The sequence below is a fragment of the Notechis scutatus genome, chromosome Z, assembly GCF_049901735.1.
Source record: "Notechis scutatus isolate UNSWTSFEM ecotype Mainland chromosome Z, rNotScu1.2, whole genome shotgun sequence".
NCBI lineage: Eukaryota > Metazoa > Chordata > Lepidosauria > Squamata > Elapidae > Notechis > Notechis scutatus.
Window position 1 is genome coordinate 111378959 of NC_142025.1, and position 72089 is coordinate 111451047.

Here is a 72089-nt window from a genome sequence, read left to right on the forward strand (position 1 = left end):
AATGAAGCTATGTTAAAAAAGAAGATACCTAAAACATGGTCAGAAGCTTATATTACACTTATTCCAAAAGAAGAGGCTGATCCATTGCAAATCAAGAATTATAGACCTATTTCTTTATTAAATGCAGACTATAAAATTTTTGCTTCAATCTTGGCAGAAAGACTTAAAAAATACTTAAATAACTTTATTCATCCAGATCAAAATGGATTTTTACCAAAGAGACAAATTAAGGACAATATGAGAGTAATCCTGGATACTTTGGAATACTATGAGGCACATCCCGAAAAGCAAATGGCTTTGATATTTTAGATGCCCAAAAGGCATTTGATAATGTGAATTGGAGATTTATGTTATTACTATTGGAACAGATGGGTTTTGCCAGAAAATTTATTCAAGCAATAGAAGCCATATACCATAAGCAAATGGCAAAGGTAATGATAGAGGGAGAATTCACAGACCCTATTAATATAAGAAAAGGTACAAGACAAGGATGCCCTCTATCACCTTTGCTATTTGTATTGACTTTGGAAGTGTTGAATAGAAATATTAGAGATGATAAAAGTATAAAGGGAATGAAAATTAAAAAGGAAGAATTTAAATTGCAAGCCTTTGCGGATGATCTGGCTTTTATCTTGGAAGACCCTTTAGAAACAGCTCCAAAATTACTGGAAAAGATAGAGACATATGGTGAGGTGGCAGGTTTGAAAATAAATAAAAATAAAACAAAGATTTTGACAAAGAATATGTTATTAAAACAAAGAGAAGAACTGGCAGACCTATTGAAAATTCAAGTTACGAATAAGGTCAAGTATCTGGGGATATATTTGACACCAAGATGTAGTACATTAAAAGAGAATAACTATATTAAACTTAAGCAACAGATAGCCTTAGACTTGATGAAATGGGAAAATCTACAATTGTCATTAATAGGGAGAATTTCAACAATCAAGATGAATATCTTACCCAGAATCTTATATTTGTTTCAAACAATACCAATTAGGCTCGGAAAAGACTATTTTGAAGATTTAAATAAAATTGTATTGAAGTATATATGGCAAGGCAAAAAAGCGAGAATAAAGTTTATACTTCTACAAGATGCCAGAGTTAGAGGAGGTTTTGGCTTGCCTAATTGGGAATTGTACTACCAAGCTGCAAACTTGATGTGGGCCAAGGAATGGATAACACTAAGAAAGACTAGATTGTTGACATTAGAAGGACACGATTTGTTGTTGGGTTGGCATGCTTTTCTATGGTATAAGGGAACTAAAACACAGAGTTATTTTAGAAGACATCATATAAGGGAGTCTTTGTGGTTGAATTGGGAGAAGATTAAAAGACAATGTTATTTGAAAATTCCAGTTTGGTTATCGACCATTGAAGCATTTTCCTATCCTATAATATATAAGAAGGAACAAACAGTTAGATATGGGGAAATACTGGATGAAAAGGGTGAACTTAAATCAATGCAAAATTTAGAGGAACAAGGTATAAAGATGAATTGGTTTTCATATGCGCAAATACATTCAAAGTATGATGAAGATTTTAAGACAGAGGGATTTTATGACAAATTGACTGATTTACATAAGATTCTGACAGGTACTGATGAAAAGGTGATTAAAAAACTATATGGTTATTTATTGGAAATTAAATTAGAGGAAGAACAAGTTAAAGAAACTATGATTGCTTGGGGAAAGAATTTTGGATATGGGATTGATCTAGAGAAATGGCAAAAATTGTGGTCACAAAATTATAAAATGACAATGTCAACAGCATATAAAGAAAATTTGTATAAGATGTTTTACAGGTGGCACTTTCCCCCGACAAGAATAGCAAGAATGTTCAAGAATAAATCTGAAAAATGCTGGAAATGTCATCAGATATCTGGCTCATATTACCATATGTGGTGGACTTGTGAGGATGCGAGAAAATATTGGACTAAAATTCGCATGTGGTTGGAAAAAATGACAAAGAAACATATAGACTTGAAACCAGAGATTTTTTTATTGGGAATCTTACCTGATACATACAGTAAAGATTTGAAATACCTGATTGTAAATGTATTAACATCGGCTAGGATTGTATTTGCTAAAAACTGGAAAAATGAGAAAATACCATCACAGGAAGAAATTATTAAGAAAATATTGGCATGTGCTGAGATGAGTAGATTGACATTTGAAATTAGAGAACAAGAGGATAAACAATTTTATGAAATTTGGGATCTTTTCTATAGATGGTTGGATGATAAAACATAATAAATAGAATATTTAGAATTTTAGATAATAATGAATATATAAAGAGACATTTTTTCTTTTATATTTGATATTATAATGTGTTTAGGATAGATCTGGTATGATTATATGATTTGCTATTAAATAAATTAAGTAAATTATAGCTATCTCGTAAAGCATGAATGAATAAAATTAGAGTCAAATAATTGTTTAATAGTGATACTAGGGTATATAATTTTTGATTGATAATATGAGTCATTATGTAATGTAACTGTAATTGAGACTACGAAATGGATGCACACAAAAATTGGTAAACCAACCGACACACTGTTTGTATACTTATGGAAAGTTGGAAGTTTTTACGTTTTGTTTGTTTTGTTTGTCTTTAAAAACTAATAAAACTTTTTTTTTTAAAGAAATTTACAATTCATATTTAATCATATATTTAGTCAGAGCTGTCTATCATACATGAAATATGTCCGTATATCAATTTATCCATATGCTGTAATGTTCCCCATTTTTTCCAAAAAGAAAAAAAAATCTTAGGCCAATCTTACTGCACATTGTTCTCTGGCTAAAATGTGCCAGTGGAGAATATCTCCAACATCTACATATAAAGGATATCAGGAAAAGGGAAAGATTTGTTAAAACTTTCTCTTCATGAGCTGATGTTTATCATTCAGTTCAGGTCTCATCACAATGATAAAACACTTGGGAAGAAAGATGCACACCAATAATCCAGCACTGGAGGAGATCATGGAGAAGATCTCCACAGCCAATGTATATTTTCCCCTTGTGCTTAGATAGGTTGGGATAAAGCACAGCCAAACACTGCAGAAGACCAACATGCTGAAGGTGATGAATTGGGCTTCATTGAAACTGTCAGGTAACTTCCTAGCTAGAAAAGCAGCAGAGAAACTAACCAGACCAAGGAAACCCATAAAGCCCAAAACATAGTAGAACATGACCGAATCTTCATTGCACTGCAGAATGACTTCTTCAGATATTGAGTATGCATCAAAATCTGGGTACGGTGGGGATGTTATCAGCCACACAGCACAAATACACATTTGGACAAGGGAGCAGGCTAGAAGAATGAAACTGACCATTCTTCCCCCCACCCATTTCCTCAATCTGGAACCAGGTTTGGTGGCCGTGAAAGCTAGAACCACAACAAAGGTTTTGGCCAAGACACAAGAAACCGCCACCGAAAAGATGAGCCCAAAAGCTGGCTGTCGAAGGAGACACACAATCGTATTGGGTCTCCCAAGAAATAGAAAGACACAAAGGAAAGAGAGGAGGAGGGAAACTAGGAAAATGTAGGTGAGATTCCGGTTGTTGGCTTTGACGATGGGAGTGTCTTTGTGTTTCATGAAGATTGTGATGACCAAAGTTGTCATCAAAGAAAAGCAAAGGGAAAGAACAATCAGACTGATCCCCAAGGGTTCTTCATAGGACAGAAAAGTGATCCGCTTTGGAATGCACATATTTTTGTCAGGGTTTGGATACTGATCTTCTGCACATGGAGAGCAGTCATCCATATCTGAAAAATAACACATTGATTGGAATTGATACCATGGATTATAGACAGTCTTGTACCCTCCTGGCTTAGTCCCATTATACTGTATTTGGAAATTTCCTACCTTTCTTTTTTGATATTTTCCCCTCTGGACACAGATGGCAAGTATAGCAACAAAATGATTCTCCTTCTAACTTTTCCTTACTGTGTCCTGTCTCACAAGGATCATTACACAGTGATAAAGGCAATGCCTATCAAAGAACAAAGTATATTTTAAGATACAGAGGAAAAAGAAAGTGCCTGGAGAGATAGTTTTGCTGTGGAATCAGCTGCATAAAAATGGATTGATAAGGAGAAGTAATGTGATTACATCATTTTAAGATCTAATTCATTTGAAATAATAATTAATTCTTTGTATAAAAAATATTGATATTAATGGCTTTCTATATCCATCAACCCGACTTTCCAAAGAGAATATTTTTGCTGGTCAAAGATGTTTTTCTCAATTTCTTAATTTTGAAGTCATCAGACTGATGAAATTTAGTACACTGGATTAATGCAGAACCATGCATTGTTAACAAAGGGCCAAAATAATGAGTACAATATTCTATGCCAGGGGTGTCAAACTTGCTCTCATTGAGGGCCTCATCAGGATGCAAGCAGGGGGCTTGTCCAAGTTTGCTGGGCCAGGGTGGTCATGGCCAGATCAATGTCACCCAAGTTTAGGCACCTGTGGTGTCCTGAATGGTCTCCCCAAACTCCGTTTTCAGCTGGGACAACCTCCTGCAGCACTCTGCCAACAGGCACAGCCCCCACGAGTTCCATATTTGCTGGCAGAGGCACCACAGGATGGTCCTTCACTGTTTCCATGGTGGCTCTGTGGGCCACATCTAAGCATCCCATGGGCCGGGTCTGGCCTGTAGGCCTTGTGTTTGACACCCCTGTTCTATGCCAACTATTAGAAAAGTAAACATTCTTGCAGATAATTTCTTCCTTCCCTGGAACATTGGCATTTGCAGGTTTAGAGAAGATGCTCTAAGACTTTCCTCAATAAAGATATGTTTATGTTACATAAATGAAGGCAGAACAGCCTAGATTCAGACAGCTAACCTGATTAAAGCCTACTGGCCATGTGATGGAATCTACAGAAATATTGAAGAACGTGTCTGCTGGAGCTGTGGGATCTATCATCCCAACTTTGATCCTAACAAAGGATTGGTTTGGGAAAGTGACCCAATTGATAATATCATATCCACCAATGAATTCTCCATTTTCATCAAGGGAGATCTTCTCACCAACACTGTTGTTGAATCTGACACTTCTCAGAAAAGAATGAACCTGAAAAACAGGGACAGCCAGAGAAGGACAAAGAGAGAAAAGTACAGAGAAGAGAGAAAAATTCCATACATTCAAAATTTACATATGGATGTTTCTTTAAACAAAGAAAATATTAAAATGTTGAAATAATTTAGTTGTTCAGAATTATACCATTCCAACAGAGAGGCAGAGGTAAAATATCAGTTTACTGAAAAAGAATCAACATAGCATAGCAAAATAAGAAAAAGAGAAAAAAAATTAGCAATTCATTTAATTGTTAAAGCCGCATAATCGGGCGACTTCTAATAAATCCATAAGAAATGGTAGGATGTATAGTGCTATAAAAGTTTAATGCTATTCTTACTTGTAAACAGCCTTATACTTGCTGTCGCCATGCTAAAGTTTGATTTGAAATATTGCAGTTACATTCCAGCAGACCAGAAATCAGATGATAACAAGATAAATGAAATGGAAAAGGTTTATGTTTATCTATATATTTTTTATTTATTTATTTATTTATTTATTTATTTATTTATTTATTTATTTATTTATTTATTTATTTGATTTGCCAATTGTTTACAAGATAATAAGTGTATACATAGTTGTGAATACATGAAATGGGTACATATAAGAAAAATAAAAGAATAAGAGAAACAATAGGACAGGGACGGTAGGCACGTTGGTGCGCTTATGCACGCCCCCTACAGACCTCTTAGGAAGGGGTGAGGTCAATAGTAGACAGTCTAAGGTTAAAGTTTTTGGGGTTTGGGGAAGAGACTACAGAGTCGGGGTAGAGTATTCCAGACATTGACCACTCTATTGCTGAAGTCGTATTTCCTGCAATCAAGTTTGGTGCGGTTTACTTTGAGTTTGTATCTATTGTGTGCTCTTGTGTTGTTATGGTTGAAGCTGAAGTATTCATTGACAGGTAGGACATTGCAATGTATGATTTTATATACCATGCTTAAGTCAGACCGAAGACGGTGTAATTCAAGGTTTTCTAGTTCTAGAATTTCAAGTCTGGTGGCATAAGGTATTCTACAACGAGTAGAGGAGTGGAGAACTCTTCTTGTGAAATATTTCTGGACTTTCTCAATTGTGCTAATATCAGATACGTAATGAGGGTTCCAGACTGATGAACTGTATTCGAGTATTGGTCTAGCAAATGTTTTGTATATATTCTCTTCATACACACAAGCAAATACATTTTCCAGTTACATCATGTTTTATCCTATTATTGTCTTATACATTTGAATATATTATCTATAAGAGAATGGAGCCCCTTCCCTATGGTTAACAGAGCATATTTCTAATACCGATAGTAGAGTGGGCAGTCCTACAAGATTTTGCCTATAGATGAATAATAATAAAGAAAGCAGCTTGGAAGAATCACTGCATGTCCTGAAGAATATTTTGGGCAATTCTGTCAATTTCATGGATAAAATAATATTCTAAGAAATGTAGTTGTAATTTTATAGAATTCAATTTACAATTTTAATATAAGCTTATCAATATTTCAACATTTCAATATTATTACATTTTAGATCTAAAGTTAATCCCCCTATAAAATATTGTTTGTTTGAGTTTATGGACAGACCTTGCAACTGCAGATATGGTTGTCCCAAAGGTGCTTTTAGAAGAAATAACCGGATTTTCTTGATTTCCTTGAAGAGGTTTCTCTTCTCATCCAAGAGTTTCTTCAGTTCTAAGTGAATGGTGGGGAATGGAATGATATATATTCCTTGCAATCATCTGGTCATTCACATTCTTTCTGAGAGTTATTGAGGGCACTTGGAGGTCTTCAAGGAAAAGCAAAAAAGTCCAGTTGCCTCTTCTAAAAGCACCTTTTGGGACATCTACAGTGGTAGGATTCAATTTTTTTTACTACTGGTTCTTTGGGCATGGCTTATTTGGTGGGTGTGGCTCGGTGGTCATGTGATTGGGTGGGCATGGCCAACTCAATGTCACTCACATCAAGGGGTGCCTCACCTGCCCCTCCCCTCCCAGCCATTCCTTATCACACCCAGCCTCAACATATCTATAGTTCTGTAAAAATGTTATTTACCTTTTTTTGACTTTATTATCTACATACTATAGATGTACTTTCATGGATCACTGAAAGGAGGAAATGGCTCACATGCTTTGCCCAAGAGTGTGATAGGCAACAGGCTTTTAAAGGCTGCCACAAAGAAGTGGGGGCAATATATTTTCCAAAGAAGCAGAATGCAAACAAGAAGCAATGGATGTAAACTGTGCAAAGAGAGAAGCAACCTAAAACTAAGGAGAAACTTCCTGACAGTGAGACCAATTAACCAGTGGAGCTGCTTGTCTCCAGAAGTTCTGGGTGCTCAATCACTGGAAGTTTTTCAGTAAAGACTGGACAGCCATTTCTCTGAAATGGTATAGGGTTCCCTCTAGGTCCCCCTAAGTGTTATTCTGTTTTTCTGACACTTTCCTAGGATCTCTACTCAAATTAATTCATAATTTCACATATAAAATAGCCATTCATGTAATACAAAGTGCATATTGTTCAAAACAGTAATTATTATGGCTGATGTTTGACAGCAAGCCTAAGTCAAAGATCACAAGAGTGCTTCTTTCTCTGTATGTATACACAATATCACATACGAGGATAGCATATTAAACTGGACTTATACAACCTGATCAGGGGTGGATTTCTACCGGTTCTGTCGACTTCTGTAGAACTGGTAGCTCTCAAGAGCAGCAGACATAGAACCGGTTCTATGTCTGCTGATGTTTTTGCCCACCCGCCTGCCTGGGTTCTTACCTGACCTTTATTTCCTGGTTTTTCAACTTCAGCTGCCGAGCAAGGCACAGCTGCAGTTAAAAAAGCAGGAAAAAAGTACTTTTTCAACAGCTGCTTCTCAGCACGGCATATAGTGCTGCTCAGCTGTCCAGGCATCAGGCTGATGACAATTTACAGGCATGCGCAGTGTGTAGGGAAGCACATCGTAAATCACCAAACCTTGTAAATCATCAAACTGGTAGTTAACCCTGTGGATCCCACCCCTGAACCTGATGTACAAAATAACACACACATATTTGTGGTCTGGATTAGACATTGATGTAAATACCTGAAAAATATGCGGTAGCCCTGGGCAAAAGAAAAGCAGTAATATCACCCTAGATGTAGTGTAGGGACAGTGTAAAATATTAACACATGATAAATAATGAAACTGTCGGGCTCTGTGGAATCCTTGCCTGACAGCAGCATGATTGCGGACAGAAGAGACAGCCTCATCAAAAAAAACCGTCATCAATGTCAGCCGAGTAGTTTAGATGCTGAATAGTTTAGAAAAGAGTTTAATCTGAAGAGTGAGGAGGGAACACTCTAACCAGCCAGCTTGTTTATCAGGGACAGACTGAGGCGATGAAAGGAGCTGTGGAAAAGAGGTGCAACAGAATGCGAGGGGGAATTTCTTTCACATGCATACAAATGCAGAAATACAAACACACTCACAAAGATAAAGCCATCATCCTGATTTTTTTTTAAAACCATCTTATTTCCATAAATTGTAGGGAAAGGAACCATAATATTTTTTCCCCAAAGAAGAAAAGTAGCATCTACCAGCAGAGAGAAGAAGAACTAGGGGAAAACATGATAGCAATGTTACACACACTCGCATACACACCCACACCCCCAGGCTGATCTGGGATGATCTCCAGTGAGCAGCAGGCAGGGAGCATTCCAGCCCTCTCTTTCTTGCACACACGCACACACATACACACACACACGCGCACACATACATGCTAGCTAGGCCACACCAGCAATGAAGTGAGCCAAGAGAACCCAGGAACGATGGGGGGCTTGGCAAGATCAGGGGATAGTAGGGAAGGGGAAGGCAAGCTCCAGGGATGCTGGGGTGGGGGTTAGCACAACTCTCAGGCTTAACTTTCAGCAGGAAGATCAGAGCTGCTCACTTGGGATATAGGGCCAGGCACCATGTGGGAAAGCAGGTTAAGCCACGAGGACCCAGTGTGAAGTGAGGAGTGACTGGGCAGGGTGATTGTAAGGTGGGGCAAGTGAGCAAGTTGTGACCGGGAACCAGTTCGGGGGCATGGCCAGCCAAAAGTCGCTACCTGTTCGGCGACCCATGCCAAATTATCGCTCCCGATTCTCCTGAGTAAGTGCGAACCGGCTGAATACCACCTCTGGACAATTATGACCTGGATGGCTGAGAATCTCCAACGACATTCAGGTATGGTTGTCTCCGCACTAATCTGTTTACAGGCTTACCTTCCACCACACTTGATTGTGAAACTGTTTCCTTCCCTCTTTCTCTATTGTTTTTACCCTGGATTTGGACAAATATATAGATTGCAAAGCATGGGCCACAGGATAGACTGTGTTGTAAATATTTTAACTCTGTCCACTGATGTGTGCTTCAAACACAGATGTAGGAAGAGTCCCAAGCTTCTCCTGACCGGTACAAGTTGCCTCAGATGTCTCTGTTCTTGAGTTGGAGAAGAAACAACCAAATGCCTGTTCCCAGAAATCTTTCCTAAAATGATCATGATAGTCATTGTTTGGATGAAGATTGTGAAGGAGTTTCTGGAAGTCTGGGACCTCTTTTGTGTAAACTGCAAAGGATAAAGCCCCATGTCTGAAAATGGATGTCCCATGATTTATGAAGGGACTGTGTAGTATAATCTGTCTGAACATTTATAAGCCAGATCTTTGACTTCTTTGGTATGTCCTCCACTTCTGAAAACCGAAGGAAAGTTTTCAGAACTGTTATGGTGTCAATTTTACCATATATGATTATCACATTGGAGTTGCTCTTCATGAGAACATGGTATATATGTAGTAATTCATCCATAACATCAGCAAAATCATTATAGAAATCTATGTTTGGTAACTCTGTTATGAATTCTGTGCAGATGCCATACTCAGAAAAGGTAGGAACTACCTGCTGGACAAATTTCTCTGCTTTCTCATCCTTTACTACAAGAATTCCAACCCAGATCCATCTTAAATACTTCAATAGCAGTTTGAGGCCCTTATGTTCATGGGATTCATCTGGAAACATTTGCTGGAAGAAAACTCCTTGAGTCTCTTTATCCATGGCTGGAGCAGAGCCATAGGTCAACTAAAGAAAGACAAACATATGCAGATGGAGAAGTCTAAGTTTTTCTTGCCATGCATATTTATACATTCAAAGTAGACCTCTTTGTATGTATGTTGTTTCTCTGTGTCATATAATATATGCAGGTATGTGGATATATGCACATATACATGTACAGAGATGCACATAGACACGTCAGGAATTTCCTGACAGTTAAAACAATTAATCAGTGGAACAACTTGCCTCCAGAAGTTATAAATGCTCCAACACTGGCAGTTTTTAAGAAGAGATTGGATAACCATTTGTCTGAAATGGTATAAGGTCTCCTGCCTAAGCAGAGGGTTGAACTAGAAGACCTCCAAGGTTCCTTCTAACTCTTTCTCAGCTGATGGTCTGCATAACCGTAGATAGGAAATTTGAGTCAGCAAAATTGAAGGTTTGAAGTATCTTTATTCCTCTATGCACACAGCAGTCAGAAAGAATGGTTTATTCTGGACTTCCATTTTGAGCTTGTTCGGCGACAGATCAAAATCCGTGATCGTGTGCAGTTTCTATCCGTACTCGCCGCTGGAGCGCCCTGAGCCTCTTGGATTCGGGGCTGAAGCCACCCGGTAGATGTGGTGCAGAAGGGGGAGATAGCCAGTGGGGTTGAGGAGAACAGCATCTCTCCTCCTCAGCTGGCCATTACCCCCTTTCCCAAAGGCAGTTGCAGCAGTGGTCAGAAAAGGCCACCTCAAAGAAGAATCTGACCGGGCAAGATTGTACAGGAGGACATTTAAGGGAGAAAATTTGACTGACCGGGTTTAACGGAGAAAACATCTACTTAAGGTACCTGGAATATGAATTAAAAAGACTAATGCTATTCCTAAAAAAGCCCTTTAAAGTGGCAAAAGAGAAAGGGAAAGGAAAAAGAATTGGCTTTTGTTCTCTCACATTGACAGCTCTAATTGACTTTGAATGTTAAGAAGAAGAGATCTAAACAAGAAATTGATATTAATGCACTTTGACATTAACAGGCTATTTTTAGCTGAAAATAAAGTGTCAAAGGGATAAAGACTCTTGGATAATTTAAAAATTTTCAGAAAGGAAGAAAGTAGAGTGGGAAAAAAGAGGGTGGCATCTGGAAAAATAGAACAGACCACTTGGAAGTAAAAAGAATTGATAGAGGAATTTTAACAAGATTTGTAAAGGATACATTGTACCTGAAACTTTGTTACAAGATAAAAAAGCCCCTGGAAAGAGAAAGTGAGAAAAGAAGCAAGAAACAGCTTTGGATTACTGGGTGATTCCTGGAATTTTGGATGGTGGATCCTAATGAAATGAGATAAAATCAATTGGGGGTTGTTTAAAAATCTTGAAAATGGCATCACTCCTTGAAGAGCTAAAATAGAAATAGAATAGCTTTATTGTCATTGCATTCTACAAATACAATTAAATTTGAAAGCTATTCCAGCACAGTGTCCCAAACACCACATCACAATCACACTACAGAGTTTTTAAAAAGTAAAATAATTAAAATAATAATTAAAAACCTAGTCTAAAACCTATCTAAAACATATAGTAAGTTAGTTTAAAAATGCCACTATATACTAAATCACTAAATCACATATGCATTGTTTGATTCAAGACAATTATTGCCTTGGAAAAGAAACTGTTTCTCAGTCTATTAGTCCTCATTTTAAGACACCTATAATGCCTCCCTGATTGTAACAGTTCAAAATATGAATGTCCAGGATGAGAATGGTCTGTGGAGATTTTTAGTGCTCTAGAGAGGAGTCTGGTCTTTGCAATCTCTTCCAAAGAAGAAAGAGAACAACCAATGATTTTTTGTGCTGTGTTTATAACTCTCTGAAGCATCTTCTTATCCACTACAGAGCATCCAGCATACCACACCATTACACAGTATGCCAAAATGCTCTCGATGGTAGAACGGTAAAAAGTAACCAGCAACTTCTCACCCAGACCACTCTTTTTCAGCAGCCTCAGAAAGTGCATGTGCAGGCTTCCGGTTTTGCAAGGCTTCGGCGGTGGCAGGAATTTGTGATCCCCCATGATTTCTGCTGCACTCGCCGCCGAGGTTCCTCCGATCCGAACGGATCCGGAGGATAAGGCTAACCCATAGAGAGAGGGGATCCGGATTTGGGTTTGGGGGTATCGCAAACCCCCTCCTCAGCCGGCAAAACCCCTTTTTCCCAAGGCAGTGGAGCGGCGGTCAGCTATGGCTGCCACAAAGAAGCCTGCAGCCAGGTAAGATATGTGCTGGAGGAAGCAGGTGAAGGTGAAAGTTTTGGCTGAACTGGGACTACAAGAAACCTCTAAATACCCTGAAAATTGAAATGCTCAAAGGATACATTGTCTCCCAAGGAACATCGTAAAAGCGGCGGGAAAAAAAAGCTGAAAGGGAAAGTTACTTTCTTTTACTCTCCCTTCCCACAGAAACAGCAGTTGGAAATCTGGAAAACCTGCTTGGGCATAGAAGGTAAACTTGAAATTTTAAGCCAAGGGGATAAAGGATTTCTGGACATTGGAATTAAAAACTTAAAATTCTTTTTATTTGTTATAAGTGGAAGGGAAGAGGTAAAGATTTATTTTAAGACTGTATTGAAGGAGACTGCTTTGAGCTTATAAGATCAAAAATAAAAGATATTACGACTTCTAGAAGATTACTTTGGAACTGTGTATTTGAATTCTACCCTAGGAAGAGAAAATATAGAAAGAAGAAAGTGCTAAATGGAACTGTTTGTTTTGATTTGGTATGCTTTGTGACTTTGGGATCTTTGTGAACTACTTCTTGAAAGATTAAACATATTTGGGTTGTTTTAAAAAAAGGGAAAAAATGGCATTATCTTTTGAAGATCTACAAATGGAATTTCAAAAATTGAAAGAAGAGGAACAGGAAGGCATGGGCTCTTCTGGATCTATTTTCCACTTTTTAGAAATGGCAATTTCTACCTATCATGAAATACAACAGCGACAGGAAGACTGGGACCAAGAAGAAGAAGAAGAAGCCATCTTTAATGGACAGATACTTTTAGTGGAGGAAGAAAAGCATAAGGTGTGTGTGTGTGAAGAAATGGTGAATTCAGGACTTAAAAAAGCAACCAAGAAAAAGAAAATTAAGATGAAAAATCGATACGATGTCAGAAAGCAACAGAAAAGAGAAATACAACAGAGAGGGAAGATTAAGAGAGTGAAACTTGAGAGATGGGGGTGTCAAAAAGCCAGAATTGATAAGAAAGGAAGGGAAAAAGGAAAGAGAAGTCATAAAAGCTTTAAACAAGATGTCAAAAACAAGTTTTTTTTTAGAGATAAGGGGTAAGATATAATTTTATAAAAATGATTCTGCAAAAGTACATAAGATTGTATGGTAGATATTAGTATTTGAAATTGAATTAGAAAATTAAAATATTACATGAATTGATAATGCATTAAGGAGAAGCTTGAAAATGTTTAAGATTTGATAACCGGGTTTAATTTATTATGAACTATTGCTTTTATTATATCATAAACTCAATATCCCTTTTTTTGGTTTTACTATTACTTACTAAATTTAATATTATTTGCTTGTCTTATTATTTTGAAATGTAGTACTTAGAATGTACGAAGCAGAATCAGTATGGAAAGTATGTATTATTTTAATTGTAAAATTTAGGGGAAAGATAAAAAGTTGTCATACTTCAACCAGTGGTTACAGGGAAAATATTGTATTAGAAAGGAAGGAAAAATAGATGATTGAAAGAGAACGGACAAAAGATGCAAGTATAATTATTTAAATTGATATGCAATAAATAAAATAGAATTAAAAGAATGAATAGAAGAGAGAAAATATATAGAAAATATAGAATGTTAATTAAGATATGAAATAGTATATTATGTGAGCACGAATTTGATTTACGTCTGTACAAAAGATCTAACCGGGGTAAGCCACTTCCCAAAAAGAAGTTTTATGTATTTATGTTTTGTGTAATGTTTGTTTATGTTTGAAAGGATGTTGGAAGAGAACTAATGAAATTATATATAATGAATATACATAATTTAAGATAAAAGAAATACAATTAAACAGAATGAAAGGGAGCAGTAAAGAGAAGTTGGGAAAGGATATGAAGTTGAACAGATAAGATATATATATATATATATATATATATATATATATATATATATATATATATATATATATATATATATATATATATATATATATAAAATTGTGTTTGTATAGAAATGTGATAAATTGGAATTATCTCGCTCTTTAAATAAGATATTCTATGTGTTTTTTAGAAAAAGATATTTTATGTTACTACATCCTATGTTTTGTTTGCTTGTCTATGTGTTTTAAAAAAATAATAATAAAATTTGTTCAAAAAAAGAAAAGAAAGTGCAGGTGCTATTGGGCCTTCTTTGCAATGGCCATAGTGTGGACTGACCAAGTAAGGTTGTCAGAAATATAAGTTCCTAGAAATTTAAAACTATGAACTCTTTCCACACATTCTCCATTGATATATAGTGGGAGAGGCTCTGCTTTGCATCTTCTAAAGTCTATAATCAATTCTTTGGTCTTTTTGATATTCAGGGCGAGGTTATGACTCTTGCACCACAAGAACAGTCTGAGAACCTCTGACCTATAGGCCGTCTCGTCTTCTCCTGATATGAGTCCCACCAACGTGGTATTGTCTGCAAATTTTATTATAGAGTTAGTGGGACAAAAGGGAGTGCAGTCGTAGGTGTAGAGTGAATACAAAAGGGGGCTCAGCACACAACCCTGTGGAGAGCCAGTGCTGAGAGCAAGAGTGGAGGAAAAGTAGCTGCCAATCCTAACAGTTTGGGGGCTGTTAGTAAGAAAGTCCTTTATCCAACAGCAGATGTGAGAGGAGAGGCCCATTTCTAGCAACTTCTTAATCAGTATATCTGGAATGACGGTATTAAAAGCTCAGCTGTAATCAATGAAAAGCATCCTTACACAGCTCCCACTATGCTTGCAGATGTTTCAGTGCAACGTGGAGAGCCATGACAATAGCATCCTCTGTGGATCTGTTATTCCGATAGGCAAACTGGTATGGGTCAAGGTTTGATGGGAGGCAATCCTCTATATATTTTAAGACCAGTCTTTTAAAACACTTTATAATTATGGGTGTGAGAGCTACTGGTCTATAGTCATTTAAAGTATCAGGAGAGGGCTTTGGGGGAACTGGAATAATAATGGAAGTTTTGAGACAAGATGGAACAATGGCTTGTATAAGAGAAAGGTTAAAAATATTTGTAAACACACCTGCGAGCTGGTCAGCTTTGAGTACCTTCCCAGGTATCCCATCAGGGCCAGCAGCCTTTTTCACATTCACTGCTCTAAGCCCCTGCTTCACATCATACTCTTGTACTGTGAACAGTTGAGTACCGGTGTTTTGTAGAGGCAGTGTGTTCAAAGACCTATTCAGTTCGAATCGGGCAAAGAAGCAGTTCAATTCTTCTGCCAGTGATGTGGAAGGGACACTGCTTTATATGCATGCTTTACATTAGAATACACATGATCAAGTGTGATGTTTCCTCTGGTGGCACATGTCACATACTGAGTAAATTAGGGAAATACAGTTTTTAAGCATGCCTTATTAAAATCACCAGTTCTTATATGAGCCCCATCAGGATAAGCCTTAAGTTGTTTATTTATTGTAATATACAAATATGTAAGTGCAGTACTAATATTTGCATCAGGAGGTATGTAAACAGCTGTAAAAATCACCACTGTCAGTTCTCTAGATAGATAGAAGGGTCTGCACATGACTGTCATCACCTCAAAATTAGGAGAGCAGTATCTGTTTATAACACGGCTGTTGGTTATTATGAATGTATAAACAAAGTTCACCTCCTTTAGTCTTACCAGAGTCCTTATTATGGTCTTGTTGGTGGATGGTACGACATGCCAGTTGTATGGAGGCATCGGGAATAGCTGTGTGAAGCCAGCTCTCTGTAATAACTACCACACAGCAGTCTTTTATCATGTGATTGCTTGCTGCCATCAGATTAATCTCATCCATTTTATTGAGGAATGACTGAGCATTTGAGAGAAAGATATTTGGCAATGATGGTTTGTGTAGCTGTCTTTTTAAGCGAGTTAAAACTCCTGCCCTGCAGCCCCTCCTCTGCCTTCTCTCTCTGCGCCACCTGTCACATTTAAATGATCCCATTACAATCCATGGAGATCCTGGTGGTCTTGCTATCTCCTCGGGAATAATGTGAGTCCTCTGAAAATCTGACACAATAGCTCTAGCAGACTGTAGTCCATAGCATATTAGTACTTGTCGGCTGGAATCCTCCCCCATGCAACAAGACTCAGACTCATATATCACCAAACACACAAACCAAACCAGAGAGTGAAAAGCCACAGCAATCGAGTGCGCCACCATTTTATATGATATGCCATGATACTTAAAGAACAAAAAGAAGAAGCACAAGAGGAAATAGGATCTTTTGGCTTCATATTTCAATTTTTAGAAATGGAGATTTTGAACTATGAAAAACAACAAGAAATGCTTGTAGAACAAAAAGGGTGGGACAAAGAAGCCATCTTTAATGACCAAGCAATTTCAAGCAGGGTAAAAATGGGAAAGGAGGAAAGGGAGTTAAAAACTTAAGACTTGAAGCAACAACCAAAAAAAGAGTAACTATAACATTAGGAAGAAGCAGAAGGGAGGATCACAGAAGGGAAAATTAGAAAAGGGAACAAAAATGGGAAGTAGAAGAAGAGGGGGAAGATGGAAAGGAAAAGAAGTTATAAAGGATTTTACAGAAGACAATGTTGAAAAAGCACTTCACAATCTAAAACCATCTCTATCTATTGGACCGGATGGAATATGTGCCTACTTCTTAAGAAAGCTATCCACTGCCATAGCCAAACCTCTAAGCATAATCTTTGAAAAATCTTTCAGGACCAGCTCCTTGCCTAACCTATGGTCACAAGCCACGGTCATCCCCATTTTCAAAAAGGGAGACCCCAGCCTAGTTGAAAATTACAGACCAATCTCCTTATTCTGTGTCACCTGTAAAGTCATGGAATCAATTATTAACCAATCCATCATCCTCCACTTACTACTCTCCAATAAACCTACTCTCCAATAAACAATTTGGTTTCAGAAAAAAACTATCCTGTAATCTGCAACTCTTACACTGCAAAAACATATGGACGAAACAACTCGATCAGGGCAAAGCAATAGACACAATCTACATAGACTTCTGTAGGGCCTTTGATTCGGTGGTACACGACAAACTAATTCTGTACCTGTCAATAGTGGTGTCCCCCAAGGCAGTGTTCTAGGACCAACTCTCTTCATACTCTACATAAATGACCTCTGTGATCATATTAAGAGCAACTGCATTCTTTTCGCTGATGATGTAAAGCTGTTCAATACCACAGACAATACTGCTACCCTTCAAAAAGATCTTGACTATGTATCAGAATGGGCAAACAAATGGCAACTTTAAATCTCAACAAATAAATGCTCTGTCTTACATATTGGCAAAAAAAATCAGAAAATAAAATACAAGCTGAATAGTCAAGATCTTGTTGATGACCCAAGCTCTGTAAACGACCTTGGAATACTCACCTCTAATGATCTAAGTGCTAGAGCCCACTGCAACTACAAAGCCAAAAAGGCATTAAGAGTTGTTAACCTAATCCTACGTAGCTTTTTCTCTGGTAATATCACACTACTAACTAGAGCATACAAAACATTTGCTAGACCAATACTCGAATAGAGCTCATCAGTCTGGAACCCACATTACATATCTGATATTAGCACAATTGAGAAAGTCCAGAAATATTTCACAAGAAGAGTTCTCCACTCCTCTACTCGTTGTAGAATACCTTATGCCACCAGACTTGAAATTCTAGAACTAGAAAACCTTGAATTACGCCGTCTTCGGTCTGATTTAAGCATGGTATATAAAATCATACATTGCAATGTCCTACCTGTCAATGAATACTTCAGCTTCAACCATAACAGCACAAGAGCACACAATAGATACAAACTCAAAGTTAACCGCACCAAACTTGATTGCAGGAAATACGACTTCAGCAATAGAGTGGTCAATGTCTGGAATACTCTACCTGACTCTGTGGCTTCTTCCCCAAACCCCAAAAACTTTAACCTTAGACTGTCTACTATTGACCTCACCCCTTTCCGAAGAGGTCTGTAGGGGGCATGCATAAGTGCACCAACGTGCCTACCATCCCTGTCCTATTGTTTCTCTTATTCTTCTTTTATTTTTCTTATATGTACCCATTTCATGTATTCACAACTATGTATACACTTATACTTATTACCTTGTAAACAATTGGCAAATCAAATAAATAAATAAATAAATAAATAAATAAATAAATAAATAAATAAATAAATAAATAAACAAACCAACCAGGATAGTTATTTAATACTGTTGTATTTTTAAGAGAATATGTAATTGTGATTGGCTGAGGTTCCTCCAACGGCCATAAGATGGAGCCAGAAACTTGATTTGTTCTTCTTGCATTTCCCTTTTGCCTTCTGCCTGATCATCATTCTGCTGGAATTTGCTGTGAGTTTTGCAACTGTTCGTAAACTCCATTTACTGAACTTTGTTTATGATACTGGACTTTGTTTTTGAATTATCCCTGGACTGATTGTTTTGAATACTAACTCCTTTAACCATGTATGATTTGGACTGTTTGTTGGACTTTGTTTACTCATTTACTGGAAGTAAAACCTACATTTTACTATTCAGTGTATCCGTGTGCTGGTTGTGTGTTATTCATCACCACTCTCACTATGTTTCCCTGAGTGCACTCATTCTTCTAACGGGGAATACCTCAACAAATTCATGAAATTGACAGAATTGTCCAAAACTTACTTTATTTTTTTCATATTTAAAAAACTTTATTAAACAAATTCTACAATTAAAAACAATTAAAAACATATTTCCATTCATTGCAGCATATTTGTAGTAGCATTCACTCACTTTGACATATTCTTAAGTATATAGAATATTACTAAATATTATTATAATTATTTTACATTTGATTTATGTCATATTTTCATATATTAACATAGTTATTTACATATTTATACATTAATATACATAGTTATGCCTATTCATACCAAATGATTTCATCACACCATAACCTTTCATTTCATCTCTCGCTCGCTCTTTCGCTCTTTTTTTTTTTTTGAAAATTTTTATTTGCGTTTTCACACACACAAAAAGCTATAACACAAATAAAACATCTGTTTTTGAAAATAGCATGGTCCCGGGTTACACTTCTTCATACAGACACAAACTCAATTTCATGCTCATTTTTGTGTTCTATTCCATGTCTTATTACTGTTTTACATTTTCTACATAGTTTTTCCCCTCTTTTAATTTTCTCAACTTCATTTTGATTATCTCATCTCAATTCAAATCATTATATTTATACTTTTGTCTGTCCTGTTTCAATTTCATATTATCTTTTCTCATTAAACAAATTTTCCCCTGTAGTTACTAATTGGAGTATGACACCTTTATATCTTTTAATTTTATCCATTCAACTCTTATTTAAGCTTCAATGTATACCTTTAAGATTATAACATTCAATATAATACATAACTTCCAATCGAATTCTGCTTGGTACATTCTTAAAATACATACTATATTCTTTTAAAAGATATTATATATATATTTGTAAACAAAGCACTCATTGCATTCCAATTCAATTCTATCATTAATAGTCATTAAAATCTTAACATCTTTAACATTTCTTTTCAATTAAATATGATACATCCTTGGGAACACTTATAAACTTTCCATAATTAATTCTTATTTTTCATATTTCTCTTCACATATTTTATAAATCATTAATAATAATTAAAATGTTCCTATCCTTTCCTAATTTAATTCTCTCATTCACTTTATTTCATTTATTGATTAACAAACATTCCACTAGATTATGATAAATATTTTATCCATCATTTTAATCATATTTTCTAAAATTATTTCTATTTGTAATATAACAATACTATCTTATGTACCTTTGCAGAATCCCTTTTACAATTAAGTTTTCACCCATTATCTCTAAACAGGCTTATAATTTCAATTCTTATACCTTTTCCCTGTTTCTCTATATCTTGTTTCTGTCTTTTATAACTTCTTTTCCTTTCCCTCTTCCCACTCTTCTTCTCCCTCCCCTTTTTACCCCCTTGTCTCTCTACTTCTAATTCTCTCTTCTGTAATCCCCTCTACTATTGCTTTCTAATATAACACTTATTTTTCAAACTATTCTTTTTTTTTTTTTGGTTGTTTTTTTAAAATCTTAAACTTTTCATTCTCTTTCCCCCTTTTCCTCCCCCCCCACATAAAATTACTTGATCATTAAAGATGACTTTTTCTTTGTCCCAATCTTCTTGTTCTGCAAGTGTTTCTTGTTGTTTCTCATAGTTCCAGATCTCCATTTCTAAGAATTGAAACACAAAGCCAAAAGAACCCTTCCCTTCTTGTGCATCTTCTTTGTACTTTTTAAGTTCCATTTTCAGTTCTTCTAAAAGTGGTGCCATTTTAAACACTTTTAAACAACCACCCGATTGATTTTAGTCATTTAAATGCAATAACCAAAAATCCAAAGATCACCAAGTAATCCAAATAATCCAAAGCTGTTTCTTCTTGATTCTTTTTTCCACTTTCTCTTCCTGGGGTTCTATTATTTTGTTGCCAAGTTTCAGTTAAAATGTATCTTTTAGGAATTTTGTTGAGGTTTCACTGTAAATTCCTTTTAATTCCAGGCACTCCTCCATTTTTCCAGATCCTGCCCTTTTATTCTTTTTCTCTCCTTTCCTGCTTTTAAAAGCTTTTAAGTATCCAGAAATCTTTATTATCCCTTTGACATTTTATTTTCAGCTTAAATGCCTATTGATGTCAAAGTGGATTTTTTTTCAATTTCTTGCTTAAGTCTCTTAGCTGTCAGTATAGGGAAGGGAAGAAAAAAAAACCCAAATCCTTTCCCTTCCCTCTCACCTTTGCTGCTTCAAAATCTTCTTTGGGAACAATGTTTTTTTTTAATATATAGTTTAAATTCCAGGGTACCTTATGTTGTTGCTTTTGCAATTTAACCCAGTCAAGCAAAACTTTCTCTTCTTATCTTCCTCCTGCACATTCTTTTCTGGTTGAGTTCTTCTTTGAGGTGACCATTTCTGACCACCAATGCAACCACCTTTGGGAAAGGGAGTAATGGCCAGCTTAGGAGGAGAGATGCAGCTCTCCTCAACCCTGCTGGCAGTCTCCCCCCTCTTCACCACCTCTACAGAGTGGCTTAGCCCTGAAACCAGCCGGCTTAGGGCGCTCCAGCGGCGAGCACAGATCGAAACTGCACATGATCGCGGTTTTTGGCTGTCGGCGAAGGAACTCAAAAGTCCCATTTTATCTCTCTTTTTTCTGACTACCTTGCAGCCAATTATACCATAAATTCCAAATTTTGTAATACTCTGTCTCTTCTCTCTCCTTCATTTCCATTGAAAGGCTATCCATTTCTGCATACTCTAAAACCTTTTTTATTATCATAATATTGGAGGGAATGCTGTCACTTTTCCAATTCTGGGCAAAGGCTATTCTTGCTGCAGTTATAATATGTCATATAATTTATTGGAGTCTCTTACTTATTTTATCTCTTAATATTCCCAAAATTTTCTTGATGATATATAGTGATTCTTCCAAGATGCTTTCTTTATTCTTTTTTACATTTATAGGCAAAATCTTGTAGGACTGCCCACTCTACTATCGGTATTAGCAATATACTCTATTAACCATAAGGAAGGGGCTCCATTCCCTTGTAGATAATATATTCAAATGTATAAAAGAATAATAGGATAAAATATAATGTAACTGGAAAGTGTATTTGCTTTTGTGTGTGTGAGAGAGTATATACATAGATAAACATAAACCTTTTCAATTACAGTGGAACCTCTGGTCACAACCGTAATCTGTTCCAGGACTTTGGTTGCAACCCAGTTTGGTTGTGGCTGGAAGCAAGATGGACTGTGCATGCGTGGACCAAAAAAATGGCACAGCAGGGGAAATTGCCGCAGCTTTGTTTGATGTGTTCATGGCCAGAGTGAAACATTTAGTGGAATTTGTGACCAGAGGTTCCACTGTACATTTGTTTTATCTTGTTATTATCTTGCTTCTAGTCTGTTGGATCATAACTGCAATAATTCAAATCAAACCTTTGCATGGCTGCAGCAAGTATAAGGCTGTTTATAAGTAAGAATAGCATTCAACTTTTATAGCCATATACACCCTAGCATTTCATAAGTATTTATCAGCAGTCATCCAGCTATGCAGCTTTAGTAATTAAATGAATTGCTAATTATTTTTTTTGCTGGTTTTCTTATTTTGTTATTCTATGTTAAAAAAAAATATTTTTTTTCAGTAACCTGATATTTTATTCTGCCTCACTGTTGGAATGATTATGATTATGAGATGTAAGACCCGGATTATTTAATATTCACAATACAGAGACAGGTCTGGTTCACAATTCAAAGGTTTATTAAAGAAAATAAATTTGCAAAATGGGCCTTCAAGTCCCTTCCAAAGTGGATTGGGTACAAGAAAAGCATGATCTAATGGTCAAACAATAAATTTCATACATTCTATACAAAGCACGCCACGCCTAAAAAGCCCTCCCCACTCCCCTTATTATCTCTAAGTCATACTATAAGGTAAAGGGTCGGCTTGACCATTTCCTCCTAGGCACTGGATATCTTATCTTTCTTTTTTTTTTGAAAATTTTTTTGATTTTTAAAAACAAACATAAACAAACAAAACATAAAACATAAAAACATAAAACATCTTTTTTGAAAGCAGCTTGATCCCGGGTTACATCTCTTCGTACAGACACAAATTCAAGTTCATGCTCATTTTTATATACCATTCCATATCTTATTACCATTCTACATTTTCTATATAGCTTCTCCCCTCTTTTAACTTTCTTAATTTTATTTTATTTATTTCATCTCAATTCAGATCATTATACTTATATTCTTTGTCTGTCCTGTTACAGCTGTCTATTATCTTTTCTCATTAAACAAAATTTCTCCTGTAATCACTGATCGGAGTATGACGCCTTTATATCTTTCCCCTAAAATTATAACACTTAATATAATACATAACTTTCATTCAGATTCTGCTTGGTACATTCTAAAACTACACATTGTATTTTTTTTAAAAAGAAAAAAATATGAATATATAATATAATTAAAACAACAATCAATACCAATTCAATTCTATCATTAATATTAATATTCATTTAAATCTTAAACATTTTACACATTACTTTTCAAATAGAAATCATACTTCTATGGGAACACTTATAAACTTTCCATAGTTACTTCCCCCCCACTTCACTTATATTTTATAAAACATTGAATAATTAAAATGTTCCCATTCCTTCTTAATTCAATTCTCTCATTTATTTCATTTCATTTATTTTGTTCACAAAAGTTTCACTAAATTGCACTGACTATTTTATCCCACTTTTTAATCATATGTTGTTTCCAATTTTCTAACATTATTTCTAATACAAATATAACAATACAATTTTATGTACCTTTGCAGAATCACTTTTTCAGTCAAATTTTCACCCATTATCTCTGAATAAGTCCTGTTTCTTTACATCTTGTTCCAAACCTTTGTAACGTCTCTTCCCTTCCTTCCTCCCTTGCTTCTTCTCTCTCCCCTTTTTACCCCCTTGTCTCTCCACCTCTATTTCCCTCTTCTGTATTCCCCTTTTCTGTTGCTTTCTAACATTATATCCACTTTTCACATTATTTTTCCCTTTTTTGGCTGTTTTTTTAGGTCTTAAATTCTCCATTCTCTTTCCCCCTTTCCCCTTTCTTCCCCAGATAAAGTTACTTGTTCTTTAAAGATGGCTTCTTCTTTGTCCCAGTCTTCTTGTTGCACAGTCTTTTCTTGTAGTTTCTCGTAGGTACAAATTGCCATTTCTAAGAATTGAAAAACGGAGCCAAGAGAGCCCTTCCCTTCTTGTGCCTCTTCTTTATATTTTTTAAATTCCATTTTCAGTTTCATCCACAAGTGATGCCATTGTAGAATTTTTTTTAAACAACCACCCAATTGTTTTTAGTCATTCAAATATAATTTCCAGAAGTCCCAAAGTCACCAAGCAATCCAAATACACACAAGCTGTTTCTTTTGACACTTTCTTCTTTTTTCACTTTCTCTTCCTGGGGTTACTATTTAGTTGCAAAGTTCCAGTTAAATATATATCTTTTAGAAGTCTTATTAAGATTTAACTTTAGATTCTTTTGAATTCCAGGCAGACTCCTCCTTCCAAATCTTGCCCTTATTCTTTTCCTCTTCCTTCCCACTTATAGCAAAAAATTTTTTTAAGTGTTCAGAAATCTTTATTGTCTCCTTGGTATTTAATTATATTTCCAGTTTAATTACCTATTGGTGCCAAAGCAGATTTTTCCGATTTCTCATTCAGCTCTCTTCACTGTCAACGTAAGGAAGGAGAGTGAAAAAAAAACTTTCCCTTTTCACTTTCATTCACTGCTTCCGAATCTTCTTTGGGAGCAATGTATCTTTTATAAAATTTAAATTCCAGGATACCTTAGTTGTTGCTTCTTATCCCGGTCAGCCAAAACATTCACTTCTTAACTTCCTCCTGCACTTTCTTTTCCGGATGAGTGCTTCTTTGAGGCGGCCATTTCTGACCGCCACTCTTACCGCCTTCGGGAAAGGGAGTTTAGCCAGCTGAGGAGGAAAGATGCGGCTTTCCTCAACCCTGCTGGGATCTCCCCCCTCTTCACCACCTCTACGGGGTGCCTTAGCCACAAAGCCAGCTGGCTCAGGACGCTCCAGCGGCGAGCCCAGGCAGAAACCACGCACGATCGCGGATTCCTACTTGCCGCCGAAGCCCTGTAAACCAGAAGTCCGGCACTGGATATGTTATCTTGTTTACTTGTAGCTTCACCTTGGGCAGATGTTCCTATCTTATGTGACTGTTTTATTGCCAGTGGCTTTGCCTGAGTGGACATTCCTGTTTTCTAAGAAGCCTGCAACTATCCAGAACATTTTGTTTAACTGAACATACTTTGTGGTTAGATTACAGCAACAAAGACAATACAGCTTAATAATGCACTTAATATTTCTAATTGTATTATAAAAGAGTAACTTAATATTTATTTCCTTCATAATGATATTTATATGATATTGGCCTACAACTAAAAAATATAAAACTTTTAATATTTTCTTGTTTAAAGAAACATCCATATGTACATTTTGGATATATGAAATTTTTCTCTCTCCTCCGTCCTTTTCTCTCTTTGTCCCTCTCTTGCTGTCCCTGTTTTTTGAGGTACATTCTTTTCTCAGAAGTGTCAGATTCAACAACAGTGTTGGTGAGAAGGTCTCCTTTGATCATTGGTGGATATGATATTATCAACTGGATCTCATTCCCAAACCAATCCTTTGTTAGGATCAAAGTTGGGATGATAGATCCCACAGCTCCAGCAGACATGTTCTTCAATATTTCTGTAGATTCCATCACGTGGCCAGTAGGCTTTAATCAGGTTAGCTGTCTGAATATAGACTGTTCTGCCTTCATTTATGTAGCATAAAAATATCTTTACTGGTGAAAGTCTTAGAGCATCTTCTCTAAACTAGCAAATACCAATGTTCTAGGGAAGGAAAAAATTATCTGTAAGAAGGATTACTTTTCTAATATTTGGTATAGAACAAGCGTGTCAAATTCAAGGCCTACAGTGGTGCGTAGAACTGGCTCACAGAACTATCCTGGAAATAATAAATGACCAGCCCACGATGTCTCTGCCAGCAAATACCGAGCTTGGAGGGGGCGTGCCAGTTTTTGCTGGCAGAGTTTTGCAGGACGTTGTCCCAGCTGAAAACAGAGAAGGGGAAACCACCCAGACCACTAGAGATGCTCCAGACATGAGTGACATTGATCTGGCCCCCCTAATCCTGCCCACCCTGGTCCCACCCATCTGGACAAGCCTCCTCCCTGCCTCACGAAGTAAACACAACCCTGATGTTGCACTGAATTATATTGAGTTTGACACCCCTGGCAGAGAATATTGTACTCATTACTTTGGTCCTTTGTTAACAATGCGGGGTTTTGAAATAAGAGCTAAAATCCAGTGTCAGTCTGATGACTTCAAAATTAAGAACTTGAGAAAAACATCTTTGACCAGCAAAAAAAAAAAAAAAAAAATATTTGGAAACTGGGGTTGATACCAAAGTCATAGATACCAATAATTTTAGATATTGAATGAAGTATTATTTCAGTTCAATTAGATCACAAAATGATGTAATCACATTAATTCTCCTTATCAATCCATTTTTATGCAGCTGATTCCACAGTACAATATCTCTCAAGGCAATTTATTTTTCTTCTGCATCTTAAAATATTACTCTTCATTCACTGATAGGCATTACCTTTATCTCTGTGTAATGATCCCTGTGAGACAGGATACAGCAAGGAAAAGTTAGAAGGGGAATCATTTTGCTGCTATGCTTGCCATCTGTGTCCAGAGGGGAAAATATCAGAACAGAAAGGTAGGAAATTTCAAAATACTCTATAATGGGATTAAGCCAGGAGGGTACAACACTGCCTATAATTGACAGTAACAATCAACGTCTATTTTTTCAGATGTGGATGACTGCTCTCCATGTTCAGAAGATCAGTATCCAAACCCTGACAAAAATATGTGCATTCCAAAGTGGATCATATTTTTGTCCTATGAAGAACCCTTGGGGACCAGTCTGACAGTTCTTTCCCTTTGCTTTTCTTTGATGACAACTTTGGTCATCACAATCTTCATGAAACACAAAGACACTCCCATTGTCAAAGCCAACAACCGGAATCTCACCTACATTTTCCTAGTTTCCCTCCTCCTCTCTTTCCTTTGTGTCTTTCTATTTCTCAGGAGACCCAATACGATTGTGTGTCTCCTTCGACAGCCAGCTTTTGGACTCATCTTTTCAGTGGCAGTTTCTTGTGTCTTGGCCAAAAAGTTTGTTGTGGTTCTAGCATTCATGGCCACCAAACCTGGTTCCAGATTGAGAAAATGGGTGGGGGGAAGAATGGTCAGTTTCATTCTTCTATCCTGCTCCCTTGTTCAAATGTGTGTTTGTGCTGTGTGGATGATAACATCCCCACTGTACCCAGATTTTGATGCACAGTCAATATCTGAAGAAGTCATCCTGGAGTGCAATGAAGACTCGGCCATGTTCTACTGTGTTTTGGGCTTTATGGGTTTTCTTGCTCTGGTTAGCTTCTCTGCTGCTTTTTTAGCTAGGAAGTTACCTGACAGTTTCAACGAAGCCCAATTCATCACCTTCAGCATGTTGGTCTTCTGCAGTGTTTGGCTGTGTTTTATCCCAACCTATCTAAGCCGAAAGGGGAAATACATGTTGACTGTGGAGATTTTCTATGATCTCCTCCAGTGCTGGATTATTGGTGTGCATCTTTCTTCCCAAGTGTTTTATCATTGTGATGAGACCTGAACTGAATGATAAACATCAGCTCATGAAGAGAAAGTTGTAACAAATCTTTCCATTTGCCTGATATCCTTTATATGTAGATGTTGGAGATCTTCCCTGGTTGCATATTTAAGCCAGAGAACAATGTGCAATATAGAAGATTCACCTTCTATATTGTCCTGTGTCTGAGATTTGAGATAGATCAGAACTTTTTTTCTTTCTGAAAGGCAATTACAAATGAGGAGCATAAAAGCATATGGATAAACAAATGACAGTACAAATTGATGTAGGGACGTATTTCATGTGTCATAGGCAGCTCTGATTAAATATATAAATTAAATATGAATTGCAAATTTGTCTTAACTGGTCATCTTAATCCATATGGACACTGGAATGTGAAAAAAGGTGGAGTTAAATACAAATAAGCTTTTAATTTAAAGCTTTTCATTTCATTTTCATAAATTGTTTCTGGAGGAATAAAACACTGGCAGTTTTCTAGTACACATCATATTTTCCTATGAAAAATAGGCTAAATTCAAAAGATCTGTCTGGAATTTGCAGAGCCTTTGCAATTAGGTGATCTGAGAAACTCTCACCCCAAAGAAATGACCATGGATCTACCCAAGATCATGCAAGGCTCAACTTAGGATAATGGTCATACTCCAGATATGACTTTGTTTTCAGAGGAATAGTAACATGAATTGCTGGGAGTTCTGTCATTATCCCTTGTCATGGCCAGACTATGCACTGGTAGTTGTGATATTTTACAATGCTCACTTATTTCAATAGTTCATCCTTGATAACTAATGGACCCACTTGGGTTTCAGAAGGAGCTGGGAGATATCCTGGAGGTTCTGCTTCAGGGCTCTGTGGAGGCTTTTGGCCCAAATGGAATCAGAAAGCAGACAAGGCCCTGGACAGGATCACATCTGGGTACTTTTTTCTGATCCATTGGTCCTGAAACTCCCTTTGGTGTACAGAGAAGGTGAAGGTGCTGAAAAGAGCCAAAGGATGATAGAGTGCCACTGGAGAAAAACTAAGAATGATGTTGCACTGGGTGAGATTATCCAATACGATGGGATGATGTATCATTGGCTTCTTCAGTTCTAACCAGTTAGTTTTGAATCATTTTTAATAATATCTGTTTCATAAGTTCCACCCAGTTGGTCTTCTTTTTGTTGACAGCACATTAAACAATGACAGTATTTTTACGATACATGCCTTAAGAACATTTGAAATTCCAGTAATGCGCAGGAAAATTCCTTTCTAAAAGAAGAAATATCATAGATTTTATTGTTGGTTTCAACTAATGAAAATACTAATTTTAATACAACAATTAGTACATGCATACATTCTATCCTAACTATATATATATATCTATATTTGTATATCTATAGATATAGATGTAGGTCTAGGTGTGTTCGGTGTACATCTAGATATTTATTTTATTTATTTATTTATTTATTTATTTATTTATTTATTTATTTGATTTGCCAATTGTTTACAAGATAATAAGTATAAGTGTATACATAGTTGTGAATACATGAAATGGGTACATATAAGAAAAATAAAAGAAGAATAAGAGAAACAATAGGACAGGGATGGTAGGCACGTTGGTGCGCTTATGCACGGCCCCTACAGACCTCTTAGGAAAGGGGTGAGGTCAATAGTAGACAGTCTAAGGTTAAAGTTTTTGGGGTTTGGGGAAGAAACTACAGAGTCGGGTAGAGTATTCCAGACATTGACCACTCTATTGCTGAAGTCGTATTTCCTGCAATCAAGTTTGGTGCGGTTAACTTTGAGTTTGTATCTATTGTGTGCTCTTGTGTTGTTATGGTTGAAGCTGAAGTATTCATTGACAGGTAGGACATTGCAATGTATGATTTTATATACCATGCTTAAATCAGACCGAAGACGGCGTAATTCAAGGTTTTCTAGTTCTAGAATTTCAAGTCTGGTGGCATAAGGTATTCTACAACGAGTAGAGGAGGGAGAACTCTTCTTGTGAAATATTTCTGGACTTTCTCAATTGTGCTAATATCAGATATGTAATGTGGGTTCCAGACTGATGAACTGTATTCGAGTATTGGTCTAGCAAATGTTTTGTATGCTCTGGTTAGTAGTGTGATATTACCAGAGAAAAAGCTACGTAGGATTAGGTTAACAACTCTTAATGCCTTTTTGGCTATGTAGTTGCAGTGGGCTCTAGCACTTAGATCATTAGAGGTGAGTATTCCAAGGTCCTTTACAGAGCTTGGGTCATCAACAAGATCTTGACTATTCAGCTTGTATTTTATTTTCTTTTTTTTTTTTTGCCAATATGTAAGACAGAGCATTTATTTGTTGAGATTTGAAGTTGCCATTTGTTTGACCATTCTGATACATAGTCAAGATCTTTTTGTAGGGTAGCAGTATTGTCTGTGGTATTGAACAGCTTTACATCATCAGCGAAAGGAACGCAATTGCTCTTAATATGATCACAGAGGTCATTTATGTAGAGTATGAAGAGAGTTGGTCCTAGAACACTGCCTTGGGGGACACCACTATTGACAGGTACAGTATTTGACAGGACGCTCCCAATTTTGACCATTTGTTGTCTGTTTGACAGGAATGCTTCTATCCAGTTATTCAGTTGTCCAGAGATACCATAGGATTTTATTTTTAGGAGTAGTTTGTCGTGTACCACTGAATCACAGGCTTTACAGAAGTCTATGTAGATTGCGTCTATTGCTTTGCCCTGGTCGAGTTGTGTCGTCCATATGTTTTTGCAGTGTAAGAGTTGCAGATTACAGGATAGTTTTTTTCTGAAACCAAATTGTTTATTGGAGAGTAGGTTGTTTGTCTCTAAGTGGAGGATGATGGATTGGTTAATAATTGATTCCATGACTTTACAGGTGACGCAGCATAAGGAGATTGGTCTGTAATTTTCAACTAGGCTTGGATCTCGTTTGAACTTAGATTGTGAAGGAATTCCTGGAAATTTTGGACCTCTTTTGTGTGGACTGTAAAGGATAAAGTCCCATGTAGGAAATGAATGTCCCATGATTTATGAAGGGAAACTGAGGTGAACTCTATCTGCGCATTTATAAGCCAGATTTTTGGCTTCTTTGGTGTGTCCTCCACTTCTGAAAACCGGAGGAAAGTTCTCAGAACTGATATGGTTTGAATTTTGCCATATACGATTATCACATTGGCCCTGCTCTTCATGAGAACATGGTATAGATATAGAAATTCATCCATTGCATCAGTAAAATCACTGTAAAAATCTATGTCTGGTAACTCTGATATGAACTCAGTGCAGATGCCATACTCAGAAAATGTAGGGACCACTTCTTGGACAAATTTCTCTGATTTTTCATCCTTTACTACAAGAATTCCAACCCAGATCCATCTTAAGTACTTCAATAACAGCATGAGGCCTTATGTTCATGGGATTCATTTGGAAACATTTGCTGGAAGAAAACCCCTTGAGTCTCTTTATCCATTTCTGGAGCAGAGCCATAGGTCAACTAAAGGAAGACAAACATATGCAGATGGAAAGATCTAAGTGTACACTAATGTGCACATTAATTTGAGTCTTTGGGTACCCTTGAGTTTATATATACCAAAACATTATGCAAGTAGCTATGTTTATTTAGGAAAATCAACCAAGATGTCACTTTTAAGATATTAAGAAATGCCCTTTTCTGGAAATAGTCTCATGGTGAATATTTCAAATTTCAACTTCCTTTCAGTGTTTGGAATTGCAGAAATAAGATCTTGGAGGTCTTCTATTCCAACCTCATGCTCCAGCAGGAAACACTACACCATTTCAGACAAGTGGTTGTTTAATCTCCGCTGAAGAACCTCTGATATTGGAGCACCCACAACCTCCAGAGGCAAGCTGTTCCACTGGTTAATTGTATTGACTGTCAGGAAATTTCTCCTTATTTTTAGCTTGGTTTTCTCTTTGATTAGTTTCCACCATTTGTTCCTTGTGTGGCCTTTGGCTGCTTTGTAAAATAGATTGCCCAACCCCCCCCTTCAGATTCCTAGATGTTATTTTTTGTCTGATAAGATTAAGCAGAGATAATTATAAGTCTGAACAGGCAGTGGGGCTATTGGGCATAGATAAACATTATCTATTGCCAGACATTGAATAACATCTTAAAAGTCTTCCAATCCACTCTCTTCTTCAAGCAGAAAAGCCTATACCTTTCTGTTGTGACTCGGAGGTTTGAACCTGCTCTGTCAGAAGACATAGGCTCAAATGATGAGGAAGATCTGGCATTAAGGTTTGAGCCTGCTTTGTTGAGTGACACAGACGGGAGTCAGGAGGAAGAGGAGGACTTGGCTCTAAGGTTTGAGCCTGCTTTGCTGGAAGTTTCGGAATCATCTTCCTCCCCAGAATCTTCCTCCCTGATTGTGCCTCAGGTGTTGGCAGATAATCAGGAGAGCGTGCCAGAGTCATTAGCTGAAGATCAAGCCGAGAAATGCTGGTCTGATGCAAGGCAAAGACGCAGGCAGAAACGTGACATACAACGTAAAAGGAAATGTCAAATCAGGGATTGAGAAAAGAGACTCACACGCCCCTCAGGGAATATAAGGGGGCGTGTTAGCTCTGAATCCCTGTTTGGGTCAACTTGTTTATTTGAGTTATCAGTTTGGACAAATTATTCTGTGTGGCGTTCGCCTCTGATTTATGGTTCTGCTCGTTATCAGACTTGGCAGGCAGCTTCTGGGAAAACTGCCAAAGACGGATTCAGCCAAAGGAAGTTAACTCTGTCATTCCTGTTCCTGTCTGTTTGTGTATTTTCCTTTGGAAATTTGGACTCTCACCTCGTGGCTACAGGTGAGACAGAACACCTTTCTGTACAAATGACTGTCCAATTGTTTCTTAAAAAGGTCCAGTGATGGAGCACCCGGAACATCTGAAGTTCATCTGTTCATTCCACTGATTAATTGTTCTAAGTTGGTTCTCTCCTTGATTAGTTTCCATACATTGCTTCTTGTCCTGCCTTCTGGTACTTTGGAGAATAGGTTGACCCTATCTTCTTTGTGGAAACCCCTTAATATTGGAATACTGCTATTAGGTCAGCCTTAATCATTCTTTTCATTAAACTAGATTATCCAATTGCTCTTCATATGTTTTAACCTTGTCCCTTAATCATCTTTGTTGCTCTTCTCTGCTCTCTTCTGGGAGACTCAACTTCTTTTTTATATTATGGCAACCAATATTTAGCTGTGGCAAATGCCCCCATCGCATGTTCAGAGTTATGATTACTCATGCTGCTTTAGTAATCTTATCAAGCAAAAAGATAATCTCCTGGAATCTGAAATCTTTTTTAAGAGAACAAAGCACGCATACTTCTGGGGAATTATTGCAAAATAATAAAGAATATATTCTGCACCTCTTACCTGAGGAACTTTGTAGATGCACAGTACAGTTGCCACCTGAAGAGAAATATCAGGTCCCCCAATCACTGCGGCCATACGTTTTGGGATCTCACACTTGTAGTTAGGGATGAACTTGCCTTGAGTGAAAGGTAGCACCATTGAGGCAAAATAAGTCCAGCTTGGACTGAAATGGCTGTTAAAAATATGGAAGCCCAGTGTGATATTGGGTAGGATCTGGTGATTTTCATTGATCTCTTTTAGAGAAAATGCTAAGGCCAGGACATGCTGGTAATTCTGAAAAAATACTCTGTAAATAATAATTAAAACAATATATTAAGTACAGTCTGCTTCCTATCATGGCACCTGTAATCCTTCAGTAGAACATATTTAGTGTCCAATATCTAATAGGCTGCCACAAAGAAGAGGGCATCAACCTATTCTCCAAAGCACCTGAAGTCAGAGGAAGAAGAAATAGATGGAACCTAATCAAAGACAAAATCAACCTAGAGCTCAGGAGAAAATTTTGGACAATGGAGAGAAGAGTGGAATGACTTGCCTCCAGAAATTTAAGGCTTTAAAGAAGAGATTGGACAACTATTTGTCTGAAATGGTATAGACTCTACTGCTTGAATAACTTTGTTATCCTACCCTATCCTACCCTATCCTATCCTAGCCTAGCCTAGCCTAGCCTAACCTAGGCTACCCTACCCCATCCCATCAAGATGTTTCAATCTGGAGCTTTTGTCATTATAGCAAAACAGTTCAAACATTATGTGTTTTAAGAGCAAAGTCCAGAAGTTGACAATGAATGGATCAGTAAGTCCATTCTGAAGTGCCTGAAAAGGATGTTGACTGAAAACAATGGGAGTGGAAAATGTAAACAAGGCAGAAATAATGCCAGCAATGTTGATGTCTCCAAGCTAATGATATGTGTGACGAATAGGAAGAGGCTCTTCCTGGCCACACTGAAGGCTAGGATTCTCGCACACCACTTGAGGCATTACTATTAACAGCAACCTCACAAAAACCAACATCTTCCATGAATGTCTTCTTTCTGTGTACAAATGCCTCTGTCTGGAAGAAGATCTTTGAAGTAGATCAGTCTGATCTTTCTTCTGGAGATGTTTTTCAGACACAAATAGCGAGTGCAACATACTATCAAATCAACTCACAGAGCCATAGAACAAAATATTATGGGGAACAATAAATAGCATCCTTCAGAGTCAGTTCCTCCTTTTTCCATGGGATCCCCTAGGATCTGGAGGAGAGACACTGTCTAATTTCATAATGATAGTGAGACAGTTACATGTGTGAACATCTTCAAGATATGTAAAGACCTCCTGGGGCAGGAAGGCAGGAGTCAGAAGACAAAAATAAAACCTTTATATCCCCAAATGAAGATACATATGTAAATGTAGGCATTGGTATATAGATACATTCTATGCTATGCTATGCTATGCTATGCTATGCTATGCTATGCTATTTCTATTTCTATTCTATTTCACCCTACCCTATCCTACCCTACCCTACCTACCCTACCCTACCCTACCCTACCCTACCCTACTCTACTCTACTCTACTCTACTCTACTCTACTCTACTCTACTCTACTCTACTCTACTCTACTCTATTCTACTCTACTCTACTCTACTCTATAATTCTCTGGAATGTCTAGTCTAGTCTTCCCTTTTACTACACTATGCTACACTACTCCCCACTCTCCACTGCTTTGCATTGCTTTGCATTGCATTGCATTGCATTGCATTGCATTATGTCCCATTCTGTTCTATTCCATTCCGTTATGCACAAAAATTGAAGGATGCTCTTACTCCCATAAATGATGAATGGCTGCAAAAGTTGATGGAGTTAGCAGAGATGGCTAAATTGAGTGCTTTGATTAAAGAAAAAAATAGTTTTGTTTTTACTTGGAAACTGCTTCTGGACTCTGTGCTTGAGAGAGAAGACAAAGAAACTTAGATTTGCGATGTTACCAATTAGATAGGTTAGTTGTTATAGAACTGGCTAATTTATACTATTATGTAAAAGTAAAAAGTTGAGCTTTGATGCTTTTATCTTATTTTACTGCACACAAAGAGTTGGAAGTCAATTTTGTTTCTTTTCCCTTTTTCCTACATTTTTCCCTTCCCTTCTCCCTCCTCTATTTTCCTACTATTTTCTTTGGTATGTTTGTATCTTATATTATAAATTAATTTTAAAAAAGGAAAAAAGAAGAAGTTTACAATGATTTCTTGGTTATTTACCACAAATCATTATCTCTGATCTGGCCAGAATCAAATATCCTCTTTGATATATAATAGTGAATTTTTTCCTTAGGTTTTTAATTGGAAACCTTCAGAGTTGGTTCCTCCTTTTTCCATGGGATCCCCTAGGATCTGGAGGAGAGATACTGGCTAATGATAGTTTTGCATAATGATATATGTCTTCAAAACAGGCAAAGGCCTCCTGAGGCAGCAAGGCAGGAGTCACAAGCAAAAAGTAAAATCATTATATCCATATCATTTATCCAAGGAGAAATGTCCTAATAGTTACAATAATTAATCAGTTGAACAACTTGCCTCTGGAAGTTGTGAATGCTTCCACAGTGGAAGTTTTTAAAGAGTTTGTGGATAACCATTTGTTTGAAGTGGTGTAGGGTTTCCAGTCTAAGGTGGGGGTTGGACTAGGATACCTCCAAGGTCCCTTCCAACTCTATTATTCTATTCTATTCTCTAAATTAAGATAGAAATGTATATATAGGCATTGTTATATAGATATATTCTATTCTAATATACATTAATAGACATGGATATTTAAATAATTCTATTCTATTCTATTCTATTCTATTCTATTCTATTCTATTCTATTCTATTCTATTCTATTCTATTCTATTCTATTATATTCTATTCTATCTACCACAAATCATTATCTCTGATCTGGCCAGAATCAAATACCCTCTTTTGGTTCTTAATAAAACTAGTAAAGCTAAAGTGTGTAATGTATGGTATGAATGAAGGAACTATAAGGAAGTGTTGGCATTATCTAAAATTGAACAAGTAAAATGGAAAGAAGCCATGTGTCAAGCCTGAAATTAATACATGTGTAGCCATTTTAGTTAAGCTTAATATATATATATTTTTCTTATCTTCTCCTTGATGGTAATGAGGAAGGGTTTGGGGCTTGCCACATTCCTAAGGAGGGAGGAGTGGAGATGGAGAGAGTCTGGGGTGGGCATGGCTAGGTGGCCATGTGCCTGGCAAACCAAATATAAGTGTTCCTCGCTTAATGGCCAGTTGCTTAACAAGTGTTCTAATTTACGACTGACCTCCTCAGAGCTACTTGACTTGTTTTTGGTGTTTTGACAGCCACACACACACACACACACACACACACACACACACACACAAACACACTTACTTATGACCAGTTACAACTTCCCACACAGTCTTGTGGTTGAGGTTTTCTATGTTTTTTGCCAGTTTCCAACAATTCCTTCTGGTTTCTGTTTAAAAATGCCCATTGGGGAAAATGGACTTGTTTAACAACCAGTGTTTGCTTCATGACCACAAGGTTCACTTAACGTCCATGGTGTTTGCCTAACCCAGGGGTCAGCAACCTTAAACACTCAAAGAGCCATTTTTCTATTTTTTTAACAGGTATCGCTGTCTCTTTCTTTTTTCTCCCTCTCTTTTTCTAATCTCTCTCTCTCTCTCATCTTTCTCTTCCTTCCTCATCTCTCTTTCTCTTTCTCCCTCTCTCTGTTTTCTCATTTCTTTTTCTCTCTCTCATCTATAACTGCTAAGATTGGTGGCATTGTGGCTTCTGGGACCAGTCCCCCCATGCCATCCATCTGGCTGCACACATGGTGCATTGGGGTTTCCAGGCTCTGCTCCCCACAACCACCATAAGCTGTCTTGGACTTGATCAAGGGGCACCTTGCTGACACGAGCTTCTCCATGTGTTTTTCCTGCTGCTGTTGCTGGGAGAGCAAAAGTTTCCAAGCACAGTAGAAAGCTTCCAAGTCCCCTCCCATTGGAAATGGCTCCTGGGCAAGCAGAGAGAAGCAGGATTCAACCTGGCTTGCTTCTCTGCTTGCCTGGGAGCCATTTCTAATGGGAGGGGACTTGGAAGCTTTCCGCTGTGTAGCAGCAAGTGAGAGAAACAGCCGCTGACCTGGCCAGAGCCTATACGAGCCTCTCCACATGTTCCCTGGTGGAAGGCAAGTGGTGGGGGAAAGGTGACTGGCAGCGGCAGCAAAAAGCAAGTGGGTGGGAAGCAACTGGCAGTGGCAGGAAAAGGCAAGTGTGTGGGGGAAGACAACCGGTGGCAGGAGCAAAATGTAAGTGGGAGGGAAAGGTGACCGGGGCTTGCAGAGTCTCACACACTCAGGGAGATCAGTAAAGGCAGGGCTGCAGAGGAAGGCAGGTAGCAATGGCTGGCCTGGCAGGCACACAAGAGCAGGCTGCAGCAGCAGTATTGAGCATGCATGCAATGTCACGCATGTATGATAAGGACTGACAGGCAGGCAGAGAGAAGTGGGTGGAGAGTGTCAGGGTCAGCCAGAAGCCCGATTTAGTGGTTCTCCGAACTACACAGAATCAAAACAACTGATTCTACCAATCCGGTCCAAACCGGTAGAATCCCACCCCTGGTTTAGGTATAGAAACTAAGCCATTAACTACCTCCATTCAATTCCAAGAAGTGGATAGATCCATGATAAGGGGAAGTCCAGCTACAGAAGTCGCTGAAAAAATAAAACTAACCATAGGGAAACACTGGGAAATAATCCAGTTCATAGTAGTCCCAAAGATGACCCAATCAGTAATCCTGGTTTTTGCCTGACTGGACAAATGGCACCCAAATAAAAGCTGAGAGGGGGCTGTAGGAGAATAAAATTAGCACATAGCAGTTCTGGGTTAACCTCTTTCCAAATTAATACTGGAATGGAGTTCGTTCCCATTCCTGAATTGCCAAGGACAACCTCCCCATGCATGTCAGTAACTGAATGGATGGACACAATTAAGGAGTGTTGGATAGAACAAAAATAAAAAATATATTTGTGAACAATGTAAAATGTAAAAGAGGTTGTAATTATATATTTGCAATAAGATGTATTTGTAAATGTATCACCAGTATTGATAACAAACAAGGAACCATAGACTGTTGATAATAGAACTGCTAGTTCTTTAATCATTTTCTTTTTTCCTTTTTCCTTTTTTTTCTGTGTGTTGTGTATGTGTTTGTTTGATATTTTAGTTGTATAATCAATAAAGTTTGGTGTTGTTGTTTTTTTAAAAGGAGTGTTGGGAAAACACAAAAAAGGCTTTGAATAAGGCAGCACAAACCCAAAAGATATAAGCTCACAAACATTGTTCCCAGCAGAAATTGTTTTGGAAGATGGACTTTTCTTTTAAATGGATTTCATTACTTGGAAACCTGACACCATGGACAAGGAAGTGAAATCCATGGGAGAACATGAAATCCAGTTTTCACATTGTTGGAAGAAATATCCTACTGGGTTCAGTTCCAAGTGGGGGGAAAAACACTGGAAACATGGAGGCTGTTTAGAAGGTTTAATAGTGGACAGGATCACATGGCCTGGAGCTCCAGAGTGAAAAGATCAAGGAAAAGATCAAGAAAAGGGGCTGATATGCTGAGAGTGCCTGGGTTTTATAACCCTTGTTGGGATTTGAATAGGAGCTTGTATTCTAATTGGTTGTCAGACTCCCATGAGGCCATGCAGGGGCAACTCTGTAGGCTGTCCTGAGTTCCAGGCTTGGTTGAGCCTTGGTGGATGATGATGCTGAGATGATGTTTAGATTGAGACTAATATCAGAGACCAGGACTAATTTGTTTGTTCTTTTCTTCTGTAAAAGTTGGAATGGAAAAGGTAATAATAAAATTAAGTAAAAATTGGAGGAGATAGGAAGTTGAATGTAAAAAATGAATATATAACTATTGTCATATTTGCATGTAACAGTGGTGACCCGGAAATATGTTGTCCACTGAAAAGAGCTTTTTTGTTTTGTAATTCATGGGAAAAACTGAATAAAACTTGTTTTAAAAAAGACAAATTTATAATACATATCTAATCATATATTTAGTCAGAGCTGTCTATCATACATGAAATATGTCCATACATCAATTCATCCATATGCTTTTATGGTCCCCATTTTTTCCAGAAGGAAAAAGAGTTCTGAGCTATCTTAAATTTCAGACTCAGGGAAATATCTTACTGCACATTGTTCTCAGGCTAAAATGTGCAACTGGGGAAGATCTCCAATACCTACATACCACTATAAAGGATATCAGGCAAAGGGAAAGATTTGTTAAAACTTTCTCTTCATGAGATGATGCTTATCATTCAGTTCTGGTCTCATCACAATGATAACACACTTGGGAAGATGCACACCAATAATCCAGCACTGGATGAGATCATGGAGAAGATCTCCACAGCCAATGTATATTTTCCCCTTTTGCTTAGATAGGTTGGGATAAAGCACAGCCAAACACTGCAGAAGACCAACATGCTGAAGGTGATGAATTTGGCTTCATTGAAACTGTTGGGTAACTTCCTAGCTAGGAAAGCAGCAGAGAAGCTAACCAAAGCAAGAAAACCCATAAAGCCCAAAACACAGTAGAACATGACCAAGTCTTCATTGCACTTTAGGATGAGTTCTTCAGGTATTGAGTGGGCATCAAAATCTGGGTTCAGTGGGGACGTTATCAGCCACACAACACAAATACACATTTGAACAAGAGAGCAGGCTAGAAGAATGAAACTGACCATTCTCCCCATCACCCATTTCCTCAATCTGGAACCAGGTTTGGTGGCCATGAATGCTAGAACCACAACAAAGGTTCTGGCCAATACACAAGAAACCAGCACTGAAAAGATGAGCCCAAAAGCCTGCTGTCGAAGGAGACACACAATTGTATTAGGTCTCCCAAGAAATAGAAAGACACAAATTAAAGAGAGGAGCAGGGAAACTAGAAGAATGTAGGTGAGATTTTGATTGTTCGCTTTGACAATGAGAGTGTCTTTGTGTTTCATGAAGATTGTGATGACTAAAGTTGTCATCAAAGAAAAGCAAAGTGAAAGAATGGTCAGACTGATCCCCAAGGGTTCTGTGTAGGACAGAAAAGTGATCTGTTTGGAATGCACGTATTTTTGTCATGATTTGGATACGGATCTTCTGGACATGGTGAGCAGTCATCCAAATCTGAAAAGAACACATTGATTGGAATTGATGGAGTGGAGTATAGGCAGTGTTGTACCCTCCTAGCTTATTCCCATTATATCTTGAAATTTTCTACCCTTTTCTTTTTATGTTTTCCCCTCTGGACATGGGCGGCAAGCATATTAGCAAAATGATTTCCATTCTAATTTTTCCTTGCTGTATCCTGCCTCACAAGGATCATTACAGAGAGATAAAAGCATATTTTAAGATATAGAGGAAAAAGAAAGTGCCTGGAGAGTTATTGTTACTGTGGAATCAGCTACATTAAAAATGGGTTGATAAGGAGAAGTAATGTGATTACATCATTATGAAACCTAATTGGTCTGAAATAATAATTCATTCAATATCTACAATAATTGGTATCAATGGCTTTCTATATCCAAATCCCCAGTCTATAAAGAAAATTTTTATGCTGGTTAAAGATGCTTTTCTTAATTTCTTAATTTTGAAGTCACCACTGATGAAATTTAGTACACACTTTTACTTCCAAATTTTTTTAGTACGCTTTTACTTCAAAACCTGGCATTGTTAACAAAGGGTCAAAGTAATGAATACAATATTCTATACTGATTTCATTCAGGGCCGCAACAAGGGTGTTTTACCTCAGGAGGTGGGATGAGTGTGTGGACAGGGTGGGCATGGCCAGAACAATGTCACTCATGTCTAGGGAACCTGTGGTGGACTGGGCAGCTCCCCCCAGGCTCCATTTTTGGCTGGGAAAGCCTCCTGCAGAGCTCTGCCAGTGAAAACAGACACAAGCACCATAACTCCATATTCACTGGCAGAGGCATTGTATACTTGTTCTTTGCTGTTTCCAGGGTGGCCACGCAGGCCAGATTTAAGCTCTGCATGGGCTGGATCCGGCCTGTGAGCCTTAAGTATGACACCTCTGTTCTATGTCAACTATTAGAAAAGTAAACATTCTTACAGATAATTTTTTCCTTCTCTAGAACATTTAGATTAGTTCAGAGAAGGTGCTCTAAGACTTTCATCAATAAAGATATTTTTATGCTACATAAATGAAGGCAAACCAGTCTACATTCTGACAGCTAACCTGATTAAAGTCTACTGGCCACATGATGGAATCTACAGAAATACTGAAGAACTTGTCTGCTGGAGCTATGGGATCCACCGTTCCAACTTGGATCCTAACGAATGACTGGTTTGAGAATGTGACCCAGCTGATAATATCATATCCACCAATGAATTCTCCATTTTCATCAAAGAAGACCTTATCACCAACACTGTTGCTGAATCTGACACTTCTTAGAAAAGAATTATCCTGAACTACAGAGACAGCAGAGAGGGAAAAAGAGAGAAAAAGACAGAGGGAAGGAAAAGAATTTATAAGTTTAAAACATAAACATGAATGTTTAAAAAATTCTATTCTGTTCTATCCTATCCTATTCTATCCTATTCTTTATTTATTTTTTATTTATTTGATTTTTCAATTGCTTACAAGATAATAGGTATAAGTATAAACATAGTTATGAATACATGAAATGGATACATATAAGAAAAATAAAAAGAATCAATAGGACAGGGATGGTAGGTACATTGGTGCGCTTATGCACGCCCCCTACAGATCTCTTAGGAAAGGGGTGAGGTCAATAGTAGACAATCTAAGGTTAAAGTTTTTGAGGTTTGAGGAAGAAACCACAGAGTCAGGCAGAGTATTCCAGACATTGACCACTCTGTTGCTGAAGTCGTATTTCCTGCAATCAAGTTTGGTGCGATTAACCTTGAGTTGTATCTATTGTTTGCTCTTGTATTGATATGGTTGAAGCTGAAGTATTCATTGACAGGTAGGACATTGCAATGTATGATTTTATATACTATACTTAGATCTTCCATTCTATTCTATTCTTAATAAAGAAAATATAAAAACTTTTCTTTTAGCTGTAGACCAGAATCAAATAAATAACAGCTAGCAGGAGGCTAAGGTAGTCAGGCTCCTTCCTCCCCAGCGAATGTGTTGTGAATGGGGAAATCTCTGCATCTTTGGAGGTCATAGCAATGGTCTTAAAGGACAGGAGGGAAAGTCAATGAGATTAGAGACCTTGAGGTGCGACAATGACAAATAACTTGAGAAAACATTTCAAACCTGCCCAGTTCATATAAAAAAATGTGAGGGAGGGGTAAAGATGTTCAAATTTGTAGGATACTGTTATTATAGAGCTTGCAATAAAATTAATCCTGACCTAACCGATCTTGGTTTCTCAATCAGGCCTACCCTTTGAGCAGAATGGGACAACTTGCCAACAGCTAACTTGCTGTGGCCACCCCACCATGGTCAACTCTCCATGGCCAACTTACTCTGCTCAACTCACCATGGCCAACTCACCTCAGGACAATGAATCAATTCAATTCAATTATTTAAAATAAATAAAAAAGTTTTAATTTTTGTCATTCAGATTTTAGTTTGTTCTTCCTTTTGCATCCTTTTTTAAATGATTCTATTCCACCATTTTTGTCCACCATTAGTGTCAGACTAAATGCAGCATGGAAGAATCATCATGTATTATCAAGACATTTTTGGGCTTAGAAGACAGTTAATTTCATAGACAGAAACACATTTCAAGTATTTCAATATGGTTAATTCAATGCTATACCTAACTTTTAGAACTAAGGTCAATCTCCCTAAAAATATTGTGGATAAATTTTGAAACTACAGATATGATGTGATCAAGCAAAAAAAAAAATTGGAGTATGGTTCATATTTTAATATTTAATATTTTAATACAGAAAATTTTGAAAATTGAGATAAAGATGAAACCAGAACTTTTGCCTTTGGGTCTAATGGAAAAAGACTTGGATAATAAAATTAGAACTTTGTTACTATATATGTTGACAGCAGCAAGGTTATTGTATACACAAAAAGGGAAGGACACTTCAATTCCTAATATGGACAAATAGATGCAGAAGTTGATGGAGTTGGTGGAAATGTTGATTATTTTGATCAAAGAAAAGAATATAAGTACTTTTGTTTCCATAAGGAAACTCCTTTTGATCTTTGTGCTTGAAGTGGAAAAGAATGAAATTTTGATTTTGGGTTACCAATTAGATTGTTAGTTCTTTACAAAAATGGCTTGTTCATATTATTATGAAAATCGAAAAACAAAAAGTTGTGATTTGATGTTAATGCTTTATTTTACTGCAATAGAGAGAGTTGAAAGTCAATGCTTTATTTTATTTTCTTCTTATCTTTCCTCACTTCTCTTCCCTCTCTTCCTCTCCACCATTTCCCTATTTACTCTAGTATTTTGTATCTTATTTTATCTTATAACCCAATAAAAACATTAAATTGAAATTACAGATATGGTAGTTTTTTACCTGCCACCACATCTGTTTGTGAAACTGTTTCCTTCCTCTTTCCCTATTGTTGTTTCCCTGGATTTGGACATATATAGAGATTGCCAAGCATGTGCCACAGGATAGACTGCATTGCAAATATTGTAACTCTGGCCACTGGTGTGCCAGATGTAGGAAGAGTCCCAAGCTTCTCCTGTCTGGTACTAGTTGCCTTTAGATGTCTCCATTCTTGAGTTGGAGGAGAAACAGTCAAGTGTCTGTTCCCAGAAATCTTTCCGAAAATGATCATGATGGTCATTGTTTGGACTTAGATTGTGAAGGAATTCCTGGAAATCTTGGACCTCTTTTGTGTGGACTGCAAAGGATAAAGCCCCATGTAGGAAATAGAGATCCCATGATTTAAAAAATGACGCTGAAGTGTAATCTGTCTGAGCATTTATAAGCCGGATCTTTGGCTTCTTTGGTATGTCCTCTACTTCTGAAAACTGGATCAAAATTCTCAGAACTGACATAGACTGAATTTTCCCATATATGATTATCACATTGGCCCTGCTCTTCATGAGAACATGATAAATACCTATTCCTTCATCTATGACATCAGCAAAATCAATGTAAAAATCTATGTATGGTAACTCTGCTATGAACTCAGTGCAGATGTCATTCTTGGAAAAGATAGGGACTACCTCCTGGACAAATTTCTCTTCTTTCTCATCCTTTGCTACAAGAATTCCAACCCAGATCCATCTTAAGTACTCCAGTAGCTGCATGAGGCCCTTATGTTCATGGGATTCATCTGGAAACATTTGCTGGAAGAAAATTGCTTGAGTCTCTTTATCCATGGCTAGAGCAGAGCCATAGTTCAATTAGACAAACAGATGCAGATGGGAAGGTGTATGTGGACCTTGACACTGTGTACATTCATTTTAGTCTTTGGGTGCCCTTGAGTTTATATATACCCAAACATTATGCAAGTAGCTGTGTTTATTTAGGAAAATCAACCAAGATGTCACATTTAAGTTATTAAGAAATGCCCTTTTCTGGGAATAGTCTCATGGTGAACATTTCAAATTTCAACTTCCATCTGGTGTCTGGAATTGCAGAAATAAGACCTTGGAGGTCTTCTATTCCAACCTCATGCTCCAGCAGGAAACACTACACCATTTCAGACAAGTGGTTGTTTAATCTCCGCTGAAGAACCTCTGATATTGGAGCACCCACAACCTCCAGAGGCAAGCTGTTCCACTGGTTAATTGTATTGATTGTCAGGAAATTTCTCCTTAGTTCTAGCTTGTTTTTCTCCTTGATTAGTTTCCACCCATTCTTCGTTGTGTGGCCTTTGGCTGCTTTGTAAAATAGATCCCCCCCCCTTTCAGATTCCTAGATGTTATTTTTTGTGTGATAAAATTAAGCAGAAGTAATTATAAGCCTGAACAGGCAGTGGGGCTATTCGGCATAGAAAAACATTATCTATTGCCAGACATTGAATAACATTTTAAAAGTCTCCTAGTCCACCCTCTTGTTCAAACAGGAAAGCCTATACCTTTCTGTACAAATGACTGTCCAATTGCTTCTTAAAAAGGTCCAGTGATGGAGCACCCGGAACATCTGAAGTTCATCAGTTCATTCCACTGGTTAATTATTCTAAGTTGGTTCTCTCCTTGATTAGTTTCCACCCATTGCTTCTTGTCCTGCCTTCTGGTACTTTGGAGAATAGGTTGACCCCATCTTCTTTGTGGAAACCTCTTAATATTAGAATACTGCTATTAGGTCAGCCTTAATCATTATTTTCATTAAACTAGATGTATCCAATTGCTCTTCATATGTTTTAGCCTCCCGACTCCTAATCATTATTTGTTGCTCTTCTCTTTTTGGAGTCTCAACATTTGTTTTGTATTGTGGCAACCAGAGGTGGTATTCAGCAGGTTCTGACCAGTTTTGAAGAACTGGTAGCAGAAATTTTGAGTAGTTCGGAGAACTGGCAAATATCCCCTCTGACTGGAGATTTTACAGTATCCTTCCCCTGCCATACCCAGCAAGCCACGCCCACAGAACCAGTAGTAAAACAATTTGAATCCCACCACAGGTGGCAACAATGTTTAGCCCTGTCCAATATCCCCAGTATCTATTCAGAGCTTTGAGTACTTATGCTGCTATAGTAATCCTATCAAGCAAAAAATTATATCTTGGAATCTGAGAGTTGTCTCCTTTCTTTAGAGAAAGAAGCACACAGACTTCTGGGGAAGTATGGCAATACAATAAAGAATAACTTCTGCACCTCTTACCTGAGGAACGTTGTAGATGCACAGTACATGTGAAGAGAGATATCAGGTCCCCCAATCACTGCAGCCAAAGGTTTTGGGATCTCACACTTGTAGTTAGGGATGAATTTTCCATGAGTGAAAGGCATCATCATTGAAGCAAAGTAAATCCTGCTTGGACTTAAATGGCTGTTAAAAATATGGAAGCCCAGCATGATATTGGGAAGGATCTGGCAATTTTCATTGATCTCTTTTAGAGCAAACACTAAGGCCAGGACATGCTGGTAATTCTGAAAAAATACCCTGTAAAGAATAAAAAAGAACATTAAGAATGGTCTGCTTCATTCCACATTCCATGTTTAGTTTTAGTGTCATATTTTCACTCTTCAGCTAAGATCTTGAATAATGAAATATCCACCCTACAGCAACTGGAGTTATTTTTAAAACAAATATTGGACTAAAACTGGAAACATTATTTCTGAAAACATGAAAAAGGTGCAATATCAAACCTCAGCTTTTAAGAATGGCTTATATCAGGAGGAAATTTCAGAATTTTGGTACCAGAAATATTCAATCAAAAAATTATCATGGGAAATATATCCCATCCCCAAATCTTAGCAGTAATTACATCTTCATAAATTAAGCCATTCATATCTCTATGGTCATAAGTATTTGGATGTGATTTATTAGTTTAGCTTAGTTTACTTTAGTTTACTTTATTGTCATTGCACATTATACAATGAAATTAAATACCATCTTCAGTTTACATTATGACTATGAAAATAAACACAAAACATATCCTTCACATTCTATACATTGAATTGAAAACCCCGATTGCATTAATATTGCACTACACAGTACAGTATACAGTATTATAAACATGTTGGGGCTGTAGAATGAGTACAGAAAAAAAGCCACAAAATTGATTAGGGGAGTAGAGGCTAAAGCTTAGAAAGAATGGTTTCTGGAATTGGGTTTGTCTAGTTTAATGAAAAGAAAGACTGGGAGTGACATGATAGCAGTGTTCCAATATCTCAGGAGTCAACCTATTCCCCAAAGCACCTGAGGGCAGGACAAGAAACAATGAGTGGAAACTAATCAAGGAGAGAAGCAACCTAGAACTAAGGAGAAATTTCCTGACAGTTAAAACAGTTAATCAGTGGGATGACTTGCCCTCAGAAATTGTGGGTGCTCCAATCCGGTAGGTTGTTAAGAAGAGATTGGACAACAATTTTTCTGAAATGGTATAGGTTTGACTGCTTGAAGACCTACAGTAACTTTGTTATCCTATCCTATCCTATTCTATCCCATCCCATCCCATCCCATCAAGGTATTTCTTTCTGGAGCTTTTGTCATTACAAGAAAACATTTGAAGCATCATGTGATTTTACAGCAAGGTCCAGAACTTGACAATGAATGGATGATTACTTACATAAATCTATCCTGAAGTGCCCGAGAAGGATGTTGATTGAAATCAGTGGAAATAGAAAATGTAAACAATACAGAAATAATGCCAGCAATGTTGATGTCTCCAAGCTGATGATACGTGTGACGATTAGGAAGAGGCTCCTCATGGCCACATTGAAGGCTAGGATTCTTGCACACTATTGAGGGTTTACTATTAACAGCAAAACCATGAGTATGAACATCTTCAATCAGTGTCTTCTTTCTGTGTGCAAATACCTCCGTCTGCAAGAAGATCTTTGAGGTAGATCAGACTCAACTGTCATCTTGAGATGTTTTTCAGACACAAATAGTGAATGCAATGTACTATCAAATCAATTCACGGAGCTCTGAGGCTCTGAGCCATGGGATGGAATATCATGGGGGTGATAAATAACATCCTTCAGAGTCTGTTCCTCCTATTTCCACAGGATCCCATAGGATCTGGAGAAGAGAAACTGGCTAATTTCATAATGATAGTGAGACAGTCATGTATGTGAACATGTGAGTGCCTCCTGGGGCAGGAAGGCACCAGCCACACACAAAAAAAATCTTTATATCCACAAATGAAAATACAAATGTAACTTTAGGCATTGATATAGTTTCTATTCTATTCTATTCTATTCTATTCTATTCTATTCTATTCTATTCTATTCTATTCTATTCTATTCTATTCTATTCTATTCTTAGTTCAGTCTATAGTGTAGTCTAGTTTTCCACTGTACTACTGTATATTATTCTGTTTTCCACTGCACTGCACTGCAGTCAACTCCCATTCCCATTCCCATTCCCTAGTCTAGTCTAGTCTACTCCATTGCTCTCCATACCCTACTCCATTCCACTTCACTCCACTCCACTCACATTCTCATTCTCATTCTTATTCCCATTCCCATTCCCTAGTCTAATCTAGTCCATTGAAATTTTGTCTTCCACTAGACTACTCTACTCTACTCTACTCTACTCTACTCTACTCTACTCTACTCTACTCTACTCTACTCTACTCTACTCAATTCCTAGTTCAGTATATAGTGTAATCTAGTTTTCCACTGTACTACTGCATATTACTCTCTGTTTTCCACTTCACTGCACTGCAGTCAACTCCTGTTCCTGTTCCCATTCTCTAGTCTAGTCTAGTCCATTGTAATCTTGTCTTCCACTAGACTACTCTATGTTGCTCTCCATTCCCTACTCCATTCCACTTCACTGCACTCACATTCTCATTCTCATTCCCATTCTTATTCCCATTCCCTAGTCTACACTAATCTAATCTACTCTACTCTACTCTAATATATAGTATAGTCCAGCTTTCCACTGTACTACTTTACATTACTCTCCATTCTCCACTCCACTCCACTGCATTCCTATGGAATTCCAATTCCAATTCCAATTTCATTCTAAGATGAAAACCTCCTAGAATCCATATGGGTCAATGTAAAAAAAAAAAAAATGTTTTGGCGTATACTACAACCACCCAACCAAGTAGAAGAAATAGATAAACTCTTTCCTAATCAATTAATAAATATAGGTAGGAAACATACCACAGTAGTAATGGGAAATTTTAACTACTCTGATGTCAACTGGGAGACAAACTCTGCCGCAAGTGGGAGATTAAATATATTCCTAACCAACATAGCTGACAATTTTGTCATCCAAAAGATAGAGGAGGGAACTGGAGGAAAAACTATATTGGACCTAATTCTTACTAATAGAAAATAAGTAATAGAGGGAGTTGAAGTTTCTGGAACCTTGGTCAGGAGTGACCATGTCATACTGGGTGGGTGCTTCATCACTCAAAGTTTTTAATAAGAAACTAGACAGGCACTTGCCTGAAATGGTAGTGGTGGTGAATCTATGGCATGCATGCCACAGATGGCATGCAGAGCCCTCTCTGTGGGCATATGTGCCATCACCCCAGGTCAGCTCTACCACATTTCTCCATGGCATTCTCTCTGTTGTTTGCAGAGAAACAGGGGCATGATGTTCCAAAGAAAAGGCTCATCTCCCAGATCCTGCCAGCCTAAATCCCTTGACTGATGGGATCCACAGCATACCTCTTCTGATGGTCCTGGTGGGGCAGGATCATCCCAAAGGGCTGGCTATACATACATACATACATGCATACATATTTGTGGTCACCATCTTGTTTTTTAATCTTTTGCCTGATGACACCCAGGGGTCAGCTGCTGGGGTTTTGCAGTGATTTGGTAGAGCCCCTAGCTAAGATTCTATGCCAATCAGAGAACCCCCAAATCCCACTCCTGGCTGGACCCACCCACCCCATTCCACCCCTCCCAGGAGTCTCCACATGGTCCGTTTTTGATGTAGGTAAGTGCAGGGCTCATGCAGAGGCTTTGGGAGAGCAAAACACAGGCTTGGTGGCAGACTTGGACAGTGAGTATGTTGGGCTGGAACTTGGGTCAATCCTGGAATCTGGGGAAGGCTCTGATGAGTGCTCTGCATTGGAGGCAGAGTTGGGGACAGGGCCATCCGACATTTATCAGATGCCTTCAGAATCAGAAATAAGTGGGGAAGAAGAACAGCTGGAGCCTGTTCCAGATGTGCATATGCTTAGAGCTATCAGGAGAAGGGAACAACTAAGGAGCAGGGGTTGACTCAGAAGAAAAGGCACCCTCTCATAGGGAAAGGCCCCTCCCATATGGAATAAATAGGAAAAAGGGGGAGGGGTGTTTGCAGGAGACAATTGATTCACTTATGATTGTGAAGATTTGCTTATCTGTGTTTGTGCCTCACAGAGACTCCTTATCAAGTATTTCCTTTTACAGCATTGCAACTGGAAGCTCTCAGCCTGGAAACTAGCCAAGGACTGATAAGATCTGTTCTTGCAGTTAAACTTGGGAAGAATTATTGCTGGGACTTTTCTGGGTGTGAATGCCAGGAATTACATTAACCAACTAAAAAGGTCCCCCCCCAGGACAAGGAGTCTGTTTAGTGATTCTATTCAGCCAGGGTCAGAAAAAAAACCTTGCTTTTCTCCACTTTAAATTTCATCTTGATCCCAGCAAGAGGCCATTGTTTAAGTCAGTCAAGATCTTTTGGGATCCCAAGCTTGTTTTCTGGGCACAAGGAGAGAAAATGATGATGACTTTTCTAAGATGGATGGAATATTTTTCTAATTCAGGTTATGACAATTTAGGAGTAAGGAAGTAGATATTGAAAATCAGCTAGAATAAAAAAAAAGGTTGAACTGGGTGAGCCCTGATATGCCTCCTCTTAAAAGCTTTGATGCTCACGCCTGTGAGTTAATGAGAAGAAAACCATTTTTATTTGTTTTTAGAATTAAGGTCTTCCAATCAACATTGTATGGCATTAAATGTAACAAATGTAACTGGAAATCAAGTGGTAGCATCAAAGGAATTATGAATTTGAGGAACTGAATCACACATACAAAGTGATGGCAATGTTCCCACCCACAATAGTTCAAATTGTCCATCCAATTAAAAGTTTCATATAATGTCATGTGGTGATGAGGCATCTGTCCATTGAGCTTGGCCTATTGGTCCATTGATAAAGAAGTGCACTTGCGCATAGCATAGGAAAGAGGCATAAACAAGAAACTACCCCCACAACTTATACAGTTTTTTTCTCTCAAACCTCCAGCTCACTTCCCATAACTATTCCACCCTTCCTCCCCCTGTTACTTATGACAGCCAAAAGATGCAAAGCAAAGGGAACAAATCTTGAAGGCTGACACAAGCACTGTTTGATTAACTGGATTGTCAATAATCATGTTCTGAAAGCACACAGTTCTCTTTTTTATTTATTTGGATTTGAATTTATATCCACCCCAGCCAAACAATCTCAAGATGGCTCACATGGTGCCCGTGTCTACAGGTTAATTACTATAAAAATGTATGCTTGGAATTAAAGCCCTCTAATCAACAATGTATAGCAATGCCAGTAGGAAAGTCACGCTACAAGATTCCAGGAATGCAACAGTGGTGAATTTCTGTAGCTCAGGTGTAGGATGAGGGTGAAAGTGTGTTCTCTGAGCTTGTGAGTTGATTTCCAAATGTTATGTTACCAGGCTAGGTAACATCTTCAGTGGAATTTAGGGGATATCTGTGTCTCTGTTCTATTTATAAGGGTTTCAGGTCTGGATGTGTCAAGTGAGGGTCTTGTGATGGATCAGTTGTAAGTCATCAGTGAACCTTATGATGGGTCTTGTGATAAGACAATTACTTCAGGTCAGGGTCATTGGGAGGTGAACTGCTGGTGGTGGGGAATTGCATGGGTTGGTTTAGAGTGGGTGCCATCTAGTTGGCTCTGTGGTTGTTTTGGATTCTGAGGGGTTTGTAGGCTGATTATAGGTCAATGTCTCTGCTGATGGAATTGCTTGTGGAATGGTGGGTGGTAGCATGGGCGATGATTTTTGTGTTGCTCCAATTGCACTCATGCTGTTGGGTGTCAGTATGGGTAACAATTAAGGATTGGGATTGTGGCTTTTGACTGCCATTCCAGGAATATTCAAAGAACCAGCTTAGGATGACCTCCTTGACAAGTTTACAAGGGAAACTTTTATGTCCTTGTTCCTCAGTGTATAGATAATAGGATTCAAAAGTGGAGTCAGTGAGGTGTAGAAGACAGCCACCACTCCATCCAGTGAATCCTGAGATCCTGGTCTAAGATAGATGAAAACAAGGGGCACATAGTAAGTCACCACCACAGTTAAATGAGCAGTACAGGTAGAGAAAGCCCGTTTACGACCTTGAGCACTGCGAATCTTCAGGATGGTGGAGACAATGTACATGTAGGAAGTCAAAATCAGAAGGAAGCATGTGGTGGCCACAAGACCGACATCCACCATGGTTACCATCTCATTGAGTGTTGTGTCAGCAGAGACCAGCTTCAACACAGCAGGGATATCACAGAAGATATAGTTGACCTGGTTTTCTCGACCAAAGGGCAAGCGAAAAACAAGGGCTGTCTCCATTATGGAGTGAAGACATCCTCCAACCCAGGTGCCCATGGCCAGGAAGAGACATGTCCTGTGATTCATGAGGTTGCCATAATGGAGTGGTTTGCAAATAGCCAGAAAACGATCATAGGCCATCAATGTATAAAGGAAGCATTCTGTGCAACCCAAAAAATGGAAGAAGAAGAGTTGACATACACAACCTCCAAAGGATATGACCACCCCATCTTCTAAAAATCCAACGATGACCTTGGGAACAATCACGGTGGAGACTGTCATGTCTAGAAAGGACAAATGGCAAAGGAACCAGTACATGGGCTTGTGGAGATGGGGACTAGACAGAACAACTAACAGGATCAGAAGATTGCCAAAGAGTGTCATTAAATAGATGAGCAGGAAGAAGATAAATAAATATACCTTCAGACTATCGGGATATGGAAAGCCAACAAGGACAAACTCATTCAATGAAGTTTGATTCTTACATTCCATCTGTGCAACATCAAGGGTATAATCAATCATAGAAAGAGGACAAACCATAAGCAGAACAATAATGAAGTCTTTAAGCAGATGTTCCTATTGAAGAGCAACCTTCCCTGTTGGGAGGAGTGCCCAAGTGCAAAAGTAGGCTACACATTCTGTATAAAGTGAGCTAGCTTTGACCTTTCCTGAATGCCTTAGATCTGTATCTAGTAGTTCTCTTGTGAAGGCTACCAGCCTGTGTAATACGGAGAGAGATTAAGTAGTCACCTTGAACCTTACACGCATAGGTCTGATTGTTTGTTCCTGACATAAACAGATGTTTAATGTACTTTGTTAGAGTTTGTTTATTTCATGTTTCTATGTCCTGCAAGCACCAACTTGCATGTGGTTTAGTAGCAAATGACACACAGATTGTTCCTGATTCCTCCAAATAGTACCTATGTAGTTCACACAATATTATCATAGCAATCCATGGTTTGAGATGAAAAAGGCCCACAACATAAGTTCTGAGAACATCTTCCTTCAGCAGATGAAATAGGCTATAAAAGGGCCATTCATTCTTGAACCAGAAGAGGTGAACTGTTGAAAGAAATGGAAGTAACAGGAAGGTGGAATATTATATGTATTTTGTTGTTTCTTCTGTCTTATGGTGGATACATTCAAATAGAAGATAACTTTATGACATCAACCAGAGAGGCTTTAATATGGGCTCCTGCTTTGAACAAGAAGTTGATCTCAATAGCCTCGATGGCCTTTGCACTTCTGTAATTCTATGATAAAAAGAGTTCTTTGAAGGGGATAATCAGAGCAGACCATCAAGCCCTATCTTCCAAGTCTCTAAATCACTCTCTTTGTTCCTTGCTGATCAGATCAGCCTTGGACATTCCCCCAAAAGGCTGCTCAAATGTTTTGCTGTTAAGATAAGGAACCTTTCATATTCAAATCCTTTTGCAACTTCATATATAGATGACATTTTCTTACCTCAAACTTAATAAACATTTTGGTTATTCATCTTAAAAAGGTATGTCAACAATGTTGGAGGAGTAACTTCTGAATTAGACCCATCTAAATGGCTGAATTAGACCCATCTAAATAAGGGACACAGTGGCTCGGTGGCTAAGACACTGAGCTTGTCATTCAGAAGGTTGGCAGTTCAGTGGTTTGAATCCCTAGCGCCGCACAACAAAATGAGCTCCCATTACTTGTCCCAGCTTTTGCCAACCTAACAGTTTGAAAGCACATTAAAAATGCAAGTAGAAAAATAGGGACCACTTTGGTGGGAAGGTAATAGTGTTCCATTCCACATTTGGCATTTAGTCATACCGGCCACATGATCACAGAGGCATCTTTGGACAGCACTGGCTCTTCTGCTTAGAAACAGAGATGAGTGCCTCCCTCTAAAACTGGAAACGATTAGCATGCACATGCAGGGGAACCTTTATCTTTACTTTTAAATGGTTCCAGATTTGTTACAAACTTACCTTCTTTCAAATATCTTCTGTCACATGTTGAGATGCTTGTTGACATTTTCCTAAACTCCTTTCTTCTATTCCACTCAGATGGAGACTTTGCCTCTAAAGCTAATTGTAGTCAGAACACAACTGAGGGTGAAGAGAAGATTATTGAAGGCAGCTTGATAAAGTCTTGCATTTTGTCTTCTCTCCAAGAGTCTGAGAGACACTGCTCATGGTAGTTATAGAAGGAGGAAATGGTTCATGCAATCCATCCATTGTCTCCACAAGGAAGAAGCTGGGCTCTCTGGTTTAATTCCAGTCTTACTCCCTTTTCTACTACCTTTAAAACAGTTGTTATTGTATATACTCCCAAGTTGTTCCTCTCTCCAAATCCCACTTGCATTTCCATCACTAAGGACCTGGTCTTCTTAATTCAGTGTCTTTGGATGTCTCATTAAACACCACTGCACCTCTGAACGAATCACTTTGAGACTGATTTAAAAAATTGAGTGAGAAGATTCCAGAAAATAAACATTATGGTGGAATCAGCTCTGGGATTGTTAATAAACAGAACAGGATAGCTAGAAATAGTTTGCTTCCAGGTGCAATTCAAGGTGCTGATTTTAACATTTAAAGCTCTACATGGCACAGGGCTAGATTATTTGAGGGACTGCCTCTCTCCAGTTACATCTATCCATCCCATCAGATCTGGAAAGAGAGGTGTGTTGGATGTCCTGTCTGTTAAATAGTTCCATCTGATGGGACACAGGAAGAGATCCTTTTCTGCCATGGCAACCATCCTCTGGAACAGCAACCCTCCTGAGATGTAGGAGAAGGACAGGCAGCCCTAGGAGGAGACTCTATGGTGGAGGAACTGGACTTCTGCTCCCTGTCATTGGCAGAGAAAAAAGGATGCCATGCTAGGAGATTCTATGATGGGAGAACCGGACATCCGGTTGGCTCCAGAATTGAACTTCCAGTTAGGACCTTTATGGCTCTTTGAGTGTTTAAGATTGCTGACCCCTGATCTAAATCCATCCCCTTTTGGATTCCAGTAACTCTTATCTAGTGCCAATTAAGTGCTGTCAGCTGACTAGATTCCCATATATTGTCATGGGAAATAAATCAGATTGACTGGAACTTAATGTGTGGTCCTGCTTCTTTATACCTGACATCTTTTCTGTATGCCAAATAGTTGACTGCAGGCAGGTGTTCTTTTTATGTTATTCCATGAAACATGACCAGGTGAATATATAGTTTGCTTTCAGGAGAAACCAAGAAACCCATTCATGGAGCTGATGGATTGCTACATCTTGATCTTCTTGACTTTTCTGTTGCAACAGCTTCTCCTTGCTACATTTTGAAGCTCAGAAAGGCCATATCAAGGGGCACAGAAAAAAGCCAAAATGATGGGTACAACTGTGTGATTGAAAAGGCAAAGTTTGATTGCACAATTGCAACTACTATTTTCATTTTTAAAAACCACTCCTTCCTCTTTCCTTTGTTCCTCTACAAGATGAGGAAGATGACTCTGAGAGCTGCATATGGTCCAGGGGACCCAAATTTTGCATTAGTAATAATCTTAAATATTCTAAATGTCTTAGAGCAGTGGTGTCAAACTCATGTCGTCACGGCATCATCATGTGATATTGGGACTTTTCCCCCATTCACTAAACTGGGCATGGATGTGACACATCTGGCTTGTGGGCTGGGAGTTTGACAGCCCTGCCTTAGAGCCTGATGGTCTAAGGCAGGGGTGTCAAACTCAATTTTATTGAGGGCCACATCAGGGCTGTGTTTGACCTCGGGGGGCTAGGGTGGCATGGCTGGTTCAATGTCACTCGTGTCAGGGTGCCTGTGGTGTCCTGAGTGCTCTGCCAGTGAAAACAGGCTCCTAAGCTCTGTTTTCGGCTGTGACAGCCTCCTGCAATCCTCTGCCAGTGAAAAGAGAGCTCAGGAGGACTTCATGTGGCCCTCTCAAACTCCATTTTCACTGCAGAGACACTGCGGGCTGGTCCTTTGCTGTTTATAGGGTGGCCTCTTGGGCCAGACTTAAGCATCTCATGGGATGGATCTGGCCCACGAGCCTTGAGTTTGACACTTCTGGTCTAAAGGACTCTCTTCCTATTAATCATATCTTCTGTTGTTAAAATCTGCAGGATGCAAGTTACACAATATTACTGAATAGCCCCTAGAGTTAAAAATTCCTTTTTCTGGATTATGGAAGCTTGTTTACTTTTTTTTTTTTTTTTTTACTGCAGATAGAGTAGACAGTGAGGAAGATGATTCTGATGGAGACACCTAGGAACTCTTACCTAGGCAAAAAAGGCTGTAGCAACTTTCAAGTAAAAAACAAGAAGCTAACATTCAAAAATGGTTCAGGAAGACATCTTCTGGATTCAGAGTATAAGAAAGGACATCAAAATTCAGTTATTGTAGCCTAGTTAAAAAAAAAATAGCCTTACTATGGAGTTGATTTCTTGGTCTGGTCTACCTAGTGGGGATTGCATGTGGTGCAATGCAACCCCTTGGGCTTCCATTTAGTCCCAACTCAAAGAACAATCTGAAAATCTGCAAGATTGAATGTCTTTCATTAGATTGTTAAAGATCTGTTTGTTGGTTAGTGGATTGATGGGGCTGATTAACACACATAAATGCAAGTCCAAGAGCTATACAGTGATTAAAAACATAATTACAATATTTTTAATGACAAAAATTGTCAAAAATCAAAAAAACAAGAAAACCACATGTTAACAATTCTTACATTTGCCATGATGAGCTCATCTAATATCTTTGTCCCAATGCCAAGAACACTGGTCAGCTCTACAGAGCCTTCCTGAAGGACCACAGAATTTGGACCAATCAAATTTAAAGGGGAAAGACTATTCCACAGGGCAGGCCTCACAACTCAAATCACAACTTATTCATCCTATTTGAATGTGTTATAGATTTATTTAACCTCATATGCATTTATATTTTATCGGATTGGAAACTACTTTGAGGATTCATTTTACCTAGAAAAGAGGCTTATAGATCAAGTTAATAAATTCATTTTAGAACTGCTATGTGGATCAGGCACAAATCACACAATAGCAATAGCACTTAGACTTATATTCCACTTCATAGTGCTTTACAGCCCTCTCTAAGTGGTTTACAGAGTCAGCATATTGTCCCCAATAATTTGGGTCCTCATTTTACTGACCTCGGAAGGATGGAAGGCTGAGTCAATCCTGAGCTGTTCAGGAATGAACTCCTGGCTGTGGGCAGAGTGAGCTTGCAATATAGTATTCTAACCACTGCACCACTGCAGCTCTTCCAAAGCCCCATTTTCACTCACCCATCCACCCTGTTTTTGCTCCTGGATTCTAATCCACTTTAAATGACTCATTTTGGGGGAACTCAAACAACTTCACACTCTTTTGCAAAACACCAGTTTCCTTACTGGATTTCTTTTTCATAAGCAGCACAGCACAGTCTGATCTTCATAAATGCTTCATGGATTAATTCTGAACTAAGTAGTGAAAAAGAAAAAGAAAGAAAGAAAGATCCCTGAAACCCCGCTAAAGCAGGGGTCACCAACCTTTTGGACCTCAGGGACCACCAAACTCATAATTTTGAATTCCGTGGACCACTAATATGAATTTTGACTGACAGTGGCTTGCAGCAGAGACCCTGGGAAAATCCCCAAAAAAGTCTGCAGGAAAATTTCCCACACCATTTTCCTACCAATTGATCATTCTTTATTTGGGATTGCAGGATATCGTCTACAGTTCCGTTCTCAGGGAGGGAGGGAGGGAAGGAGGGAGGGAGGGGGGGGGAGAGAGAGAGAAAGAGAGAGAGAGACTTTTGGTTTCATGCAAGGAAAGCAGCAGAAGTCTTTCTTTCTCTCCCCCAAACTCCACCACAAATGAGTCTTTGTGAGACTCGTCATGCCGGTGCAGCCTCTTTGAGCAGGAAGCTTTGCAGGGTCCCAAAGACTCATTTCTGGTGGAGTTTGGGAGAGAAATAAAGACTTTTGCTGCTTTCCTTGCGTGCAGCCAAATGCAGAAGAAAGAAGCGGAAAGAAGCAGCCTGGTGGCCAGGCGAGGCACATGGGGTGCATGGGGCAAGTTCCTCCCTCCGCCCTTTCCCTCCTCCCCTCACTACCTCATGTTTACAATTCAAGCAATGCAAGCCTTGTGTTCCCCTGGACGATGTGGGCAGTACAGCCTTGTGTTCCTGCTCAGCCTGCATTAATTGCTTTGGGGGGGATATTTCTCTGTGGACCACCAAAAATTTCTTGTAGACCACCAGCGGTCCCCGTCCCACTGTTGGTGACCACTGCCCTAAAGGGCAAATGTATGGAGCACTAAATACAAAAATACACAAAGGGACAAGCTTTAAGAAAAAAAATAAGTGATCATTAAAAGGTACCATATTCTAAACTGATGAAGGAAAGCTACAGGAAATTTATAGTAGTAGGAAATGTTACCTTCTCTTGAGGAAAGCTTAGATCTTTTCTTTGCTTACATTCTATAGACAAGGATAGTTAATTAAGGAAATAGGTAGCTTTGATAAAGAGCATATCATGATAAAATGCTTTGCAGCTAAAATCTATTCATCGCTTTTCTTTTAATGGAAATTATGCAATCAAGGATGTAGCTACCTAAAAGACTCATTTGTTTTTTCAAAGTATCTGCTCTTAAAATGCTCTGAAGGATCTGGGAAAGGAAGACCAGAGAAAGGTATGATATAGAACAAGGATCTTCAAACTTGGCAAGTTTAAGACTTGTGGACTTCAACTCCCAGAATTCCTGAGCTAACATAACTGGAGGAGGAATTCTGGGAGTTGAAGTCCACAAGTCTTAAAGCTGTCAAGTTTGAAGACCCCTAAATAGAATGACAGAAGAAAAATTGGGCAGATTATAAGTCTCCAATGAAGAAACTAGAATGTGTTTGGAGTTATATGAGAGATGTTTTCTCATGTTCAGAACTGTTTATATCATCTGTTTCAAGCCATTTTATCCAAGTTGTGTCATGCCTCCTAAGGCAAATCTTCCCCTTATTAAGTCAGAAATGTAAATAATTTGTATAAATGTTTTAGGAGACAAATGATTTAAGAGTCCAAGACTAGTTTGGATGGAGATTCAGGATTTTGGTGAGTAACTAAAAAAATGTCTTGGCTGAAGAATGGAGAAATATTTCACACATAAAGATTTTTTTCTCCTGAGTTTCCATGGATCTTTCTTGCATCCTGGACAGATTCACTGAAATATAAAATCTACACCTCCAAGCTTCTATTTTCAACAACAACAACAACAACAATTAAAAACCAGAATTTCATATGTTGTGAGTGAAGAAACATTATTCTTATGTATTGGTTTCTGTGCCATTTAATTGCCATGGATATTTCAGTATCCACCATTGTGGTCCCAAAGGTGATGGGTGGGTTTGTCGAAGGGGGACAGGTTATTTCTTTTGGAGGCTGTCTGACCCAGCTCTTTTTCTACCACTTGGTCGGCTGTTCGGAGTTCTTCCTCTATACTGTCATGGCCTATGACCACTTCCTGGCCATCTGTAAGCCTCTTCATTACAACAGCCTGATGAATCACAGAATTTGCCTCTATCTTTCCTTGGGCATGTGGTTTGGTGGCTGTGTGCATTCCATCATAGTTACCTCACTCTCCTATAGCTTGCCTTATGAACCCAAGAATGAGGTGAACTTTATCCTTTGTGAAATCCTTTCCCTGTTGAAATTGGCCTGTTCGAACAATTGGAAATTGTTCGGACAATTGGAAATTGGTTCCAGGAGATATTTACCTTGGTTGATATTGGCTTAGTAGCAATCATTTGTATCTTCCTCATTGTGATGTCATACATGTTTATTGTCACTGCCATTTTGAAAATCCCTCAGCTGAAGGACAGCAATGGGCTTTTTCCACTTGCACTTCTCACCTCATGGTGGTGATGATCTTCTATGTATCTGTAGCTTTCAATTATTTGAGAAGGGAGAGTTAGGATCTTCTCAGTGGGATAATAGGTCTTTTTTATACCACCGGGACTCCATTCCTTAATCATTTATACGTTAAGGAACAAGGAGATGAAAGAGTCCATGCTGAGTATGCATTATAGGATTAGGAAATTCTAACAGGGTTAGGAAATTCTAACCAACCTAGATTAGGCATCCGAAGATCTGAATAGAATCCCAGGAAGAGTTTTCTTTTCTACAGCTGGTCACTTGCATGAACCATCCCCTCCCCCCACCCCAGCTGATTAGCTAAGCCAGAAATATTGGGGAACACTGGGTTACACAGTACCCATTATTGAAGTGGGGTAATAGCTGATTATGTACACCTTGGGAGAAGAGGTGGCATTTAGTAGGTTCTGACTAGTTCTGGAGAACCAGTAGTGGAAATTTTGAGTAGTTTGCAGAACTGCCAAATACCATCTCTGACTGGCTCCACCCCCACCTATTATCTGCTTCCTGAATCCCAGCTGATCATCTGGATCTTCTTTTGTTGCCCTGCATAGGAGAACAGAGCTGTAAAGCAGGTTAGTGGGCTGGGGAGGGAATGGAGATATTACAGTATCCTTTCCCTGCCATACCCAGCAAGCCACACCACCAAGCCACACCATAACCACCAAGCCATGCCCACAGAACTGGTAGTAAAAAATTTTGAATCCCACCAAAGCTTGGGAGGTGGCAGAGATACATTATTTTATTTTTTATTTATTTATTTTTGTCAAATGCTTACAAGATAATAGGTATAAGTAAAAACATAGTTATGAATACATGGATTCATATAAGAAAAATAAAAGAAACAATAGGACAGGGACAATTGGTGTGCTTATGCATGCCCCCTGCAGACCTCTTAGGAAAGGGTGAGGTCAATAGTAGACAGTCTAAGGTTAAAGTTTTTGGGGTTTGGGGAAGAAACCACAGAGTCAGGTAGAGTATTCCAGACATTGACCACTCTGTTGCTGAAGTCATATTTCCTGCAATCAAGTTTGGTGCAGTTAAACTTGAGTTTGTATCTATTGTTTGCTCTAGTGTTGTTATGGTTGAAGCTGAAGTATTCATTGACAGGTAGGACATTGCAATGTATAATTTTATATATTGTACTTAGATCGGACTGAAGGCGGAATAGTTCTAGCTTTTCTAGGTCTAGAATTTTGAGTCTGGTGACATAAGGTATTCTGCAACAAGTAGAGGAGTGGAGAACTCTTCTTGTGAAATATTTCTGGACTTTCTCAACTGTGTTAATAGCAGATACCTAATGTGGGTTCCAGACTGATTCTGTTTGACAGGAATGCTTCTATCCAGTTATGCAGGTGTCCAGAGATACCGTAAGAATTTAGTTTTAGGAGTAGTTTGTCGTGTACCACTGTATCAAAGGCTTTACAGAAGTCTATGTAGATTGCATCTATTGCTTTGCTATGGTCGAGTTGTGTAGTCCATATGTTTTTGCAGTGTAAGAGTTGCAGATTACAGGATAGTTTTTTCCTGAAACCAAATTGTTTATTAGAGAGTAGGTTGTTTGTTTCTAAGTGGAGGATGATGGATTGGTTAATAATTGATTCCATGACTTTACAGGTGACACAGCATAAAGAGATTGGTCTGTAATTTTCAACTAGGCTGGGGTCTCCCTTTTTGAAGATGGGGATGACCGTGGCTTGTGACCATAGTTTAGGTAAGGAGCTGGTCCTGAAAGATTTTTCAAAGATTATGCTTAGGGGTTCGGCTATGGCAGTGGATAGCTTTTTAAAGAAGTAGGCACATATTCTGTCCAGGCCAATAGATAGAGATGGTTTTAGATTGCATAGTGCTTTTTCAACATTGTCTTCTGTAAAATCGATATGTATTAGTTCATTGTAGTTGTCTGTGGTTCAACTAGGAAATACTGGGCATGATCCATTGCTGTTTACAAATACTGAGCCAAAGAATGTGTTAAAGAGGTTGGCTTTAATAGTGTCATCGTTGCAGTCTTTACCATTAGGTCCTTTCAGGGGTGAGATGGACCTTGAGTCTTTTAGTTTGTTGTTTACAAAATTGTAGAAAGCGCAGGTAGAATTGGTGCATAGAAGGTTTTTTTCTTGTTTAATGTGATAATTGGTGCGTTCAGTTTTTATCTGGTGGCATAAATTTTTGTATCGGCTTTTGAAGTTGGCAACGTGACCAGATTTGTTTTTCTGCCAAAGTGATGTATGTGTATGGTGTAGCACATTGCCATATGTTCTCTCAAAAAATATATATATGGTATCTTATGAAGATAGACAGTGGCTTAATTCAGTAACCAAATTATGGATGTTGTACAAACAGATCCTTTAATTCTTATGTTCCTTTCTTATAGAGTAATCTGGAGAATCAGGAGGCAATGCCTCTTCACACCAATTAATGGTATGTAATAGCTTGTAATATTCCAATAAAGACCTCAATCCAAGAAGATGTAAGAGAAAGGGCCTATTATTTTCTTCTTCACATTAAGCTGGAGAACCATGGCACAAGACCTCTTGAAACCAAATTGATGGTAAAGTAACCAGTGATTGAATTTTTCCCTATCAGTTTGGTGATTGGGCACTTTGCGCATGAATGCGCATGCCTAACATGTTCATGTGTGCAGCTTTCCAAATATCAGTTGAGGCTCTGCCATGCCAATCAGTGAGGATAAAGAACAGAAAAGCACAGGGGCAGGTGGGAGGGCTGATCCTGCACTTTTTTCTTCTTTCTCCTCTCAGCTGATTGTCGGAGCTTTCATTTTATTACCAGTTCAGCCAAACAGGTAGCAATTTTTGCTACTGGTTCGGCTGAACCAGGCTGAATCAGTAGCATTTCACCATTACATGTAACAGCTGTAGAATTCCAGTTAAGTGCTTTAATGGGTCAGAGCTCAGTCCAAGGATGTGTAAAAGACAGGGCAGAGATACCATTTCTGCCCATTTATTTAAGGAGCAGATAAGAGTGGCACAGCATGTGATTTGGTCCCAGAACTGGGTTAGAGATAGACTGAAAACTGATGTATCTTATGCCAATTGATCTATATAATTCTAGAAAAAAATTACTGGTAAGAGAGATCTGTTGGTGGTATCAACACTGTGAATCTCATGTTTGAAGATGACTCTAACCATACTAATATACATGGAAATTGTTATATTCTGGAAGATGGGCGTAATGACGGAGACGAGGCATTGAATAGTGACTCCAACTCTTTATTAGTGACTTCAGAACAGAGCGAAAAAAGGCCTGGCAGCAGCAGCTCCTTTTATAGAGCTGGCTGCTGTCAAAGCGTCCAATGACAATGATTTAAGCTTGCCGCGCTTGGAGCGTCCAATCGTGGCAGTCCGTTAACTAGCCAATTGGATCAGCCCGGAGCGACCAATCACGACCCGCTGTTCACGGACCAATCAAGTATGCAGGATTACGAGCCTGCTGTGGATGGGCCAATCAGGTTCGCAGGCTTACGAGCCTGCTTAGTTCGGAACACCCCTCCCCTCTAGGTTCCGTCTCAGGGATGGGGTGATGTATTCGCGCAGGTAGGCAGGTCTTCGCACCTGTCTACCTGATTTGCGTTGTTCAAAATGTCTTTGCTCGGATTCTGGTTCTGATGGACTGCTAGCTCGGCTTGGCTGTAGGGGTGACCTGGCTTCTACGCTGGGTATCCTTGGAGGTGATTCGGGGATACCTTCAACGCTTCCTTTATTCCTGTCGTCTGGGTTCTCTGGAATCGCTGATCCTGTTCGGCTGCTGTTACCTGGAGAGATGACCATCTGCCACGGTTCTTCTTCAGCTGGTGAGTATGCTGGGCTTTGCTGTCCTGGTTGTGGGGTTGTGTTTTCAGAACCAGGTGTTAGTTCATTTTCAAAACCCTCAGTTTCCCTTCCCCCTCTGGTTTTGAGTTCAGGGTTTGTGATGGGGGTTGTGATCAACCATGAGCGCAGCTGGTCGATGTGGCGTTTCCATAGTCTCCCATCTGTAGTTTCTAAACGGTAGGAGCGGGGGCCCGTGATTTGTGTTATTTTGGCAGGGATCCACAATGGGTCACCTGTAAAGTTCTTTGCAAATACGGGGTCTCCTACCTTAAATGTGCAGTGTTTGCTGCTGGAACCCAGGGGCTTCTCCGGGGTGTATGCAGGGTGTAAGTGGTCTAGATGCGATCTGAGTTTTCTGCCCATCAGGAGTTCGGCTGGGCTTTTGTTTGTGGTGCTATTTGGTGTAATATGCTGGAGGAGGAGCATCCTGGTGACTTTGTCATGGATGTTTCCTTGTTCCATTTTATGTAAGGTTTTTTTGGTGAACTGAACCATTTGTTCAGCCCTGCCATTGGCCGCCGGGTGAGCAGGTGATGTCAAGGCGTGGCGTATTCCCTGGTCTGCTAGGTATTGTTCAAACGCCAAGGCGGTAAATTGTGGGCCATTGTCAGAAACCAAGACATCTGGTAACCCGTGCGTTGCAAACAGTCTGTTTAATTTTTTGATGACCGCTTCTGTGGTGGTAGTCTTCATCTTGTTAACCTTGAGCCAGTTCGAGTAGGTGTCTACTGTTATCAGGAAAGTATGTCCTTTTGTAGGTCCCGCAAAATCGATGTGGATGCGGGACCATGGACCCCTGGGCATTTCCCATTCCATTGGTGGTGCTTTTGGTGGGGCCGAACGTGTCTCTTGGCATTTGCTACAGGTGGCAACCCAGGCTTCAATTTTTCTGTCCATACCTGGCCACCAGGCGTAGCTCCTTGCCAGTGCTTTCATTCGTACGATGCCGGGGTGTCCATCATGTAGTAATTTTAGGACTTTCTTTTGTAGTTTTTCTGGAATGACCACTAGGTCTCCCCATAACACGCACCCTTTTTGGGAGAAGAGTTCTGTTTGTCTGTTCTTGAAGGGTTTAAAAGTGTCGTTGGGTTCGGTTTCTGGCCATCCCCTCTCCACCCAGCTGAGGACCCATGCCAAACAAGAGTCCTTTTTTGTTTCCAATGCGATATCTTGTGCAGTTAGTGGAGGTGAGGGAAGCATCTCGATTTGTAGTGTGGATAGTGTGGGAGCCGGGTCGTCTAGGAACTCAGGTAGTGGAGAACGGCTTAAAGCGTCAGCATGGGGAATGGTTTTCCCTGGTCGGTGTCTCAACTGGTAGTCGTAGGCAGCTAAGAACTCCGACCATCGTGTCATCCTTGGAGATAGAATGTGGGGAGTTGGTTTGTCTCCTGCCAAAATGCCAAGCAATGGCTTGTGATCTGTGATTATGGAAAAGGATCTTCCATACACGTATTTGTGGAACCTTTTAATTGCAGATACAATAGCGAGGGCTTCTTTATCTAAGTGACTATAGTTTCTCTCAGTTTTAGACAAAGTTCTTGAAAAGAATGCAATAGGCGCCTCTGTACCATTTGGTAGGACATGGTTCAGGATGGCTCCTACCTCAAAAGGTGAGGCGTCACAAGTCACAGTCAATGGTAGTGTCTCGTTATATTGGATTAGCACTGCATCTGATGTTAAAAGGTCTTTTACTTGTTGGAAAGCCTGCTCCTCTCGACGTCCCCAAAACCAGGAAGCCTTCTTGTCGAGGAGCCTATGCAGGGGTTCAGCAACAGTCGCCTTCTGGGGTAGGAAGATGTTATAAAAGTTAATGAGTCCCAGGAAGGCTTGGAGGTCTGTTTTGTTCTTTGGTCTTGGGGCATTTTTAATGGCAGCCAATTTCTTTTCAGTAGGGTGAATTCTCTGTTTGTCAAGAAGGTAACCAAGAAATTCAACCCTCTCAGTGCATAACTGGCACTTTTCCTTCTTAACCTTGAGGCCTGCGTCTTTGAACCTTTGTAGAACAGTTCTCAGGTGTTTTTCTAACTGACTTCTTGTAGGGGCGGCTATCAATACATCATCAAAGTAGGGCACAACCCCTTTTATGCCCTGCAGCAACCTTTCCATCAAGCTTTGAAAAATGCCAGGTGCTACGCTTACTCCGAACTGGAGTCTATTACATTTGATTGGTTTGGGCTTCTGTGGTTTCTGCGTCTACTGGCAGCTGTTGATACGCTTGGGCCAGGTCAAGCTTTGCGAATACCTTTCCGCCCCCAAGCGAGTGAAGGAGGTGTTGGACCACGGGTACTGGATAGGCGCTCTGCTGTAATGCGTGGTTTAGGGTGGCCTTGTAATCCCCACAGATTCTCAAGGATCCGTCAGGTTTTATGGGGGTTACAATTGGGGTCTCCCATCGGGCGTGGTCGATGGTTCTAACACGCCTTGTGCTATTAATTTGTCCAATTGCTCGTCAATTTTTGGTTTGAGAGCAAAGGGAACTTGGCGTGGTTTTAGGTGAATGGGTGCGATATCTGGGCAAAGATTAAACGAGATGGGGGACCCCTTGTACTTGCCTAATTGCTCAGTGAAGACTTCTTGAAAGTCCCGGATGAGAGACACCTCCCAGTCTTCGTCTACAGTCTGGTTGATGCCTGCCATTTTGATTCCTAATGGCGCGAACCACTGCAACCCCAATAAGCTGGGTCGGTCTCTATCAATGATGGTGAGAGGTAGTATTGCAGTGTGGTCCTTAAATGAGACCTGGACGTAACTGGAACCAGCAACCGGGATTTGATTGCCCTGGTAGTCCTTTAATATAAGTCTTTGAGTGCTGAGATCCTGGCAGCGGATGTCAGGGATCAGCTGCTTGAGGGTTTTCCAGGAGACCATGGATAGGGAAGACCCGGAGTCGACTTCCATGATGCATGGCCGGTTCTCAATGGTGACCTTTACCCGGATTTTTCTTGCGTCCAATGATGAAGCGTGGCCGATGGTGATGGTCTGATGTGCCTCTTCTCGTCTGGTCGCGCCAGTAAACATTCGGTTTCTGTTGTACTGGCTCCACCGGTTGTTTGGGCGGTCCCGGTTTGTTGGTGGGGTGCCTGATACTTGCCGGAAACTATTTTCTTTCCTCTTGGGGCTGGATCCTCGTTTGTTCCTACACACTTTAGCAATGTGGCCCCTTTTATCACAGGAACGACAGATGGCATCTAGGAACCTGCAGTCTGATCGTGGGTGGGTTCCCCCACATCCGGCACATTGGAAATTGGATTTGCGACCCCGCTGGTCTCGCTGCTCATGCTCTGACCTGAGTCTGTTGACTTCTTCCTCCTCACTATCCGATGAGGACTCGATGTCTTCATGGTGGGCGGCTGTTGTGTGTCTCTCTGAGGATATTGCTGTGTCGCTGGTGGTTTGGCGGTTGGCCCCATTCGCTCGGTGCATTCGGGCTGCTGATTTGCGGGTAGCTTCCGTTGCAGTGGCATCTGCTATGGCAGCTGCGAGGGTGATGTCTCCCTTGGCCATAATTTTGCTTTGGACAGTGGGGTCTCTTAGACCTAGGACAATCCGATCTCTCATGGCTTCTTCTAGATTTATGAAGCCAAATAGTCCACCCAAATTTCTTAGGTCAGCTACAAAGTCGCCGATGTTCTCACCTTCGCGTTGTTCCCTCTGGTAAAATTTGTGTCTTCTAATGAGGGTTGGAACTGCCGGAGCGTAATGGGCCCGAAGGATGGGAGCAAGGGTATCCCAGTCCATCATTTTGACTTCAGCCGGTTTTGCAAGTGCCTTTGCCATTCTGAAAACGGCGGGTCTGCAGTGCGTTAGGAAAACCGCACGTTTCTTGCTCGATGTAGCATCCTTCAGATTATTAGATTCCAGGAACATTTGGAACCTGTCCATATACGAGTCCCAATCTTCGCTGGCTGGGTCAAACAGGGCAGGTGGTATAGCGCTGCTGGCCATTCTGCCGATATCTGTGCGCTTCAGCCACGTGCTCTGTCAATATTCTGTGAGTGCTCAGTCAGCTCTATCGTCTCTGCATCCCATCCTCGTCGCCAGTGTTATATTCTGGAAGATGGGCGTAATGACGGAGACGAGGCATTGAATAGTGACTCCAACTCTTTATTAGTGACTTCAGAACAGAGCAAAAAAAAGCCTGGCAGCAGCAGCTCCTTTTATAGAGCTGGCTGCTGTCAAAGCATCCAATGACAATGATTTAAGCTTGCCGCGCTTGGAGCGTCCAATCGTGGCAGTCCGTTAACTAGCCAATCGGATCAGCCCGGAGCGACCAATCACGACCCGCTGTTCACGGACCAATCAAGTATGCAGGATTACGAGCCTGCTGTGGATGGGCCAATCAGGTTCACAGGCTTATGAGCCTGCTTAGTTCAGAACAGAAATCACTCTTGTGTCACAAGAGTCACAACAATCTCCATGTGTTAGTGTAAGGAAATTATAAATAATTATAAATAATTGGTTCCCCTTTTCACGCATTACAATTTGTAAAGATATAAACAACCACAGGATAGGAGGAGATATCTTAAACAGTAAAATGTAAAGTGTTGATCCTTTCTGCCTGCCTGCTTGTCTTTAACTCTATTATATGTCCATCTATCTATCTATCTATCTATCTATCTATCTATCTATCTATCTATCTATCTATCATCTATCTATCTATCTATCTATCTATCTATCTATCTATCTATCTATCTATCTATCTATCAATCAATCATCTATCCACCATCCTCCTACCCTCCAGCTACTATCTATGTAATCTATTATCTCTCTCTCTTTCAATCCACCTTGCTTGTTTTTTTGCCAATGTTTCATTATCCAAACTAGGTAGCATCATCAATGCCCTAATGATATTACCTATTTTGGGTAATGAGATGTCCACAAAAAAATCCAAGCAGGCTCAGAGAACTCAAAGGACCCCTCATGTCAACCCTGAGGTACAAATATTTTCCTTTATTGGTCTCTGGATTAATTCCAGTGTTATTCTCTTTTCTACTGCTTTTAAAACAATGTTATTGTACATACTCCCAAGTTGTTCCTCTCTAAATCTCACTTGTGTTTCCATCACTAAGGAATTATCTTTTCAATTCAGTGTCTTTGGATGCCTCAATAAAGACCTCTGAACAAATCACTTTGAGACTGATTTAAAAAGTGGAGTGAAAAGATTGTCAGAAAACAAACTTTGTAGTTGAATCAGCACTGTGACTATTAACAAATAGGACAGTTAGATTGAACTAAAAATAGTTTGCTTCCGGGTGCAACTTAAGGCATTAATTTTGACATTTAAAGTCCCGCATGCAGGGGTGGGCTCCTGGGGGTTGGCAGGCTCAGGAAAGCCCCTAGCTAAGATTCTGTGCATTTCAGAGAACCCCTAAATCCCAATCCTGGCCCCACCCATCCTGCCCTTCCCAGGATTCCCCACTCAGCCTGTTTTGGATGCAAGTAAGTGCACAACACACATGGAGGCTCAGGAAGGGCAAAAAATGGGACTCCCGGAAGTTTGGGAAGTCTGGATATGGGCCCGTTTTTTCGGTTTCCAGAGAGCCTCTGGAGCCAGAGGCTGTTTTGGCCCTCCTGGAGGCTCAAAGAAAACTTCCAGAGCCCAGGGAGAGTGTTAGGGTTTGGGAATTAACCCCTAGAAGAGTATTGCAGCAGTAGTCAAACCAAGAAGCCAAAGGAGAGCGGAAGGGCCCCAGAGTATACACACACTGAACACAAACACTGTTTGTAGTTTAAATAGTTTTTAATCCAGTTAGAGTTTAAGCATTGTCAGTCAGTCCATTAAGTCATTCACAGTATTTCCATCCAGTAAGACTCACTAGTATAGTCCAAGTTAAGAGTCCTTGCAATATCTTTATCAGCCGATAAAGATATCTTCTCCTCCTCCGGTTTCACTCTCCAGAGAAACAAACGCTGGATATTCAGTAGAATTACGCAGTAAATCAGCAAACAGTAACAGTTCAGTCACAGGCACTCACAGTCAGTAATCACAGTTAGTCGCAGCAGCACACAGTTACAGCCAGTAGAACACAGTTACAGTAACAGACAGTAAGCTCTCCAGCTTCTAATGCTTCCTTATATTGTAACTTCTAACCGCACCCTTAATCGGCTAATTGCCTGCTGCATTGTGCTTAAAGTGATAAGCACTTAAACCATGATATCTAAGTTTTATATATTTATTCACCCAAACCATATTTGGTATCAATGTTATACCTAACATACTCCCCTTTTGGGTGAAATAAATATATAATACCTTTACAATCTAACCCCATATTTTTCACAACTCTCCTGGTGCTTACTGGCACCTTGGGCTTTAGTAAAATTATCAGCTAAATTGTCCTCCGACATACAGTATTCTAGCTGAATCATCTTACTTCTTACAGATTGTCTCACGTTTAGGTATCTTAGATCTGTATGCTTGCTCCTTGTTTTTACTCCAATATTTGTGGCCATTTGAATTGCTTCCTGATTATCTTCATGTATAATTATAGGATAATCTACAGTTATACCTATATCAATTAACATTTGTTTATACATTATTAATTCTGTACATAACAATGATAAACAGGAGAATTCTGCCTCCATAGTAGACAAACTTATATGCTGTTGTCTTATTGACTTCCAGCCTATTAATGTATTACCCAGCATTATGGCTGTTCCTGAAGTCGACTTTCTAGTGTCTCTTTCTGATGCAAAGCTAGCATCTGCATAAGCACTCAAAATTAAATCACCCTTTGGTTCTAAATACAATGAATAATTCATTGTCTTTTTAAGATATCTTAATATCCTCTTAGCTGCTATCCAGTGTCTTTCACATGGTGCAGAATTGAATCTAGCCAACTGATTCACACAGTACGATATATCTGGTCTAGACCAATTACTAATATAACTCAAACTACCAATTAAAGATTGATAAATCACCTTATCAAACTCAGGGCTTTGTTCATCAGTGTTGCTAAACTCCTGACTCATTGGAGTCTTAGCTGGCTTACAAAGCTCCATCTTGTAATCTTTTAGTAATTTGCTTATCTTATCTTCCTGAGATATCTTAAAACCTTTCCGTGTTTTCTTTATATTCAAACCGAGATACTTCTTTATCTCCCCTAATTGCTTGATCTTTATTCTCTTTCCTAATGATGCTATTATTTTATTTGCTTCATCATTAGTTTCAGTAATCAAAGCAATGTCATCTGTGAACAGTAATAATAATGATACTTTACCATTTGTCTCCCTCTTAAACAGACATGGATCGGCTAAACCAGCTTTAAATCCTATATTGTCTAGTTCCTTTACAATATACTGGTTCCATTCATAGCCTGATTGTTTAAGACCATAGAGACTTTTCTTTAACAACCAACAATCATTATTATCCTTATTTTCACTTTTAATACCAACAGGTTTTTTCATATAAATAATATGTTTTAATGGGGGCGTGCAAGTAAGCAGTTTCCACATCTAGATGGTTAACTATATAGTTTTTACTAGCTGCCCACACTAAAGCTGCCCTCAAGGTTGCTGCCTTAAGACTAGGTGCAAACACCTCATCATAGTCATTAGCATTCTGCCTAAAACCTTGGGCTACTAACCTTGCCTTATGGATTAAATTACCATCTTTATCTGTTTTTACCTTAAAAATCCATTTGCAGCCAATGGATTTCTTTCCTACAGGTAATTTGGCATTTTCATACACCTTCATATCACTTAATGAATTCAGTTCCTTATTCATTGCTGCATACCATTTTTCTTTTTCCTTAGTAGGATACTTTTAATTTCTTCAACAGAATTAGGAACTTGATTAATCTGGCACACTGTGTTAGCCTGGTACCTATCAGGCGGTCTAGATACACGTGTAGTTCTTCTGGGAATTACAGGGCTTACAGGAGGACTTTGTTGAACTACTACCTGTTCATCTTCCTCATCCTGTTCAGCTATTGAATCTGTTTCTTCCTTTATGGGCACTATTTCATCCTGTATTTTACTCTTTACTTTATTTTTAAAGTTACAGGGATAACTAATGGGATTTCTATAGGATTCAATAATTACATCTTTATTGGCATCCTGTTCTAATTTCTCCCATCCTTCATGTTCTAGAAATTGGGCACTAGCACTACATAACACTTTAGATGTGCCTTTCTCCCAAAATCTATATGCCCTA

General features: G+C 38.9%; 1 protein-coding gene and 1 pseudogene across 1 annotated transcript; one reads left to right on the plus strand and one right to left on the minus strand.

The window, feature by feature from the left end:
- Positions 1-45725: 45725 nt before the first annotated feature.
- On the minus strand, positions 45726-52706 carry LOC113425742 (olfactory receptor 10G6-like). The gene is made up of 4 exons (XM_026687991.1): positions 51810-52706; positions 47274-47530; positions 45866-46144; positions 45726-45744 (listed from the first exon to the last, which is right to left on the minus strand). Exons 1-4 carry the CDS (start codon positions 52704-52706, stop codon positions 45726-45728), a joined length of 1452 nt encoding a protein of 483 aa, XP_026543776.1.
- A 6796-nt stretch (positions 52707-59502) lies between these two features.
- Positions 59503-65907, plus strand: LOC113425741 (olfactory receptor 10G6-like; annotated as a pseudogene).
- Positions 65908-72089: the final 6182 nt, after the last annotated feature.

Bases quoted from the DNA above. Each gene is read 5' to 3' on its own strand.
- LOC113425742 (XM_026687991.1), bottom strand. From the start codon at position 52,706: ATGGAATGTAAGAATCAAACTTCATTGAATGAGTTTGTCCTTGTTGGC. The intron at 47,531-51,809 runs GTAAACTTGTCA...ATCTTCTTGCAG, and splicing joins AGGACATAAAAGTTTCCCTT to ACGGAGGTATTTGCACACAG. The intron at 46,145-47,273 runs GTAAGTAATCAT...TATTCTTTACAG, and splicing joins GCACTTCAGGATAGATTTAT to GGTATTTTTTCAGAATTACC.